We start from the raw sequence: 72089 nt of genomic DNA, 5'->3' as shown, positions 1-72089 counted from the left end.
GATCAGTCCTGTGTCATGCTGGCTAAATATATTTTTTTTAATTTAATGCAGCAGGAATTATTGTGTTTCATTATTTTTGAAATAGGTTCCTTTTCTTGCCCACTTTACTTACTCCTCACATATCCAATAAGTAGACAGAGGGTAGAAGAACAGAATACCTCCAGTTTGTATGACAGAACACCAGTCACTGTGTATTTCTTTCACAGAAGCTATTATACTGGCTTTGATAGCATCAAAAGGGCATCAGTTCCCAAAACAAAAGATAGCCCCAAATCTAAGTAGTAAGCACACTCAGTACTGAAAACTGTAAGGGCATTAATTTCTGCCTCCTTGTAGTGAACAATTACACCAGATTCATTTGTTCATCTGGTTCTGTTTTGAGTAGTTAAAGGGCTATAGCGTACCATGGTTGTCAAGATTTTAAATGGCCAAAAAGGGGATACTTTTCTATTCCTGGGTATGGCTTTTCAAATACTTTTTATATGACTTTGTGACATATTGATAATTATCTAACTGTATACATTTTGTTTATACAATGTATAACATTTGTAATCAGATTTTCTGATGCTTATATACTTATTACTGTGAATGTTAGAGCTGTAAAGCCCAAGAGGGACACTTGGGAGGTACGGAGCACCGTCCAGAATGCTAAAAGCTAATAATATTCAACAGATATGACAAAGTAGGGCCGGACTGGAGATGACAGGGTGTCCCTGGCACTTTAATGATCCTGGTGATGTAAATGCGGCCAACTGCAGGATATGGCAGTTTGGGTGGGTGTGGGGCGTTGTCAGCCAATGGGCCACTGGGAATTTGCCCGGTGTGCACATGGCCAGTCCGGATCTGAGACATAGCGTGTAGATATTTCATATTTATGTCGTAAGATGTGATATGGCACCTGCTCTTAATTTGTTCTCTTTTGTTATGTTTTGAGTCACACTGGGGGAAAGGCTCTAGATAAAAACTAGGTGTTATGTTAGGTAATTAAAGTAATTAAAGTTCTAGACCCAAAAATGATGCTTCTGGAGAATATATGTTTAGGAGTAATATTTTGCCCATGAAACACCATGCCATAAATCATCTCCTGTTACTTAAAATAGTATCCCTATGGGAAAAGTGCAAAAAAAAAGCCCACATTTTCTTGCCTGTATTGGTCTCAGCATTTCTTCCAACATTAAATGTCACAATTCTCTGAGTTCACAGTATTGTTCCATACACTTCCCGTTGGTTGCTCTTTTCCTGTGCTGAAATGTTCTTCTTTCTGGCCAACTCTATTCTCTGGGAAGCTGTCCAAAGAGGGTGGATTCTAAATAACCCTCCTTGTACCCACTAAAGTCCTTACATCAAAACTTATTTCATGCAAGCATTCTGCAAAGTCCTATATCACATCTGCAATCAGCAAGACTGCACATGTCAATAATTACAGTGTGGTAGCTGGCTGCTGCTCTTGCTGTGGTTTTATTACCAGGAAATGGACACTTTTATGCGGTGTTTGTTTTCATTACTTGATTTACTTTGCATTAGTTTAAACTTTTCAGGAACTGTTGTTCTGGGGACTCTTCAAAACCCAGTGACCCTTTTGCTGGTTAGTTTGTGCATTGACCCATTTTGCATGAATGTGTACTGTATAAATGTGAAGACCATAAACTACCAAACTAATGTATTATTTTTAAATCTAATCTATCACAGGTATACTAGTCTACAGAAACCACAACTATGTATATTTTTTCGAGTCATATATTTGTCAGTGGCTATAGGTCACTATAGCTCACTCCCCAGGTCAGGATCTTAGTAGGGTGACATACTTTTTGTCACACTGAACCTCATACTTTCTCCAGTAGCCTACCCAACAATAATTAATAATTATGTAATATCAGACTCTAGAGAAGCAGGGCATGAATCACTTACATCTCAGTGAATCCTTGGATGGTGCTTAGTGCCTTCATATAACAACCCAGCTTACACTCCATGTCATTTATTATCTCTGAAGAAGTATATATTGCTTACTTTTCTTTGAATCTTTGCTTATTGCCTTGATATGACATCATACATTCATAGTTACTGGCATCCCATGCATAGAAGTATGAAAGAGTAATGGGAGGTCTGTGTAGGTAGTAGCACACATTTTTTCTCCATTAGACAACCAGGCACAAGAGTTCCTCAGGATATAAAGGTAGGAATCTAATTTTAACAAACTTATATGTATATCAAATATTCAATGCTCATCATCATGTAGACCTAAAATATTGGTGTCTAACAATTATTCATTCATAAATCCATAGTTCAGACCAGTAATGCCATATATATAGGGCAGAATTCAATAAAACTGTGTGGACTGAAACATCGCTCTACATATAAATAAATTGTGAATTGTTTTACTTTTACCTGAGAGTGGCCCACTCACCAGGAAAGGTTCAAGAATCTTAACATATATAGCTTGGAAGAAAAATGAGACATGATAGAAACATTTAAATATATAAAGGGAATCCACACAATAAAGCAGAAGAGTTTAGTTAAAATAAGAAAAACTACCGCTACAAGGGGTCTCAACAGTCTTAAATTAGAGGGACAAAGGTTTAAAGGTATTATCAGGAAATATTACTGTCACGGAGCTGGATAGTCTGACCGACTACCTTCGCTGACTTGTGCTCCCTTAGCCTGGGACTCACACTCTTTCTCCGGTTTCCCAGTCACTAGCCGAGACTCAGTGTAGGGTATGACCAAAATGAAGACTGGTTTATTTTTCACACACATGGCCAGCAAAGAACACATTAACATAACTCAAAATATTGGGATACAATAGGTACACAACCGCCCCCATAATCTGCCTCCCATAGACAACAGGGTCAGCAAAGGGATTAACAATACAATGGGGTCCATACCTCCACTATATATTACTGCCGAAATCGGTTCCAGAGATGGCTTGGCCACATACATATTTGCAAACATTGTCTTTGCCATCTGACACCCTGCATGTAATTCTCTGTAAAAGGGATTGGCTGAAGCTGGTCAGGTAGCTAACAACAGCCATTCCTCTGGCAATTGGTGAACACTGACAGAGGCTATTAAGCGATTTTTAAGGTTATGGCCTTACATACCATATATGAAAAAGTTCAGCTAGCAAAATTCACAGGGTACCTTCTAAGGAAAACAGGGAAAACTCAAGACTTGTTTTGAGTTGAAAAGAAAGTCAGTTTGGAACAAAATATGTAATTAGCTGTGAGGAGCTAGCTATTCAAACAAGTTTTGCGACTTGTAATGCATAGCGCCACCTGGTGGAGCAATAATAATATGCAGAACAAACGGAATCTGTTTTGGAATAGCATAAAATATCAATGTAGGTGCTGTTTAGAAGTGCCTATTTATGGTCACTAGTTATTTGTTTTAACAAACTATAATTTTAATACTGTAAGATTATAGGTCTAAGCATATTATATTTTACAGCAATCTTTAATTGTTTAATAATAGATGACCTTCTGCCTATTTAAAACTTATCTACAGTAGTTTAAAAAAAATAAAAAAATCAGTGCTAATATTTTTCTTTAGAGTTAATCGACTTCCTAATTCCTAATCTATTTTTAAGGTATGCACTTATTTAGTAATATGACCTATGAATGATATTTACGTATTCCCCTATAATGCAGCCTTTTATGTGAAAAAATAGAATAGTTGCTTTAATAGCTTCTGGCAGACAATGTGCTAAGTATGTATTCCACGAAAAACATCTAAGTCACCAAGAACTATGTTTCCTATAGTCCACATACTGAACAATGCTTCTGATCCTATTTGAAATGGTCACATCCAAATTAAACTATAATTTTCCTTGGCCTGTTGTGATTTTCACATCCCCCCGGTGCGGCGCCACACAATGGTAGGTTACAAGGGAGATTATTATTATTATTTAATAAGCGACAGGACATAACATGTAGTATATAACATTTTGACTTACAGTAACAACATGTGAGACAAGCCCTGCTTAAATGAGCTTACAATCTTGAAGGAGTTAGGGTGTGTTACACAATAGGAAATCTTTGATCAGCCTATTTACCATGGATGCTATGACATCATATGCCAGCACTCTTTTTCTTAAAGGCGAGCATCGCCTTTTATTGTATCGGAGATGCTGACCGTAGAGGTGGTAGAGGTGTTCCTAAAGGTAAATACAGCACTGGATGAAGGTGAGAAAAAGCCTGATCCTTTCATTGATCTGGAAAAATATCGCTAGGTGTCACTATAAACTAAATAATTAAACTCACAAATTCATTAGCACACGACCACTTCTGAAGTGTAGATTTAGCAAAGGAAAAGATAGGTAGGTACATATTATGCAATATACACTAACCCATCAACGATAAAATTATCATAAAAAATCGTTTACAAATCAAAATTTCTTATGCCATATTAAGAGGAAGATCCACTCCCTCTGCACGTACAGTAAGATGATTTTGCAACAGGTTATGAATCAAAATGTCCCTGGAAAAATACTGTATTACATGATCATTTATCATCATTCCTATTTCACCTTTTTTGAAGTACCTTATTGATCTCCTGTAAAACTAACCTCATACTCTCTGGTCTGCGCTCATTGTTAGACCTGAATTTACTGATCTGTTTTAATAAGGGTATTTCATTCAACCTTGTACAGTAAGGGCTTGGGCCTTAGGTTATGACCATACCTGGGAGCTCCCTGGGTTTTGCCTGCAGACTCCGGGTGAAGCACCCCTTCTCCTTCCCTCAGGGTCACAGCCTGAAATCTCTGGGTGGCAGGAGTGCCTTTTAGACACACCGCACTCCCCGCCCATGAGCATTCCTCCCTCCCATCCCTATAGAAATATAAAGCGGTTAAACCCTGCCCACAACATCACCAGCCCCGCCCAGTGATGATGTTGTTCCCGTCTACCAACGCCATTTGGCTACCCGAAGAGGTAGGTTCCACAAGACATTAACTGCAGGTATGTCAATCAAATAAACCATTGCAGATATGTCATTCTATTCTTCCCTTTGAAGGTTTAATCACATAAATATAACGTCACAACAGTTTTGTTTTCCTTTGATCTCCAGGTCACTTTCCTCTTTCTCTGAGCCCACTTCCCTTCCTGCTCACCGCCTAGCCCTGCTCCTATGAATGCCTAGCCTACCCTGGGAAGTCCCCAAGTACTTGTAAATGGATTTTGGCTATTCACATGATTTGGGCATTTGGCATATCCTACTCTTGAGGGGACATTACAGATAAACAATGTCCATTTTAGTTCAATGAAGTGTTAATTTGTTTGAATAAAACAAGTTCTCTTGTCAGTATTATGTAAAAAGCTATAACGGTTACCAGAATTCTCCTGTTTCATTAACCACAGAGCAAAATGACTAATATAAGTAAGTCATTTCCTCATTTCAAAATAGAACAAAACCTTTGCAGCGTTTTTCACATCATATTGTGTAAAGCACTACAAATTACTACAGTCAAATTTGCGCGATTGGTGGTGTTAGATTTGTTGAGTTTAGTCATAATAGCTTATCCATTTTTTGTTGCACAGATGCTAAAATTGAAAAAAAGCCACAATTAATCCAAATATGAGGTTGCTGGATGGCGACAGGACACTTTGACAAAGGCTCTGACAAAGCATGAATTGCTCTCTCCCTATTATGCAGAGCAAATAAACATTTAACAGATTCATCATTTTATTGTTTCATTTAAAGGGTTGATCACAGAAACAATAAATTCTCTCTATGAAGGGTTTGAGCATTATTGGTTAAAAAGTAATGCATCCAATGTAGTAACAATGGTACGTTTAAATTCATTAAGATTTATACTATTACGCAGGACACTTGCTGGTTTCACCAGAAAAGGTACTGTTGAGGTTAAGAGGTGACGTGGGAATCATGAGACAGAAATGCAATCTGTGGTGGTTTTTTTTCAAGATGGAATGTTCTCCTTTTTAATAAACAAGCTTGTTGGAATGGTTTAAATACAACCCTGCTCACCTCCAATTCATATAAAGCCACGGTCCTTATTATTATTATTTCACATTAGAATTTGTTTCACGGATAAGAGCAGAAGACAATGACACCAGGCCTGACCCAAGGTAGCTCGCCTAGTACCTACATTCACCATCGTCTCCAAGAAGCATCAGCATATGCACGGCACCAGGTACAACATGCCATGGAGGCCGTTCTGGCTAGCCCCAGTTAGTGGAAATGGGCTGGTTCTGTACCTAGCTCATTGAGCAGTTGTGCACTGGTAAGCTTATTTTGTGGCAAAGGGGCACTCCGCCCTTAACACGCTGCCCTAGGCAGGGCTGTATTAATGGCAGAGCACGTGGAGCTCCAGCGTTCTTAGGGACCCTGCACCAATTGCTCTATGGCTCCGGCATTTCGATAGGTCCATACCTCTCACCTGTCCCACGAAGCGGTGATCCAGGTGGGCAGACCAGCAACAGCAAAAAGCCCCCACAAGCCCTTTGATCAAAATATGCAGCTGTTTTCTATAAATCAGCTCTGTCTTTAGTGTATACATTAGCGAGTACTGGAATGAAGGGGAGCACTCTGTCAGATGAACCTGGAGGTGCAATCATGGAATATGCTACATTACTCAAGAGTTCTTTCTCAATTGATGGGTCCATGTATGCAAAAGGATAGATCTATTACAACAAGAATTGGGCAAAGAATTCCATTCAGCTCTGAAAACTGACAGTAAGTAGCACTTGTGGGAAATGACAACTACCTATACATAGTGTGAAAGCTCATGGCGGCTTTTTCATTCATCAATGATTCCATAGGTGTTATCACAGAGCAGACACAATCCTATCTCTAACTACAACTTTCTACAACCGTTTCACCAAATACTTCTGGTACTTATTTTTTCGGACCCACTGTCATAAAGAGAGATTTGTGTGCATTGCAGCTGATATGCACTTGTTGAAAATAGACAAGGACAGCCAGACAGCTACAGCTCATACACTAGAAAGTATCAGAAGAGGGGTTTTTTTTATGATATAACCAGCATTGACTTATCAATTTTAGTTATTGACTTGAACACTAGACACGTGTGTCTTCCAACAAGCTATGTAGAAAATGTGTGCATTTCACCTGATATAGTTTCACTGCTATGTGTCACTAAGTTCCATGTGATATGGATGTTGTTTTGGATCATTCCCAATTTAGGTTGAAAACTTTAAAATCATCCTCATCCCTATAAGAACCAATATAATATTTCTGATTTTAATATAGGTAATTGTTAAAGTATATTTTTTGCAAAATAGGCAACCCATAGAAGTTCCATGAATAAATGACAGAGAACAAGCAGGTTCTCTTAAAACATCTACTGTATTTGTCACATATAAGTCATTTGTACAAGCACTACATTGGTATGCACACAAACAAAGACTCACTCTGGGGACTCCGTTGTAGCTTTTTGTTAATAGCATGGCCTTAAATAACCATTAGCTGAGTCAAAGCTTATTAAGCCCTTCTACCCTGCACTGATCAAGAAGGAACAACACCCCAAAACACATTCTGCATGGCAGTCTGGACAACTGCACTTTCCACTGGAACTGGGGTGACCACATTGTCTAATTGTGATTTAGGGATAGGGATGTGGCTTTGGTGGGGATTTTATCAGTGCAAAATAAACACTGCATTAAATGCCAGTCTCTGCTAGAGGGAACAGTGAGACCTATCATGTCCCAGTGCAGGCTACCTGGAGCTCTCCCCTCTTCTGGGCGCAGCCGCGCAGGGCTGTGTGTGGGGCAGGTTTAGCCATGCAACAAATGGGCGTGGCCAAATACCTCTTCTCTGCTCAGGGAAATGAGAATCTAACCCAGAGACCCAGAATAGTAGTGATTTACCCAGTGACTCTTGGTCTAACCCTGAGAGTTCTCAAGTAAGTTGCTAATACAATGCCTTTCACACACAAAAAAAAAAAAACAAGAAAGGTGATATACTGATCCCATCATGTTTTTTTTTTAAGAATGTCACTCTAGCTCTTCTTAATAAACAATTCAGTCAAGGTCTGCTTAATACTTTCACAGTGCCCACTAATACATCTCTGGATATAGTCCACATAAAGTTTAAATGGCTATTGATGTTTCTAAATGTATTTGCCTTAGAAAATGCATGCAGTTTTCCCCCCAAAAAACTAGGAACCCACCATGTTTTCATATTCTTAAGTTATTGCCCCATGGTTGCAAAGAGTATACTATATACAAACTCTTCTTAACTTTCTGAGGAGAGAGGTTGGTAAAACTGGCAGGGAAGGTAGGAGACATTCCGAGAGCATGAGAGAGTGAGTGAATGTCAATGTGTTGTCGGACAACGAATTTCATTCTCAAATTTTAAATCACCCCTGATTTTTGTCTGAAGCAAACGGGCAGGAAATGGAATTCGTTGTTGTTTTTAGCCCATTTGAGGATAACCCTCCTCATGATTTTCTTTCGAATTTTTTGTTAATAAGGTAATTTACCTGACTCTCTGGTAACAAGGGGCACATGGATATTTTCTTAAATGTTAATATGTTAAGATACAAATGTCACCTGAAAACAAGCTACAAAAACAAATAAAAACATCAAGTGATTTATAATAAATATAATTTTCATTGTTAGAACATATCTTGAAATGCCAGCATACTCTTCCTAGCTTGCATCTGGGTCTCAGATAGGGCCTATTCCTAACAAAAACATTGCTAAGGCTATAACTTTACTTAAGACTATTGCTTTTTCTACCTATACACTGTCCTCATCAAGGAACATCAAAACGAATTGTAATGGCACCAGACTGGATTGTAATGGCGCCAAAATGGCTTGTAATGGCAGCTACATGTGGCAACAAATGAACAAATCCAAACTAATTCTCGTCACTTTTAGAATACGTTTTTGCTAGTTTGGTCGGATAACGTCCACGTTTTCATTGATTCGTACAGACACACAAAATAGGCAATTTTCGTACGGCAACAAATAAACAAGTCTACCATACATTGCTTAGCTAGCCACTAGTCTGTTAATTCTAGTCTTGTCATACCCCTTGAATATATGTGTTGTAAGAAGCGCTTAAATAAAAAACAAAAATAATAATAATAATAAAGATGAAAGGAAATGACTCCATGCTCAATAGTTCTGTTGACTTTTGGAATAGAAACTCAGTATTCTTTATGTTTTTAGCTTCTGTTTTTGGTTTGTTTTTTGTATTCTGCCATTTTGTTATGAGTAACCTTGACCATTGCCTTATTTATGACCTCATATTTGACCTTCTGTACATCTACCTTCAGATACTGGGATTTATCTGTCTTGTGAACCGTCAGCATAGAGGACCCGTATCTCCACCATGTTAGTGAATCACTGTTTCCTTTTTTCCCTTTTTTGAGCATTTAATTGTCTCTGAATTGACTCAGTGTCAATAGATTATCTAAACAACTTTAAAGCCCACTTGACAAACAAGATTGATTGTGAGCTGTTGTCTGATTTCTTGAAGTGTAAAAAAGGTTTCCTTGTGGCTTTGTGAAACTAATTGTATGGCTGCATTTAGATAGATAATTAAGAACAACTTCGGCATGGAAGTAAAGGTAAAACTATACTTTATACAGGAACAAAACCACTTTAATTACTTTACACACTTTATGGACCCTATGAAGGAAGAAAGATAATATAGTTTATTTGATGGGGAAACCTTTAGTTACTTTCTATGAGCAACAACATATCTGGTCTAAGCTGACTAGGTCCTAGTAACTTGAAACCGCAGGGCCCTGGTGTAAAAATAAATTGCCCAGTGGCTCCAACTTTGCAAGGCAACATGTCTCACAGTGCCACCTTTGCCCTAAACAGCTTGTGAGAGCCACCTTTGCCACAGGCAGCTTATCAGTCCTCCCAAACAGCCTGCCGGTGCCATCTATGCTCAAGCTTGTCAGTGGCCCAAAACAGCCTGCCTGTGCCACCTTTGCCACCAGTCTGTACCATCATTGCCCCTTGCCCCCCTTCAACATACACTATGGCACACATATGTAAACACACAAATGTACACATGCTAACACACTCACTAACACACACCTACACACCCATTGTAATACACATACTCCCTCCCACACCACTCATGCTAACACACACTCCATCTAACACCGCTTACACATACATGCTCACACACAGATCTATGCTCATACACACTTACACATACACATGCATACTCGGACACACTTATACATTCAACACCATGGTCACATACACTTATACATAGATATGCATGATCACATACAATTATACATAAACTTCCATATTCACATACACTTATACATAGGCATGCATGAATATACATACATACGCATTCATGATTGTATACATTTATACATACATATTCATGATCACTGTGACAGAATGACCTATCATACAGGGCCCCAAGGTACTCCAACCTGGCTGCCAAACAAAGATAACACAGGTAGGAACTCCATTGTTTAACTAATCCAATCAATAGGATTGCTGCCAGGGAAATTAAAGGTTGTGTCGTATACATGTATCTGTTTATCTATGTTAATGCTATTCTGTGGATATATGAGGCTATGTTTTACAATAATAAAATGTTCATTCTTGCTGTACTCAATTCAAGGTAGTTGTGTCTACTTATTGGGTACACATAGCAGGGTTCCAAGGTGTGCATGCTGACTGGTGCTGGAAGTGATTTTGGGGACAACAGGAGGATACATCTGGGTGATCTCTAGGAGTTAATTCAGCTCTCTTGGTGAACCCGTTACGATCATATACACTTATACATATTCATGCACACATACACTTATACATAGATATCCATGCTCACATATCTTTATATATATATATAGGCATCCATGCCCACATACAAAATCTCACAAAAGAGCTCTGGGGTTGCACAATTGAACACATTCGATTTATTTAAGGTGTTAAAGGTTCTTTAAGGAATGCAGATAAATATTTAAATTCCAAATAGGTAACTACATGCCATTTGGCTTTCACTTCTAGGAATTCTATCTTCATCTGGTGGAATTTGACAACATTATCTGGCCAACGGTTGAATTCCAGCTTACTCAGATAAGGAACATCCACTGTCACTGAAGCAGTTATACCAGCGGCTGACACCATTCAACCCAGGGGTCAAGGCAGCCAAAAGCCCTAATGATATGTCAGCTAAAAACATATTACCACAATAAAATCAAATGACTATACAGATAAAATACAAAACGTGTTTCTCATCATTTTCTGTAGCTGACACCAGTTGGTGTTAGGCTGTAGACACAAGGGCATGATGTCACCATGAGTCTCAGCTGTGACTAGATTTCAAAGTGATACTTTCTCATTGCTCCTGCACAGAAATCTGGTTCTTAACTGTCTAGTTAGTATCCCCTCTTTCGATCCTGGTAAAAATTGAGTTACCAGCTGCGGCAGCAGTGTGTGACTGTCAGCAACTAGATCAGTGATGGCAAACCTTTTTGAGCCCAAGTGCCCAAACTGCAAACCAAAACGACTTATTTTTTTCAAAGTGCCAACACTGCAATTAAACCTGAATAACGAGGTTTTAGTTTAGAAAAAACAATTCGTACAGTTTTTCAAACTAATTAACAGCTTTTGTTTAAAAAGAAAAACACAATAACAGAGCTTTCCATTAAACATTTTTTTTATTGAAAAAAACAAAAAAAACAAACAACAACTGTACACGTCCTCCCAGAATAAGCCGACCGTGCTGTAGCCATCTTTTGGCTATGGCCCGGTTGGCAATTGGTTATAAAACTTACTTGATTTGCTGGAATCGGTGTGGGGTCAGTCCCCAGTCGCTCCAGTGATGTCCGTGTGTCAGGTGATATCCCACGCAGGTGCGTCAGATGTTTGAGAGCGGGGGCATGGCTTCAGTGTTCTCTGGGGAGGGTTCTCCCCAGAGAACTGTGGGAGATGTAGTCCGCGGGAGCCGACGCCGTGACTACAGTGTATGACTGTAGTCACGGCGTGCCCACAGAGACGGCTCGGCGTGCCAACAGCGGCACGCGTGCCACGCGTTCGCCATCACTGAACTAGATCATTGTCTGTTAGTAAACAGTGTTGGCTACTCTGAACACACAGCTTATTACTCCTAAAGTACAAGATTTTGCTGACACTGGAAAAAAAATTTTTTTTAATATAAAAGGCACTCTAGCTTTATAAGCATCACTCAGCATTATTTCTCTGCTTTTTACCAAATTATTGCTCCATTTTTTTGGCCATTATATAGGATGGGGGTGAAACAAGGGAGTTTTAGAAGGCGTGATTATAACTGAAAAAGTAAATGTATCCTTATTATCCACTAGTCCAAACTAATAAAATAATCAGAAGTACAAACAATAGCTGTCCAACCAGTCCTACCAGGTCTTTGGCTATGGACCCCTTTGGGATTGTGAACAATTAAGGATTAGTGGTTTAAACATTAATTGATTCTAGACTGACATGCCTTGTATGCCTGGTTAGACAACCTGTTAGTAAACACTATTCCAACAATATACAAATGAATATGTATATACAGTATATATATATATATATATATATATATATATATATATATATATATATATATGTATTGGCACCCCATTCCCTCAAGATTGTAAGCTTGCGAGCCGGGCTCTCTCCACCTACTGTATCGGTTTGTCTTAGTTTGTCAATTCTCATCTTGTCATGCCCCTTGAATATATCATTACATAAGTTATGGTGGGTAAAAGGTGATGGAAACCCTTCCACTAAAATTTAAGGGGTAGTAGAAGTATTATTAAACACTCATCTACAGACACCAGACAAGCCAGAAGGCTTGCTTTTCCCTCAGAAATCTCATGGTGCTTTCACAACCACAAGGGATTCTGGGTAGGCACATGCAAATAAGGTTAACAATTATCACCTTTGCCTCTATATCCACTTTATACATGGATTCCTTGAAAGTAACTGCCCGCTGTACAAGACAGCCTTTAGACCAGACCTGGGCAAAGCACGGCCCGCGGGCCACATCCGGCCCGCTGAATAGCTCGGACCGGCCCGCAAAGAGTGTCCTGGTGACTCACCAATGAGTCCGGTGTCCCCCCCCGCCCCGGTCACTTACCTTAAACTCCTGTGTTGGAAGCGTTTGTCTCGGGTGCCGGCGCTTTACGCTGGGCGCCGGCATATGACGTCAGACGCCGGCGATCAGCAGTGAAGCGCCGGCACCCGAGACAAACGCCTCACGCTTCCAACACAGGAGTTTAAGGTAAGTGACCGGGGCGGGGGGGGAGATCCTGAGAAGGGGGGGTTAGGGAGTTAGAGGGGAGATACTGAGAAGGGGGGGTTAGGGAGTTAGAGGGGAGATACTGAGAAGGGGGGTTAGGGAGGGAGGTCTTACTGTGTGTGTGTGTCTTACTGTGTTTGTGTGTGTGTGTCTTACTGTGTGTGTGTGTATCTTACTGTGTCTGTGTGTCTCACTGTGTCTGTCTCACTGTGTCTGTGTGTCTTACTGTGTCTGTGTGTGTCTCACTGTGTCTGTGTGTGTCTTACTGTGTCTGTGTGTGTCTTACTGTGTCTGTGTGTGTCTCACTGTGTCTGTGTGTGTCTTACTGTGTCTGTGTGTGTCTTACTGTGTCTGTGTGTGTCTCACTGTGTCTGTGTGTGTCTTACTGTGTCTGTGTGTGTCTCACTGTGTCTGTCTTACTGTGTCTGTGTGTGTCTCACTGTGTCTGTGTGTATCTTACTGTGTCTGTGTGTGTCTCACTGTGTCTGTGTGTGTCTCACTGTGTCTGTGTGTGTCTTACTGTGTCTGTGTGTGTCTCACTGTGTCTGTGTGTGTCTTACTGTGTCTGTGTGTGTCTTACTGTGTCTGTGTGTGTCTTACTGCGTGTGTCTTACTGTGTTCATAGCTTATTCAGTTATTGTAATAAATATTTTAGCCCATTTTTTAGCTCAAAATATTTTTTCCTTTTTTTTCTCCTCTAAAATCTAGGTGCGTCTTATCAGCAGGTGCGTCTTATAGAGCGAAAAATACGGTATGCACTCCGAAGCCTTGTTCATTTTGTTCACTTCTGTGCTGTGCTAATAGTTATTCAGGCCTTACTTATTCAAGCACCTCTACCAATGACGTAGGCTTGAATAACTTTATTAAACAGCACATAAGTTAACAAAATGGACAAGGCTTCGGAGTTTGTAGTTTGTAGAGGTCTGGCCCTCTAAAACCATTCCAATTTCTCATGTGGCCCCATGGGAAAATTAATTGCCCACCCCTGCTTTAGACAAAACTCAGGAAGAGGTACAATAGCCAGATCACCACTCATGGACAGCTGTTTCGTCCTTCAAAGCACCATGAGATTTCTGAGGGAAAAGCAAGCCTTCTGGCTTGTCTGGTGTCTGTAGATGAGTGTTTAATAATACTTCTACTACCCCTTGAATATATGTATTCTATTAAGTGCTGCGCAAATTGTTGGCGCTATATAAATAAAAGATAATAATAATAATGTATATATATATATATATATATTCCAAAAATAGTTACCGGCACTCCTGGGACTTGGTTTCAATAAATCTCTCAAAGCTCTGTGTTACACGTCAACGTTTCAGTCTTTTATTTTCAGACTTTCATCAGGACATAACAGAGACATAGCCTGTCTAACATTTATACTATGTGTAATTACTATCATTAGGAACAGAACTTACTGCACCTGAAGTGTTCACAATCACCAAGCTCGGCGTGTATCTCAACAGTGTGCACATGCACCTCGGGACAAAACATAAAATTAATTGACAATATTGAATATAAAAAAATACGTAGCTACTTCTCATAGGGCCAATTCACTTTCTTGGTGATGCTGTCAATCATTATATTGTGTATTAGCACTTTTTCTTTACAATAAACATATTATATACAATATTCAAGCTCCAATGTATCTTAATGGGATACTCCAGCCATCATATGCATTTAAACCCTACATGACCCCTTTTTGTGTTGTGTTGGTGCTCCCAGTTTTCCTAGCATCCTTTTCGTAAATACAACGCATTTGTCCTTTCCCTGGCCCCCAGCTATTTTGCCTGCAGGGAATGTGTTTGGCCCAGAAATGTTAGACCACAGAGAAGGAGGGCAGCTGCATCAAATGGGCTGCAGCTTCTAGACCAGGTAGGTCTTTTAGTTATTTATTTTCATTTTGAAGAATGCATTTTAAAGTACTATGTGAGTACTCCATTCTTCTTTAATCGCGGTCTCAGGGACATTAAACTGTGCCTTTTAAAAGGATTTAAAATATACACACCCAGGTGACTCAATATAGTAAAACTATTTTGTGTCTACACTACCACCAACATCCCCAGATGCATCAGTTGGTGCTCAGGGGATTAAAGGTGGTTCTAAAGATTGTGATGCAGATTCTCAAGCTCTACTCTAGGTTAACCATCTGCAAAATAATATCCATTTCTGCAACGGTGTTTAGGAAGGTGTCCTGTACCTGTTGTCCTCACTTTCCTTCTTGTTCTGCATGGAATACATGTGGGTCAGGGGTAATGGAGCAACTATTTGGAATGAAACAAGGTCTTAAATTTCAGAAAAATATTTCAAATGTCAAGGGGCAGCAAGGAGGTTAAGTGACTTAAGCTCTTTATCTCAAAGGGGGTAGAAAGAAATGAATGTGTTCTTCAGGCTGTTGCTAAATATAAAAATATGTGGATATCAATTCACTAAATGGAAATAACACCTGTGTGTGAATAATGTGCCTCAAAACCTTAAATCTAGATTATTCAATTTTCCACAGTAGTGGCCCATGCACCACCACTACAGCAAAATGGGTAGCTTTTGGTCTTTAATGGTCCTAAGCACTAATGCAATGGAATTATTTAAACGCAAACTAAAAACTTCAATACACATGTTTACATATTCCTTATTGGTAATATAATTTTGTAACATTAGGATATACCTGTCTCACAGATACATATGTATTTCCTACATCTTCTGTTGGGATACCAGGCCTACCTCTTGAGGAGGGACAGTCACTCTTTCTGACCCAAATTCCTGTGTCCCCTTTTCCTCCCTTGGTGCCCCTCTTTTCTTTGCTGGGTATCACAAGCCTTAAAATCAGGATAATCTATACAGAAACTGTAAAGCATTCTAAATTGCATAAATAAAATATATTCTTCTAAATGACTTACATAAATAGGTCAACAGGTCACATAAAACATCTTGGTAAAGCCCCATGCCCTAGCTACACCATTATCCATACCCCTTAAAACAAACGTGTCCCTCTGGAAATAGAGTGTTAGGCAATATGCAAAAAAACAATAAGGGTCCTATAATACTGTGAAACATAAAGCTACAAAGTGTATAATGTCTGTGGCTGTTGAAAATAGCTGCAGTTCATAGGATTATAATACAAATGGATGATCTAGTAATTGAACTTGAATAACATGATATAACTTTATAATGGTGGTTTGTCTTACTTAGGGCAATGTGACTTTTTTTTAATCTATGGTATATATAATGTATAGTTCACATATAACAGATCAGCCAATTTTGGGCCTTCACTGAATACTTAGGTTCCCTGCAGTGACAAGTTGGCCCAGGGGAGCTATTACTCGATCGCAGTCGGGGGAACAGTTGGGTCACATAATGTGGTGCTACATAACCCCATTGTATGTCAATATACGATATAAAGAAAATCTCCTGTCAAAGTGGGGCTGTGATGAGTTAGAGAGAGTGAGTGTGTGTTCTAGGGTGTATGTTGGGCCAGAAGGTGCCAGTCCTACCTTTGGGTCCCTGCTTCATGGGCTCTTAAGGTGCGCTACATGCGGTGAAGCATAGACAATTCTCTAAATGGGCTGCATTACAAAAATTCACCTTCCATCTCTTCCAGGTTGTGATTTGAAAGATAGCAGTCCCTTCCTGCTAAAATTCTGAAAGTAGAGCATTCGCATATTTTTGTAGAGCTTACATTTGTCTTTGCTACTTAACTAAAAGCAACTGGTGTTTATTTTAGGATATTTGCTTTTGAATCAGGCCTAGCATGAGTATGTGGAGTTGCATAGTATATTGACAGACAAGGTCAGCTGGGAAGTTTTACAGATGCTGACATATAGGGAGCAGCTGTGAAATTGTTAAATGTGTCTGGCAACACAAACGTGCTGGATTAGGACCACAGGAGCATCTCCAAAATTCTCCAAATTCTCCCAGACAGCTCAATATTTTATGAATTTATTACTAAAGATATGACATCATCATAAAACATTCCTGAGACTTCCTGGTGTCCCTAGGAATATGAGGAGTACAGAAGAACACATTATTTGCACTCATATTCCACCTTCTCAATGGACTGCCAGGTATAAGAGTACACCTGGGCCCCTTGAGACATGAGGTATTTGCATCTCTTCTCACCCATATTGTTATTCCACCGATGGTAAGTTATGGTGGTGGCCTGTTTTGCTCTATATACTGACTTACACTGGTTCCTCCTATCATACTATGAGTCTGAACCAATAACTGGATTTTGATCCTGTCCATTGTCAATCAAACTAGTAGTATTCTAAATTACTGGAAAACCAAAGCTGGACTTACTCATGAAACAAGTATGGCGGCCAAGTCAACTATCTCTAATCGGGCACAAGTCTCCACATGCAGTTGGACAAGCACAACAACTTGTTTGGATTGGACAGATGTACCTATCATATTTCCTCCTTGATGTTATGTAACAGTTTGTCTATGATATCTCTAGTGTCCTATGAGGTCAAGCTTGCTGTTCTTGAAAAGACAATAATGTCCTTCAGCTGTTACCAGGGACCAGGGTGACTTTACTTTTGCAGGTCCCTGGTCTGGCATTTGCATTATTATAAGGTGACTAGAATGACAGTTGTCATTTTTTAGGGGACTTCTTCCAAATCCTAACAAATGCATCACTATCACAGCAGAAATGCACTGAAAGCTTACGTTAGTGTTGGTGTGGGTTATAATCATGTAGTGGTTGTGCAAGTAGATGGGCACATGCGACGACCTTCTTGAGTGCACAGCCTGGTGCAACTGACCCTGGTTCTCAATATAAAGGGCCATCCCTTTGACTACCACCTAAAAGTATCTGGAACGTCAGCCAAGTTCGGCCACACTTCAAATAACACCAAATAGCCTGGGTTTTTAGCAGAACACTGCCTGCAAACAATGCATTCCATAGCATGCCTAGGCATTCCATACATTCCCCAAGTTACCCAGGCACAAGCTTAACGCCAACCAAACAAAAAATAAAAATGTGTAATAAATAATATTATAATTTCTGAACGCTGAAATTAAACCAACCCTCATTTTGCAAATGCCTTTAGGTATGAAATATTATTTCAATTTTACACTCACGCTGCAGCAATCAGGTAAACATGGCAAAGACTTTGTATAGAATGTCTGATTTTCACACCAAATAGCTTGTGTATAAAATGCGAACACAGCACTTATATTTTCCAATTCTACTATTGATTTAATACCAATCGATGCAGAAACAGCTGACCGATGTGGATTGGTTTTAACCTAAAAGGCAAATGACATGATCTATGACAAAGCAGTGACCATTGCACGCTTTCCAAAAATGGCCCGTAATGAAATATATAAAGAACTAAACTAGACTTCCAACATTCCCTGTGCAGTACAAACAATCACACTGCCGCCTCCAGCGAGCCGCTCGCATGGACTAAACGGATCGCCTCTCATTATTCAATAGCAAGCATATGTGTAGGCGGGGCATCGGGGCAGCAAACTCCGGCGATAGGCGGGGCATCAGGACGGGCATTCTCCGGAGGTAGGCGGGGCCGTGTGTAATGGTAATGATCAGGATTAAGTGAGCAGTACGCAATCTGCCGGTAGACCGGGTTCTAGTCTATTATACGTAATGCACATTCTGCGAGCGCTATATTAGCCATAGACACCGCACTGATGTACCAGGCTCTGGGAGCTTACAGGCATTAAGCAGGAAGGTCTGCACACGGGATTGCCGGCGGGGTAACTAAGGTAAGCGACTCTGTATCAAAACACTGGGAGGGGGAGCATGGGTTTGCCTGTGTGCGGCTCTTGCTCTTCCTGTATGATTAATGGCGCTAATGGTCTTGGTGCACCGGTTGTCCACTGATTTAAAGTTAAATATGGAGCCTGTATGTGCTTTCCTGTTGTTACTCTGAAAGCCGGAATGCACAGTGGTTTGGGCCGTTTGCGATCACACTTGTTGTATTTGTAACTGCTTTGTTAAAGTCAAATGTTTGGAGCCCACCAGAGCCGCAAGCTCCCCCTGTTCCAATATCTTGTGATCGGCTCTATATGGGGGGGGGGGGGGGGGGGTCAGAGAAAAATGCGATCGATGTAGAGAGTCCAAAACTTTACTTCGTGTCAGTATACCCTCCCCAGCCTTTAGAACCTTAAGGGAAAAAAATCTCCCATATAATTCAGGGTGAGTCTGATGATGCAATTGGCTGCACTTGTGGCATTGCCGGCCGCCAGCCTTAAAGTGTCAGAGCCGCCTTATCGTCCCCAGTCTGGCACTGGGTGTCCTTCGCCAAAATCTGCAACCCACTAATTACTCAAAAGTCCATACTTTCGGAGCGTATAATGGAATTTGCCTCGTCGTTTATCATCAAAGCTATAGACCCCTAGCAAACGGTTCCCCCTTCGCCTGTCAATCAGAAAATGCTGGATATTTCTGCTATTGCCAAATTCTAAGTTGAGCACTTGTGGGATTTCTGGAAAACAGGCAGATCACGTGTGCTGCTGGAAACACATGCTGCCTTCCTACCGGCGGCTTGTATTCATTGAAAGCCTTGCCTTCCTGGAATGGAGCCATTGTCTCGGATAAGCCCCTCTGGGTGTATGGAGTGAGGCTAGAATGTGTGAGGGTGGGGGGTTTAAATCGCGGAATGCAAAATTCTGTGCTGTTTGGGTTATTTACAAATGCTAATTTATAGCTTGTTGCCAAAGTAACATAGCGTGTCATACTTTTATCCAAGAGAGCAGAAGGCTTTGTAAACCGCACTAAAATTAATTAAAAGTTTGAAATTAAATATCAATAAAAAAAGACGTTTAATCCGGTTGGAGTTGAGGAAGCGATCATTGTAATGGAAATGCAATAATTCTCTTCCCTTAAAAAAAATGAAATGGAAGCTTCGCTTCCTGCTGTTACTATATTGATTTTATGCTGTAGAAGTGGCCCATTGATTAAAGCTTTAATTAACTCATAAAGGAGCATTCATCATTGGGGTCCTCCCGATAGAGCGCTGTGTTTGCGGACCCCCCCAGTCACAAGGCTTTGCAGCTCAACGTAATGAAATTAGCACTTGCAATTGGAAGTAACAAAGTAATTCCTTTTTTTGGTTCCTTGAAAATATTTGTGGATTTTTGTCCATCAACACTGTGGGTGTTGTGTATAAAGGTGTCTCAGACACGTGATGCCTTTTTTATTTTTTTATTTTTTTTTTACATACAAAGCACGTAGGTTGTGGTTGTTACATCATTTGGGCTTTTAGGCCCAAGAAAACAATAATTTATACATTGTGCGCCGCACTTTTATTTACCGTATTTTTTGCTGCTCATAGACCTATTTTTACGCTCACGCCACAAATGAGAAATATGTTGCGCTATAAACTGTCCCAGGTATCTTTGCAGGTGTACAGCAGTGTGACATATGTCACTAAATAAATAACTGCAATACCATTATAGATAGCCCCCCATAAAACTAAGTAGTCTGATTTTTTTTTTTTTTTGCTTAAATAATAAATTGTGCACCTAATTAATCAAGAAAAGTGGTATGTTGCCTCAAATTGTTTCAGCATTACTGCTGTTTTCTTACAGTGCATCCTAGCAAGCAACCTTGACCATGGTGTAAAAAAAAAAAAAAAAAAAAAAAGTTAAAGGGCCGAATTAAATTTTATTTTTGAAAGAATATGGAATATGCTTGGGTTTGGCGAAAAAAATTTATTAGCTACCCTTTTTGACTGTCTGGAATAACTTCTGTATTTTCATAAACAGATACCACATTTAGACCAGCAATTAGCTACCTCCCTTTTTATGCACATCTTCCTAATCTAAAAATACTAGCCGTTCTAAAGCACTTTCATGATGTTCTGTCGCTGGTATGTGCAGAAAATCCTGTTCCACCTCGAAAAGAATTATATAAATAGGTGGGGGTGCCACATTGTATTTAAAATGTATGATAGTAATATTTGTTATGGTGTATACATTGTATTCCCGGTCTGTTTATAACGTTATTACGTCTTACTGTTGGTTGGGTCATACCTTCCTGTATGAGTGCAGAGGTTGGGACACTTGTTACAGAACTCGCCACCAGAGGTTAAATCATGCCTTGTAGACGTGCTCAGGATTACTGATTGCTTTAGACAGCTGCTGTCTTGAGGATATGACGTGTGTGCTTTATAGTGCAACATCTGTACGTCATTAGAGATATGACTTGTGCCATTGGATAGTACAACTAGTGTTGCTCCGTAGGGGATCTTTGAACACCCAGTACTGATTCCTTTTACAATGTGGTTTTGGACAGCACCAGACTTCTAATCAACCCGGTGGAATGGTGGAACCAATTAGATGGCCCATGTATACAATTGCCATTTGGGGTTGTTGGATTCGACAAAGTTTATCAACTGAGATAGCACAAGAATCTGTTACATAGTCCGGTATAATAGAGGACCAAGGCATTAAGACCCTGTCCGGTTCTGTGGCCAGGTTTTAAACAAAGTTATGGCACTCGTACAGTAATTGGTCCCAAAAAATGCCTATATCAGAAAGCAGTGTTGGCCAGTTAGTGCTTGGGGTCATGTTGCATCTACTTGGGCTACTTGGTTCATCCTTTGATCATGGCTTCTGGCTAACCCAACGCCTGAGCCACTTGATGATATTTTTTTTATTTGTTCCAGTATCTTGAAAATGGCCAAATATTTTCTTTGATATATGAATTCAATAAGCTGGTCATCGGTCTGTTAATGTTCTTGTAGTCCCTCTTTGTTAATGCAAATTTAGACAGTTATTGTTGAGATATTATTATTGTTTCTCTTGGGTACTCATCGTGAAGTTACACAGGGAATCACAGCCTGGGGTATTCTGTGGTTTCGTGCGATATTGCTTGTTATATATTCGTTTTGAGTGTAAGGTTCATAAAAGTGTTTTATTGCACTCTCTTGCATAATAATCAAATAAACTTTAGCCCATATGATGTTTTTATATTCCTTTCTCTGAAGGTTAAAAGGCATCTTTGTGTGTCATGTTAAATACAGTGGAGCACTTGGCAATCACTGTTATATAGGTTTTCTCTGGATGATTTAACCTTAGTAAATCTGTTGGTTGCCACAGCTGTGTGTAGCATTTACAAGCCTTTTATTTTTTTGTTCTAATGGTAGCTTGCATAAGGATATGTGGCTACCAGGTCGTGAGAAGTAGCTTCTCAAATAGAATAGGTAGTTGGGTAAAATGTATTAAATAAATACATTCTAAAATAACTGTTTGAGACTTTTTGCGACACATCGCATACACGCTCCTTACATAGAATAACAAAATGATACAAAAGTAGGGCGGTAGTCAGGGCCGGCCGAAGACTTAACGCCGCCTGGGGCGAAGTTTAAAATGCCGCCCCCCGCCGACGCCGGGGGGGGCGGCATTATCTACCCCCCCACCGGTACTTACCCTTAAACAGTCCTGCGGCGAGTCTCCCTGTGCTGCCACGGTGCCGGCTTGTAATGCTGAGCGCCGGAAATTCACGTCACTTCCGGCGCTCTGCATTACAAGCCGGCACCGAGACCGAACAGGGAAACTCGCCGCAGAGGAGAGAGAGAGGGGCGCCGAGCGGGTAAGCGAAAACCACTCGGTGCCCCTCTCTCTCTCCTCCGCTTCAAAAAAAAAAACAAAACAAAACCGCTTGGGGCGGCAAAGTGCCGCCCCTTCTGAAGTGCCGCCTGGGGCAATTGCCCCAGTCGGCTCCATTGTAGGGCCGGCCCTGGCGGTAGTCCTCTTCTCTTCTAATCAGGCACATTTTAGGACTTTTCTTTCCAGTTTCTATGGCAATAACCAATCAATATGAGCTATTGTGTGACATGACAAGTGTTCAGAGAAAATATCAATGAGACCAGATTTAATTTGATTCAATGTTTATTTTGAGGAAGGCCTTGGCCATTCAACAACACTAGAAATGATGTTTCTAATGCTGCATCTTAAAGGGACTCTCCAGCCCTTTAAAATTTACATGGTTTTCCCTTTTTGCAGAATCCCCACATCCTTTAATACTGAACAGTTAACAACACCACATTCTGCCTTTATTGCCATTTTCCAGGAAAGTTATCTTCATCTAGTGGAATGTTATGGTCTTATCTGACCAACCATGGAGTTCACTCAGATAATGCAGGGGGGCGTCATTAATCTGTGACTTAATTATACCAGGGGATGGCTGGCAACATTCACCCCAGGGGGCGAAGTCCAACCAAAAGGTCTAGTGATAAGACTATCAAAAATTACATTTGCCACACAGACCTTTTGGAAAACCAGATTGGTCTATCCTACGCAATAAATAGCTCTGTTGATGGAGTTCAGAGCTGATCCTATCAGGCTGTAACCATGAACAAGTCCATATTACAATGACCACAATGCATTTTACTGAACTTCCTTAACCTCTCTCCAGCTGCCTTTACTGAAAGAATTAGTATAATCAGTAGCACTTGTTTTGGTATTACTGATCACCATAAGCTAGCAAACGGTCGGTGTTCAGATAGTGTACCTGCATTTGGCGGCTGTCGGTGAAAAGGTTTAGAGAGTATGAGCGCATGTGCGTGTAGATGGCAGCAACGATGGCAGATAAGAGCCAGTCAACCTATTTAGTCTTCCTATTTTTTTTCCAGACGTAACGATTCAAACCTTAATCAGCCCTTAGTCTTGTATTAGATTCAGGAGACCCATATGCCTATCCAATGCGTGTTTAAATACCCTCACTGTATTATCTACCACTTCTGTTCCACTTATCTATCTACCCCTCCATAAAGTAAAACACCCTTACATAACAGCTTTATCCTCCTACCTTGTGGTTTTAGATCATGATATTTTCTAACACTTCTCATCCTATAAAAAAAAAAACTTCCCTCCTCTACTTTAAGTCTCTTTTACGTAGCTATTCATATTGTGTATGTGTATTATTGCGTAAAGTGAAATAAAACTTGTCAGTTGCTTTCTTTTAATGGTCACATTCCCTGGAAGTAGATTAAAACTTTTCTCTGGTTTAACTGGAACTTTTTAATTAATAAACCAGCAGAGAAGAGGCAATGACTTTGTATACTAGCCATTGGGCAGTAGAGGAGAGGACAGAATTGATGGCCAATGGACCATGAGCTGTGGCGAAAGGAGAAAGAATTTAAATTTTGAAACAAACCACAATGCATTATATTGGAATCTGAATCCCTGCGTTTGCTTGTAATTGTTTCAGACAAGAAGACTGTAACTATTAATAATACCATTGCTGCTGCATTATATGGCGTAAGAAAATAATGAACTCCTAATTTAAATTTTGTAACAAATTCACGGTTGGGTTGCCGAGCGAGGAGAATAACCCAATAGGTTTATTAAAATCTGTCGCTTTTTTTTTTTTTTTTTTTTTTCGGGGGGGGGGGGCTAGTTTTACTGAACATGGCTTCATGTAAATTCCCCAATTATATTCTGGCCACAGACTTCCCTTTTTATAGAACGCTTTGCATCTGTGTGTTCTTTTTTTATGCTTCGGTTACCGGTTCTCTTTCTTTGACACATTGGGTGGTTCTGTTTTATATACTTTGTAGAGTGCTGCTATATAAAACAATAAATAATACCCAAAAGCACAAACGTTTCAGTGGCTTATAACATTTTGTCGACAGAGGGGTCTGAAGAGGATAGAAAATGTTTTTAGTAAAGCATACAAATTAAAATTTCCACTACCTTCTGTCTAGCACACTGTGTTCTATGCTATTCGGACACATACCTCTAGTCATGTGATTTCTTTTCCTGTATACTAGGGATAAATATTTTGTTATTGAGGCCTGTAATCTAGTATTTATGTCTCTTCCAGTTTTGGTATTTATCGTTGTGTTACTTGATGGACTATTAAATGTCTGCTGAAGCTCCAGATGGGTGGCAGCCACATGGTCAACAAACTGCTATCCTAAGTGAGATGAGGCTTGGGTTTCAGATAGACAAGTACGATGAGACAAGCGCAGCACCGCCCTGTTAATAGCAGAAGTTACCCCAACCATAGGTTTTATGTGGCTTTAATAGTTACAGGTACTAAATGTCTTCAGAAATTCTTCTAAAAAAAACTCTTTACAATTTTTTAAGACTTGGGTAGCCAAAGTTGGCACGGGAAAGATAGGGTGCTTTATTATTAATAATCATTTTATTATCCTTTTTTATATAATAACCAAGATATTGGGAATGCCCTGCTTTAAAGTACTTTACGTAGGAGCATCTCTTGTTTACTCTCTTCGTAGGCACTTGTCCTGGCACGGACATGATGTGTTCACGTGTTCCCAGTACATTCACCCCTGGAGGCAATGTTCAGGACTGGAGCATGCCTTGTGCTGTCTGTATGCTAAACTGCTAAATGGTCTTGAGTGGCAGATCATGTTTGGGTGTGTGACGAAGCGCCACTTGCCCGAGGCTCACTTGCTTAGTTTTGTACAGAAAAGTAGCAGCTATAACTAACTATATTTATTGCAGTCACTTATACAGCACCAGAAAATTCTGATTACAATAAGGGGGACATTGAAATGAACAGTAATATTGACAATATACAATCTGGCAATAAGATTAACACACATAAAGACGCGCTAGAACAGAAGAGGGTTTGCTCCTGCAAGCTTAAAGTCTATTAGATGTCAACAACATTCGACGTGGCGTTTTCTTTAACGCTAGATACATAATCCCGGTCAAATCTAATTTAAAGGTACAGTTTATTTGTCTGGCTGTAAATGTTATAGACTTGTTATGGTACAGACCTTTTAACATAAACCCATAAACACACACCCAATCACTGTATGATGCACCATTTATTGTGTTTGCTAATATATAATTTCTTTATAATATGTGCAGTTTTAGCTCCTGCTTATGCCATTCAATTTGAAAATATTCAGCAGAATGCTTTCAGGATCAATTTGTGTGTGTGTTTGTATGTGTGTGTGTAATAAATATATATGCATCTAAATATAGAAACACTGTGCCTAAAATAGCTTTTTTTATAACACATTTTTTTGGCGCCATATAAATTAAACATAACTGGTATTACCACTCTTAATCATTAATGGTTATGAACTTACTTTGGCTCTGTCACGTGAGGTCATTGAGTTCTGTGCCTGTGGGATAACAAAGAAGAATTTATCAGTAGCTGACAACAGCTACTGTTTTTTGTTTAGCAGAACTATAAAAAAAAAAAAAAAAAAGCAGAGAGAACTGACCTTTAAACACTTTTTTTTATTCTACTTCTACTTTTTCGGTAATTTGCAAAGTATGGGAACTCATTTATTTAAATGAGGATTCAAATAACGTTTTGTTCTAAAGGAATCAATGATTGCAATCTGAATAGGAAACATTTAATTATTTGGTGGTTTCTTAGCACATTCCATTAAAGGGGAAGTCTGATGCACCGTACAAACCCACCCCACAAAGCATACATAACTACTTGTGTTTTTTTTTTTTTTCTGTTTTTTTTTTTCCCATCTATAGTCTTCTTCCACTATCCAGTTTAGGCGATTTTTATTTTATTTTCATTTTTTTTTTTTTTGTTTCCAGAAAAAATATTGTAAAGATTACCAGTCATGTCTTTACATGCCATATCGCTGACAACTTTTAATAGTGAGAAGACTCAAAGCCTTCTAAAAAATTTAAAGGTAATGGGTGTACCAGATGTAATTTACAGTATTTATACTGTCTTCTTGCACACCTTATTTAGTTTTGAATGCTCACTTGCCTCATTTTTTTTTCTTTTTCTTTCTAAATACCGTATTGGCTCGGATATAGGCCGCCCCCGTATATAGGCCGCACCCTAAAAGTCTGGTGCTTTTTTAAAGAAAAAGTTTTTTTCTTTAAAAAAGCACCAAAAAAACATGCTGCCACTGTCCCCCCCCCCCCCCCCCCGAGATATGCTGCCACTCTGCCCCCCCCAACTTACCAGAGCAGACTCCCAGGTGTCTTGCGGGGCCGGCGGGGGACATCTACGCAATACGCGTATACAACTTCCGGTGCCGACACTCAGCGGATGTGCCGGCACCGGAAGTTGTATATGCGTATTGCGTAGATGTCCCCCGCCGGCCCGCAAGACACCCGGAAGTCTGCTCTGGTAATTCTTGGGGGCAGAGGTAAAACGCATCGTGCGGACGGTCACCGGCTGCGGCGATGCGGGTAAACAACCTCCGCAGCCGGTGACCGTCCGCACGATGCGCTTAGACAACCTCCCGTGCCGGCAACGCCCCCCCCCCGTGGAAAGTGCTGGCAGGGGAGGCTGTCTGAGCCTGCGGGGGATCTGTATCCTAACCCTGCTGCCTGCCCGGCGCCCCGAATATAGGCCGCACCCCCACTTTAAAGACTTAAAGTGGGGGGAGAAAGTGCGGCCTATATTCGAGCCAATACGGTACATTTTTTTATATAATTTTGTTTATGCTGGCTTGCTAAATATTTTCTAAAACATTTATTGATGAATAGAATAGGCACTTTTAAGTGTAATATGAAAAAATATGCATTCATAATATTAATGCCTTGTTTCTAACAGATACATAACTGTTGTTGAGGGGGTTCAGCGAAAATTAATTGAATGACTGAGTAGCAGGGGAGTTTGATGGTTGGGAGGTATGCATCCAGGATATATCTGGGAAAGTTATATATTTTTTTTGTCTTCTTTGGCTGCGGTTTCATGCAATTTGTGTGATATGAATCCCAGATCTATACAATGTTCAATGCGTGTTACAAATTATCTGTGGCTTCTGCTTTTTTCTTTAGAGGCCAAACCCTTTCTTCACTCCTTTTGTCTGAATGTTTCTCACTATACGTAACTGAAGATGGGAAATGCATACACTTACTACTCTTGTAACTCCCTGTACAGCTCAACAAATCTTTGTAATGATTAATAGGGCAAGGTTAATGTATTTAGACGAGTCAGTCCCTTAAGCCCTTTTTTTGTGTAGAGGGATGTCATTTTGCTTGTTTTGAAGATTACCTTTTGTGTGTTCATTATCACTAAATGACTTAACATGACAAAATAAAAGCCTCCGTATCAGAAAGGTGTCGTTTTGTGTAAACATTTTGTGCCGTGGGAACACCTGTAAGGTGTACCGAACTAGTAATTTTTTTTTTGTTTCAATGTGTTATTTCCCTAACACTGACAATAAAGATACACACTCCCCAAGTTGTATTGAATAGCAGACTCTCCTGATGGCAGTAATATCATACTCTCCCCCTGATGTATAGAGAAGTATTTTAATGGAGGCATCTCCATTTTTTAACCCCTTAATGACAGCCTGTACATGTAGGGTTAATATCTTTAAATACAGCTTTAACTGGTTTTTGGTGGTTCTTCTAAAAACAGTTTAACCCGAGGAGCTGCAGCTTAGACCGCGTCATAACTGACTGAAGCCTTTTCTTGTCGATGAAATATAAATGCTAAAAAAAAATGAAGTGGGAGTATTTCCAGTCGGGTGACAGTTTCTGTCTTCTAATGCTCCTGTTTTACCATGAACATTCTCGAACACCTTGTTGTGCTGACATACCTGGTCTAGTTACGTAAATCGAAATCGAAGTGCTTGGACTCGCAGCATGCAATGTCTTCTCACCCGTATTGTAATAAATATTTACTTTTCATCTGATACTTTATTTCGACATCTTAATATATAATTAGAAACCCCTATACTGCTTAATGACTACCAGTGGTTTGTTTGTTTTAGTCTTGGTTTTTGTGATATAGCATGGTAAAATGAAGGTGTTTCTATGTGGGTTGTTTTAATGCATTCAAATATTTTTGAGAACAAACTCACTTGGGACAAAAGAGAGTATTTGCATTTTAGGAATGGGAGTTTATTTCGTGTTCACCTTTTTTTCAGATGACAAGTAGTTATATACCAGTAAAGACCATGGCTGTCTCAAATCCTATAAGCATGCTGCCGAGAATGCCAACTATTCTGTTTCCTGCAGGTAAGCGCCTCTTCCTGAATCCACGTAACCACTCTGTAGGTCCATGTAATGGCCATGCAAACATAACATGATAAATGTTGGTGCATCTTCCAAACTACCAAATGATGCCATATTTCATCAATTACATCTTTCTTCGATTTGTCTTTGGCCATAATAAAAATAACTTTTTAATCCTTTTTTTTTTTTTTTCTTGCTCGCAGATGAACTACCTAGACCAGCTGTGATTGGTTTAGCTGGCAGCCGTGGGTCATACACTGACAGTACTACGGCTATCAAAGAAATTCTTGCTTCCGTATTAAACATACCAAGCAGTTTTAAATCCAAATTATCCACAAGTATGGATCTAGAGGACAGTGACCCCGAGTACTGGGAGAGTAGTAATAATGGTGACTCTGACACAGACAGTGACTCGTATTGTGTTCCTTTGATCTCCTGTGCCCAGAATGATGTTCGGTTTAATAGGCACGCTGCATGTTGGGATAACTCACAGACAGACTCTCATGGTTCTTCCACCTCTGATCCACCTAGTCTTTCACCTAAAATCCCCATCGTAAATCCATCAAGCGATGTGGCGGAATTTGAGCTTTCGCCATTTGCGAAACATGGGCAGTGCGAAAGCATAGACTTCAGTTTGTCTGATTTCCCACAGAAATTGAATTTGTCTATTCAGAAGGACGCAAGGAGATTTTCTTCACCTAATCTTGAAAGCCACCATCTAAACTTTGGTCAACATTTACCTAATCTTGGTTCAGATGTCCTTCCTTTGACTTGTATTACTAATACAGCGGGCCCTGAGCATTGCTGTGTGGAAGATGGCAAATCCTTCCATCGGTCACAGTCATATTCCAGTATCCAAAAAGGTAATATTAAAGCTTCAAAACCATTCTCTCTATTTTTATTTTATTGTTAACCCACAAGTAATAGACAGTATAAAATCAGAGGTTATTATTAATCAATTAATGTTTGGTAGTATTACACTTAATACCCAGCAACTGAAATGATTCAGATAATACTTTGAGTAATGATCACATGGAATCTCACTGTACTTATTCATGTATTAAAAAAATCTGATTTGGTTCTGTATAGCACGATTGCTTTGACATGAAGTATCACACCCCAGCCGCACCTGTACTGATATCTGGCAGCATTGTTTTCTTTCTATTAAATGATTGCGTTGTTTGTATAACATGGCCTTTTAAAACTCTGATACCCACAATATTATTTCTGCGTATCCACAATGTATTACATTGATATATATCTCAGTAGTCTATTATATGTAGTGGTGTATTTACCTTGAGTGATAAAGATCATATTAAAGTACTTTTTAGTTCACCTCCCTGCACTGTGAGCATTTAGAGCCAGTTGTGGCTGCAAATAGAGAAGATGAGGCCCCTTAAATTGACCTTTTTTATTATTTGCATGCATGAGATTCCCCACTATGTTTAAAGTTTAAATGCATATGGCTGGACGGTTTTTTATTTTTTTATTGGTTTTTTTTTTTTGTGTGTGTGTGAAGATGGACTTTAGGTAACAGATTTACTACGAAACACTCTTTAATATGTAATATTTTTTTCAAATTAGTCTTGAATGATTGTAATATAAGTGTTAGGAGCATTGTATCTTATACTTTTTTTTTTTCCCCCACTGTGTGATATAACAAATGTATCTTTTATGCAGCTTCAGATAAGGTGTTGGATTCAAGTACAGATCCTTTGCCTCACTCAACAGAAAAACTCTTTGAACCTGCTGTGAATTTGGAGAATGTAAGAACAGCTTTGTGTAATACTTGTGTAATACTGTTATTTGACACCAAAATGGAAAATCTTCAGGGAAGCGTTCACGAGTTAATGTGGTTTTTTGTATTTTTTTTTTTTATTTTTTTTTAAGTAAGTGTAAAAAATATATTGGTTTGACAGACTAGATATTGCTTTTATAAGCTGGCTATGAATGATCAATTTTGTTGCAAAAAAAATGTTTTTTTCGCTTTATTATTTCTCAAGGAAAATGAGCACTTCTTGGTAGCGGACATGTTTATATCTGTATTTGAAAAAATGAAAAGCAATCTGCAAGGTTTGCAGTATGAGAACTGGAAATCAAGAAGAGGTCTGTATCGGCTTCCAAGAGATTTACGAGAGGATTGCTTCTTTAGAAAAAAATACAATTCTGAGTCTGCAGCCTCAGTCGACAGTGGCTATGATGGTAAGTATTTGTTTTCTGTGTAGCCACTGTATCACTTATGAAATAAAGTACTAAAACAAGTGACATAAATAGTGATTGATGATTTGTCTCTTTTTATCTCTGTTTTATTATTAAGGTTTTGCTGCAACGCAACAGAATTCTCCATCAGATCCCATCTTAGAAGAAGTTGACACCAAACTTTCCTCAAAGTGTGACGCGTGTGAAGATGAAGATGGTGGCTATTATAACGATGAATTTGTCATTATAGGTAATATTATAGGTAGCCTTTTTTTCTATTGGTTAGTTATATGGAATATGAGGTATTACATCTCTTGGTTATAATGCAAGATGATTGCTGTAGAGAGATGCACCATTGATTAATTGAATAGGAAAGCTGAAATAAAATATTCCACTAAAACGTAGCATATAGCCCCTTTTTGACTGTACTTTTGTCTCCTCTTCATTTTCCTGCAGAACTAGAAGATTATGAGAAATTGTGTGCACCTGCGTCCAAACAATGTGAAACGACACCAGAGTGGTAACACCGGAATTCTCTATAGACTTTTATTAAGATGACAGCTTGAGTTATACAAGTCGTCAACTCTAAATTATCCATCTTCCCTTTAAGTCCCAGTCCTGCGCCAGGCTCAAACTCGGCTGAAGAAACCGCAAAGAAGCTGTACAGGGCTTTCAGACAGCAATGGCTGCAGATTAGTGGGGAATGCCAAGAAACTGGCTCCGCGGACCATTGTGCAGACAGGGTAGGTTTTACCAGACAAACCTGCAGGAGGGCATGGTCATCAAAGTGGGGATGCCAACCACGTATTTTATAGGCTATGGCACCTCCAGCACAACACTTCTGTAAAAGATTAAAGCTTTAAGTTTACAAACAAATACATTTTCTTCCAGTAAAGAGAATGCTGCTCTGGATCATGGTCTGGGCAACAGTTTCTCTAACATTTAAAAAAGGAACAGAGTTAAATAGTCTTGTATGATAACCTGTGGTCTTTTGTCTTAAACTATCTATCTATGATTAGCTTAATTTGTCCTGAAAAATAAAATAAGCTTAATTATGGAGAGTGTAAACTGTTTAATAAGCTTGTCCTCCAAATCTAACTTTAACTAAACTACAGAAATTGGCTCCCCCCCCCCCACTGAGAAATTATTATTATTATTATTTGTTTTATATAGCGCCATCAAATTCCGTAGCGCTGTACAATGGGTAGACAGGACATAACAAGTAGTATGTTACATTACAAATTGACTAACAGAGACAACAGGTGAGGAAGGCCCTGCTCAAAAGAGCTTACAGTCTAGAGGGAGTTGGGTGTATTACACAATAGACAAAAGTGCCGTTGTTAGGGATAGACCAGCCACACTAGTAAAAGTATTGCAGGAGAGGGACTAGGAAAGGTGAGCTAAAGGAGTATGGGAGGCCGTCCAGTGTGCTATGTTGTAAGCATCCTTAAAGAAGTGGGTCTTGAGGGATTTTTTGAAGGAATAAAGGCAGGGGGAGAGACGGATAGACCGGGGGAGGGCATTCCAGAGGATAGGGGCAGCCCTTGAGAAATCTTGTAAGCGGGCATGAGAGCTAGAAATCAGAGGAGAGGATAGAAGGAGATCATTGGATGAGCGGAGAGACCGGTTAGGAGTGTATTTAGAGATGAGAGAGGAGATGTAGGGAGGGGGGAACCGCTGTGAAGGGCTTTGAAAGTAAGAGTGAGGATTTTGAAGTGAGTCCTGAAGCGCACAGGCAGCCAGTGAAGAGACTGACAGAGGGGAGAGACATTAGTAAAGCGATGGGAGAGGAAGATGAGTCTGGCAGCAGCATTCATGGTGGATTGTAGAGGGGTGAGACGGTTAAGAGGGAGACCGGCTAAGATAGAGTAACAGTAGTGAAGACTGGAGATAATCAGGGCATGGACAAGAGCCTTAGTGGCATGCTGCCTTAGGAAGGGACGGATACAGGCAATGTTTTTAAGATTAAGGCGACAGTTTTTAGAGACAGACTGAATATGGGGTGTGAACGAAAGGTCGGAGTCAAGGGTGACACCAAGACAGCGTGCATGAGTAGACGGGGAGATGATGTCACCATTAACATTGAGGGAGATAGATGGGGGAATCTGAGAGTTGGAGGGAGGGAAGATGAGGAGTTCAGTTTTGGAGAGGTTGAGTTTCAAGAAACATTCAGACATCCAGGTAGAGACAGATGCAAGGCAGTTAGTTACATGATCTAAGACAGAGGGAGAGAGATCAGGGGAGGATAGATAGATCTGGGTGTCATCAGCATACAGGTGGTAGTGAAAGCCAAAGGATGAGATCAGTTTGCCAAGGGAGGAAGTGTAAAGCGAGAACAGAAGGGGTCCTAAAACGGAGCCTTGGGGTAGAGGGGAGGGGAAGTGTTACTGGAGACAGAGACACTGAAGGTACGATCAGAGAGGTAGGAAGTGAGCCATGAGAGAGCAGTATCACGGAGGCCAAGATCATAAAGCTTTTGAAGGAGAAGAGGGTGGTCCACCGTGTCAAAAGCAGCAGAAAGGTCCAGTAGGATTAGCATGGAGTAGTGGCCCTTGGATTTAGCAGTGAGTAAGTCATTAGTAACTTTAGTAAGGGCAGTCTCAGTAGAGTGTCGAGGGCGAAAACCAGATTGAAGAGGGTCAAGCAGGAAGTTGGAGTCTAGAAACTTAGTTGTGTATAAACAATTCTTTCAAGAAGCTTGGAGGTGAAAGGAAGCAGAGAGATGGGACGGTAGTTGGAGAGACCAGTCGTGTCGAGGGAGGACTTTTTCAAAATAGGAGTAATGGTAGCATGCTTGAAGGACGATGGGACAGATCCAGTAGTGAGGGAAAGGTTGAAGATATGAGTTAGAGTAGGGACAAGGGTAGATGAAAGAGACTGGGTGAGATGGGAAGGGATGGGGTCAAGGGGGCAAGTGGTAGGACAAGAGGAAAGAAGAAGAGCATGTACATCTTCTTCAGTGACAGCAGAGAAATGAGTTAATGTAGTGAGGGGAGAAGAGGTCAGTGGGAAGGGGGGTGCGTAGTCAGAGGGAGGTGACTGTGCAGATATGTCATCTCTGATAGTTTGAATTTTATTATTGAAGAATGTGGCAAAGTCAGATGCATTAAGGTTAGTGGAAGGGGTAGTAGGGATCGGTCGAAGCAGGGAATTGAAAGTATTAAAGAGTCGTTTGGGGTTGTGGGACAGGGAGGAGAGGAGGGAGGTGAAGTAGGTTTCTTTAGCAAGGTTGAGAGCAGAGTAGTAGGAACGTAGCATAAATTTATAGTGCAGAAAGTCAGACATGGAATTAGACTTTTGCCAACTACGTTCGGCAGTGCGGGAACAACGTCGAAGGTGTCGGGTTACAGTCGTGTGCCAGGGTTGGAAGTGTGAATGTTGTGAGGAGCGAGTAGTAGCTGGTGCTACATGCTCAAGAGCAGATATGAGAGTGGCGTTATAGACCGGTAGCGTTGTTAGGGCATGACATGTTTGAGATTGGAGAGAGGAGAGGGAGTAAATTGATTGAGAAGTCCTGAAGGTTAATAGAGTTGAGGTCTCTGGTTAGGTGGGGTTGGGGTGCACGGGGGCGAGTATGAGGCAAGATTAGAGAGCAGGAAAGGAAGTGGTGGTCAGAGAGGGGGAAAGGGGAATTTAAAAGGTTAGTGGGAGTGCACATGCTAGAAACAATAAGGTCCAGGGTGTTACCATAATCATGAGTAGGGGAGTTAATATGTTGCTGGAGATCAAAAGAGGAAGTGATAGAAAGAAATTTTGAAGCCATGGGACTCATTGGGGTGTCAACTGGGATGTTGAAATCCCCAAGAACAACAGAAGGAACATCAGAGGAGAGGAAGAGAGGGAGCCATGAGGAGAAGTGATCAAGAAAGATGTTAGCCTGGCCAGGGGGCGATATAGAACAGCAATGCGTATGGAGATGGGATGAAATAGTCGGATAGCATGGACTTCGAATGAGGGGAAAGAGAGTGATGGGGCAAAGGGAATAGGTTGAAAGGTACAAATAGGGGAGAGTAAGAAGCCTACCCCTCCACCCTTCTTGTCATCAGGTCTGGGAGTGTGAGTGAGGTGTAGGCCACCATAGGAGAGGGCAGCAGGAGAAGCAGTGTTAGAAGAGGTTAGCCAGGTTTCAGTTAGAGCAAGAAGGTGTAGGGAACTAGAGACAAAGTGGTCATGTAGGGCTGTTAGTTTGTTACAGACAGAACGTGCATTCCAGAGAGCAAAGGTAAATGGGGGATAGGAAGAGCGGCAGGGTATGTGGACAAGATTATTTGGGTTTCTGGAATGTTGAATGGGAGAGGATGAGGAAGAGAGCACCAAAGGAGGCCCAGGGTTTGGGGAGATATCCCCAGCAGCTAGAAGAAGTAGAATAGAGAGTGAGAGGAGGTGGGAATAGGACCTGTGTGAGCGGAGGGATTTCTGGGGGTGGGGGGAAGGGAGGAGGTAAAGTTGAGAAGCGCTTGGGATGAGAGAAGGGGAGAAGAAAGTAATGAAGGTGCAATGCATACATAGTGTGGGGTAGCTGGTGGCTGGAGAGAGATGATGATTTTACATACAATAGAGGAAAGGGAAAGGAGGATTCTAAACATGGTAATTGAATGGGAATGGAGTGGGGCATGCGCAGCGAGCAGTAGGTAGTACTAAACAGTTCTGTGGGTGCTTGGTTGCAGGGTGCCTCCTGGTTCCTCTGTGTCCTTCCTTGTTGTCCTCCTTGGTGAACTCCCTTGGTCAACTCCCAGATAGTGGCACTTAGTGAAAAATTGGCACTTGGATGGAAAGTGGCACACAGATGGAATGTGGCCTGTGCCTCTAAGAGGCTTGTGCCTCATATGTCACTACTGATATAGGGATGGCTGCTTGTTAGGTATGTACCAATTGGTTAATTACCCCACAATAAAATCAGAGACACATGGGGAGAGGGGGTTATAGCTAACAGGGTACCAGTAATTCAGTATTGACAGATCAAAGGACAAAGGGATGATACAGATGCTAAGGGTGGAATACCTGATTAAATAATTAATTAATTAAGCAGGCCAGCCAGCAATGAAGCTGAATAACAGTCAGGGCAAGGCAATGTGTCCAAACCCCAGTACTCTGTTTTGTTTTTTGTTTTTCTTTCTTCCCATGATGGTTACCAAGTTCCGAGTTTGCGTCTTTAAAAACATGAGCGTGCCAGATTTAATTATAACCTGTAACAGGGTAATAATTTCCTTTTTAAAATAACTACAATTTATATTCTGGTGTTTTTGTCTTGTTCTGTAGCTAATGAGTGCACATGCCATTCCAGAAGAGTTCGAGTCAAGTTTAAATTTGGAGGAGGAGATAAAAAAGTTCAGATTGAGAGAAGCAAAAGAGTGGCGCTCTCCTCGTTTCCAGATCATAACCAATATTCACCCGTACATCAAGTAAGTGTTTGCGCTCTCCTGTGCCCTTTTGCCTGGTTTAATGCTTAAATAATACTTTTGTTTCTTCATTTATGCTGATTTTGTACATAAAAATCATGCTATGCAGTTAAACATATAGTGCACTTTTTAAGGTGAATTTTACAATATTTAGAAAGTTTCAGAAAACAAAAATTCACTTTCCTGTCTTTGCTAGAACTTGCATAAACCCTAAACCAATGCTAAGCAAGCATCTGATTAACCCCTTAATGACAATTGCCGGTTCTGGCACGACACGGAAAAACAAGTCGTTTACGACAAATGACGTGCCAGAACCGGCACGTCTTTAAACGGGTGCAGAAAGCAATCTACGTTCGCTTTCTGCACCCAAACGGCATTGCTGTAATGCCTCGACCTCGAGGCATTCAGCAACACCACGATCGGCACCAGGGGCCATCTCTGGCCCCTCCCCGGGGCGCCATACATTGTATGGCGGCGGACGCCCGTTTTTAAAAATCGTTGATCGCCTCCTAAACTTAAATGGTGTTGCTGGAATGCCTCGATCAGGAGGCATCCAGCGACACCAAACACTTACCTCTGGATGGACTGTGACCGCTCCGGAGAGCGTTCACAGCCGCAGCTGCCGGTGATCTTCGCCATCAGCAAGATGGCGGCGGCCCGGGAAAAAAAATAATAAAGATGAAAAAGTTCGCTAGACGGTCTCCAGACCCTCTGGAGAACTCTGGCTCCACTTGCAGGTTGAATACAGGTACTGCATTCAACCATGCAAGTCAATGAAGCCCAGCTTTCTAATCACAGTGTGATTAGTAAAAATAAATTAAAAAATAAAATTAATAATAATTAGAAAAAAATAGTAAAAAAAACAGTAAAATGTAAAAATAATTTCCCACTGATGTCACTTGTTCGCTTCAAGTTGATAAAATTTTTTAAATTTTTTTTAAAAAAAACAAAAAAAATAAAATATATATATAAAAAAATATATTTTTGTGAGCAAGTCCTAAAATTAGCACATTAGCTTAAAACAATTCTCGCATGGAAAGAGTTAAAATATTGGCATATTAAATGCCCATGGGGTGTCTACTTTAAAAAAAAAAATGTATGATTTGATGGGGTAAATTGAATTGGCCGGGTTCAACAATGTCCCAATTAACACGGGGGGAAGGATGGCCACACATCTAATTTCCAATTAGAAAAATGCACACGTACCAAATGTGGCCTTTTAGTTCCCCCCAAAAATGACAAACCCATGCATGTGGGGTATCACTGTACTCAGGAGATGTTGCTGAACACATATTGGGGTGTCGTGTGACAGCGGCATATACCAGGAGCTGTAAATTCATACATTACATAGGTGTGTGAGGGAAAAATACACACAAAAGAATACTACTGCAAACTTTGAAAAAATTCTGGTGGTAAAATGTGTGCATGCAAAGAGTTAAAATACTAGCATTTGAAATACCCTGGGGTGTCTAGTTTTCAAAAATATATGGCTTTATTGTGCATACTGAAATGGCCCGGCTCAAAGATGTACCAAATAGGGCACGGGCAGTTGATCGCCAAACGCCAAAGTTCAACATTGAAAATGCGCATGCCCCAAATGTGGCCCTTTTGCCCCCAAACAGCCAGGCAAAATCATTCATGTGAGGGATCGCTGTACTCAGGAGATGTTGCTAAACACATATTGGGGTGTTTTATGATACTGACATATACCAGAACCTGTTTATTCATACCTAAATTAAAATGTGTGTGAAAAAACTAATGCAAAAAAAAATTACTACCATAAAGTTTGACAAAGGCTAATGGTAGAATTAGTGCTTGGAAAGGGTTAAAATACTAGCATTTGGAATACCCTGGGCTGTCTAGTTTTCAAAAATATATGACTTGATGGGGTAAATTGCATTGGCCGGCTTCAAATATACCCGAAATGGCACATGGGGGAAGAATTACCAGATTTGGAAAAAATGGCTTTGAAATAGCAAGATGCTACCTGTACTTATTGCCCCATAATGTGTAGAAAAAAGCAAAAAAAACATAAAAACATTGGGTATTTCTAAACTCAGGACAAATAGTAGAATCTATTTAGCAGGTTTTTTCATTACCTTTTATAGATGAGTAAAAGATTTTTCAACTAAAAGTTAGAAACAGTCATTTTTTTTCTACATTTTTCACCATATTTTATAATTGTTTTTAATAGTAAATAATATGATACAATCAAAACAATGTCATCTAAAGAAAGCCCTTCTTGTCCGGAAAAAAACAATATATAATGTGTGTGGGTTCAGTAAACGGGAAAGAAGAAAATTACGGTTAAACACGAGCAGCGCAGAAATTTTAAAACGGCCATTGTCACGAAGGGTACAAAAAGTAAAATCAGCCTTTGTCACGAAGGGGTTAAACAGAATTGTACTTTGTCCTTACAAACGGGCACCATCTGTTTTAAACTAATTGTGGAAGTGATTAGTCACTAGAAAAAACACTGATAATGAAAGGGGATATAGTCTTTCTGCAAAGTGCATGAACCTGGTGATCTTGTGACGTGACCAAGGTCAGTCAGAGCCAGCTGTAAGTCGAGTAGTTTTGCCAGTATCAAAGTTTTTTTGTCCTTTTTTCCAGTATTTCTAGGTTTGTTGAGAAAAGGATTCCACTGCAAAAGAAACAAACAAAAAAAAAACTGTAAAGATTGCTGACAAATACTCAGTATAGTCACAGATTGGCAATCTGTGGTATCGCTTATGACATGATCATGTTTGTATTGTATATTCAAAATATGCTTGAAGTGAATCCAGGGCACATTTTTTGCAATTTTTGTTGTTGTTGAAGCACAAGTCATGCAAGGAAATTTACTGTATCAAGATGTTAAACCTTTATGAGTGAGCATAACTGAAATTCCATGCATTCATCCATCGGCTTTTTCTCCCCCAATGATCTTCCTTTTAAAATGGTCCTGGGACTGATCTTAGTGCCCAGGTTGGCTGGACTAGTCTGATAATCGGCAGTCACCACAGAGAATGCCCCCGGTGTGTAGATGTCTGTCTGTAACCTGACAGAAGCCTCCGCAATGCGTGGGGGAAGATCTACAATAGCATTCTACATGTTAAAAAAATGTGGCATGCGCCGGTGTGGGGCTAACTGCTTGGGGCACTATTTTGTTGAGAATGGGCCTAACCTTGGGTACAAATAGATACAACATTCTTCCTAAATATCAGAAAAACCTGTTACGTTCAGCTACATGCTATCTAGCTTGGGAAGCTCATCATCAGGGAACTCCCTGGAGCTGCAACGTCTTCCTGGATGTATCTGAACGCTGTAAATCTACTTTAACATCCAGGTTACTGTGTTTACTTCTACTGCTAGGGAGGAAAGATTTATTGGTTCAACCAGGAGACGGGAAATGTATATATGATATTTAAATTAAAAATGCATTTGGTATTTTGCAGGAGGGATGTTGTCGTAGCATCACAGAATTATTTGTGTGTTGGCTGTGGCACTAAAGTGGAGCCAAGTAAGTAAAAATAAATACAATTTTCTGATCGTTCTGTTTGCTATATTGACGAGACCTTCTTTAAAACGTTGAACTTTTTATAAATAACTCCAATAAGTCCATAGAAACATCTAGGCCGGATGATAAAACTCAGACATTTTAGTCTTTATGTCCTTCCTATCTATTCTTGTTTTCAGGATACACCAGTAGACTGCGGTACTGTGAATACCTGGGAAAGTATTTTTGTGATTGCTGTCACAGCTACGCGGAGAGTCCTATTCCCGCCAGGATTCTTTCAAAGTGGAACTTTAGTAAATACTACGTCAGCAATTTCTCTAAAAACCTCCTCGATGGTATATGGGAGAGCCATAAATTCAACATTCAGTGTGAAAACCCAGCCTTGTACATGAAAGTGAGAGACCTCAACCGAGTCAAGGTAAGAAAGATATTGTGACGCTAGCAACAAAAAACAAAAAAAAGATTCTGCCATACTATCCTTTACAATGAATCCGGCTAGGGAGGAATGCTTATTTGTAGTGTCGCTGTATTGTAATTTCTGATTATTTTTTTTATTTATTAACAACTCAAAAATTAGAGCAAAAATCTGTTTTTTTATGCATAAACTAATGTTTTTAAGGAAACTTTAGACTTCCGTGAGCACATATTGATTTGTTTCATTAAGTAATTAACTGTTCCTCTCCTCAACTACTGGTTCCATTCATAGTAACATATTTTTATTTTATTTTCAGGAATTACAACAACAGCTTATTCATTTAAAGAGATTGCTGACTACATGTAGATTAGCAGACAGGTAATTTGCCATTTAAAATGTCTTATGAAATGCAGGCCTTGTGTGTTTTTATTACTTATTATTTTTATTTTTCTTAAACCTTAATCTCCCTTCTCTCCCACCCAGCGTTTTAAAGGCCTTTGAGGATGTGCCCTCCTACCTGACAGAGGAGCTGCATGTCTTTACATTAAATGATCTATTAAAGGTGAAGCAGCGAACGCTGGTAACTTCCCTGCGCGAACTACTCCACACTGGTACAGCTCACGTGGAGAACTGTGAGGTATGGGATGTCTATGGCCTGTTGATTTCTTTTCACTTGCATTGCACATATAATGTTCTAGCTTGCATTTGCTTAATATTTGAATTCCATTTCTTTTTCAGTTGTGTCAAGCCAAAGGTTTTATTTGTGAATTCTGTCAGGGCAAAGATGTTCTCTTTGCCTTCCAGACTGAGACGTGTGCAAGATGTGAAGGTATGTCGCAAGACGTTGATGTGGATTTGGGTTTCCCAATAGTTAGACATATATTTTCCATATGTAGTATTTTAATTAAGGAAAATTGCAGTCAAACCATGTGTGCATTTAATGGCAGAAGCCAACGCCTATCATCCGTTTATAAAGTATGCAGGTTTGTGTGACTGAAGACCCTGGCTAAAGTAGCTTGTTTTACTTTTGTGAGACCCCAATCAATTATAGGTTAAACAGCCATTTAATGTGTGTTATGGGGTGCACATTTTGAGCATGTTGCCAGTCATATCCACAACTGCATTTCTGATACAGCTTTAATGATTCATTCCCTTAAAACCTCCTCCGTTTTTATATATTTTTTCCACCCATACTGTACGTTCAATAAAAGGCCAAGAAAATCATTAGTAGGCGTTATATGGCTGTCCTGGTTGGACTTGGTGCTGGTTCCTAAAAACAAATCTGGAATAGTGGAGGGTGGACTGAAACAACTCTTGTTATTCACACTAAACATTAAATAATTACAGTTTTTAACACTGGTGCTTTGCATTCCATAATAGGGAAGTCTACCTTTTAGTTATAAGTTATTAAAAGTTACACTAAATACACATCTGCAAAAGGAGCTATTATGGTGTTTCCAGGATTTTCATTATTCACGTTCTATAAAGCTAGTCCCCCTTTGATGGCAGGTCCTGGCAACCTTTAGAAGTGTGGGGAGAGAGGATTTAAGAGGATAGCTGTTTCACTGTCATAAATGTCAAATTATGCACTTATCTCCTTCTCTGATGTCCTTTTTTAAACTAAAAACTCATTGGCAAGAAGCACAAGCTGTAGGTGGTTTTAATAAATTAGCTATGCTGAAAGTTGGGACAAATCCCCTAAAAGACAACAGTGGACAATATCTTTGTTAAAGGGAGCGTGGTAATGTCTTAAAATTACAGAGGGTAGCCATTTTTTAATTAGAGATGCGTTTGGTTACATACTCTAATGCTGCGTATGTTTTGGTACATATACAGTAGCTGTGGCTGTTGAATCAATGGCAAAACGCAGTAGGAGGAAAATTTGAGGTTTTTATTTTCTTCAGGCAATTCGTTGGAAAATGTGTGTTTTGTATATTTTGTCTGGTTACCCTATGCAATATAAGAAAACACAGGGCATTAGATCTACTCTTTGTATATACTCTTGTGTAAACCATCGTGTAATCCATTTTTACCTATGTCTTATTGTGATTTTTTTTACAACATTGTTTCCTTATTGACCTAGGTTGCAAAGCATGCTTCCACAAGAAATGTTTCAAAAACAACGATTGTCCAAAATGTCGCAGGATACAAGCCCGAGAAGCTTGCAAAAGGAGTACATCGCCCATTCTACAGGACGCTGAATCGGACTTTATACCAGTGCAATAATGTGTCACGATTTTATACCCGAATCTTTTACATTTTTTAAATTGCCAAACTTTTTATTTTAAAAAAATGTAGGGCATTTAATGGTGAAAAGTGTTTCCCTGAATGAATGTACTTTGTAAAATGTTTATAAGCTGCTTTTATCAGGTTTTAAGGTTTTTTAAGGTTATTAATTTGTTTGCTTATGCCCTTCGGTGCCAAAACCGGCAACAAACTGCGTGGTCAAGCCGCTAGGTCTACACAGAGGTGGCACATATTGTCAGATAAATGTTTAATTTATTTTTTTTAAGAAAACATTTTGCTTTTTAATGTATTTTGTAAATACTTTGTCTACTGACAAGATATTTGAAGGTATATGAATGAAGATATTTGCCAAAATAAGCAATGCACAAAGAAATGGTTTGAGCTCTAAGTGTATCTGAGTCTTGAGTCACTGGGGTTTAATCACTAATGGGGGGGTTAATAGGAGAGTTGTGATTTCAAGTTTCACTTCAGCATGAATTATGAATGGCCTATGCTGGAAGGTTTCTCCAGCTAGAAGGGCTGAGCTGGCCTGCCCTGTATGATGTATAGTTAAATGGGTGAGGGGACGTTGAAGAAATCTCAATAATTTAGGTATGCTAAGGGACCAGCAAGGCTCTTCCTGCAGCAGAGGCTTATTGGAGATGGATCTTCATAATGTAACATGAAGTCCAAGAGTTGAAAACACAACTCTCTTTATCGTGAACCTGGGAAGAGAGGGTTCAGTTTTGTTTTAGGTTCCAACAGCACTGAGAACTGTGTGGTGTGATTTGTCTAGCCATATTCCTAGAGAATTGACCAGCATTTATTGAATGAAGTGAAAGCTTGATCTTTTGAATACAATTGTATTCTTTAGTCAACTTCATTATTAAAAAAAAAACCAAACCCTGATATTGTGTTTTTTATTTCATAAGAATAAAAATGTATACAGATAATTTAGACTTTACAAAATAGCTTAGTGGTTCATTCACAAAACTATCAGTTTGTAGATGTAATGAAACGGTTTAGCTCACAGACAACCGCACCTTGTGTAGCATCCCATTGTGTAGCGCAAGCCCATTTTTATTTATTATATACACATGCATCCTCTGCTCAGTAATAACTGAAAATGTCTGTAATTGGACAACATATCTGCCACAGACTACTTTATAACAAACATGACTAAATGAAATTTCTTGTAAAGGTTTCAGTGATGTCTTCTGTGATTTGTTAATATGGCACTTTTATTTATTGTTTATTATGATGACCATGATCCACAAAATGACACATTGCACATTAGCCATTGAGCAACCGGCAGCCTTTGACATGAACAGTGAAATAGTTGGATTACACACTGACATTAACATCTGAAACCATCACAGTCAGTAAGCTAGTAGTCATGTAACAAGTTTGAAATAAAGAACATAAGCTGTGCAATCATGGAAAAGAAAAGGACCCACACTGTGTAACATTTACTGTAAATCAAGGTCACAGAAGCTGACGTGTTAGGTGTTTTTAATATCTCACACTCTTAACTCCTTCTATTGTTGTTCTACCGTTGTGGTTACTTAAAAATAAGACAGTGATAAGTGGTATCTAACAACCTTCAGATTTACCGTATTGGCTCGGATATAGGCCGCACCCGAATATAGGCCGCGCCCTAAAAGTTTGGTGCTTTTTTTAAAGAAAAGTTTTGTGATATGCTGCCACTCTGCCGCCCCCCCCCCCCCCGAGATATGCTGCCACTCTGTCCCCCCCCCCCCCCCCGGAGATATGCTGCCACTCTGCCCCCCCCCCCCCCCCGACTTACCAGTGCAGACTCCCGGGTGTCTTGCGGGGCCGGAGGGGGACATCTACGCAATACGCGTATACAACTCCCGGTGCCGGCACTCAGCGGAAGTGCCGGCACCGGAAGTTGTATACGCGTATTGCGTAGATGTCCCCCGCAAGACACCTGGGAGTCTGCTCTGGTAAGTCTTGGGGGCAGAGGTAAAATGCATCGTGCGGGAATTCCCGGTAAGGGAGATTGTTAAAGCGCATCGTGCTGACGTGCAGGCAGCGGAGACTGTTTACGCGCGCATCACCGCAGCCGGTGAACGTCTGCACGATGCGCTTAGACAACCTCCCGTGCCGGCACTCCCCCTGTGGAAAGTGCTGGCAGGGGAGGCTGTCTGAGCGTATCAGAGAGTAGATGCAGGTCCCCTGCACCGCTGCGGGGGATCTGTATCCTAACCCTGCTGCCTTCCCGGCGCCCGGAACTGCATGTCCCTGGCGTTGGGCGCTAGACCTCGAATATAGGCCTTACCCCCACTTTAAAGACAAAGTCGGGAAAAGTGCGGCCTATATTCGGGCCAATACGGTATACAGAAAATGAGCATTAATATTTTAAAAAGTGTAAGTTAATAATTACGAATAATATCAGAAATTGCTAAAGTATGGTCTGTTCAGTTTTCTACTTAATTGCCCTTTTTCTCATTTTTTTATTTGGGGGATTTTTTTGCATCCCTGGATGGTCCTTTTAGTCATGGAGGTAGATTGTATAAATTATAGTATAAAATGTGTATATTTTGAGTAAGCATCACAATAATATGTATTTTCCAAAGTTTTACTTTGCTGTGAGGGAGCTGAATTCTATTGTTTAACTGGTTTCAGTAAGACTTAAGGGTCAGGTAACGTCTTCTGGTGAATCACACAAGTTTACATTCGGATTTCAAATCTGTTGTTGGCTAGCGCCCTCTTGTGTCTGCACCTGGTTTTGGCACACCGTGCTTACTACTTTTCAAATTTTCTGTTCAGAGTGTTACAAAAAAAACATTTAATCCATTTGGTACCTCAAATACTAAGGCAATTTTTGCCATATGTTGGTTCAACCATTATTCCTCTTTTCTATATTTTTTTTCTCAAGGAGAGATAGTGCCTCCTTTTGAGGGGCGCCGCCGCGGGGTCCGCCGTTGCGCGGTCCGACACCGCCGCGGCGGGGTCCAACGCCACCGTGGCGTACCACTACCGCCAGCAGCGTACCTAGTGTGGGGGGGGGGGGGCTCATCAGGGGGGCACCCAGCACCCCTCCAGAGACGGACAGTAATGTCCGCCGCTGGAGGAGCAGGCTCGCAAGGGAGCGGTATCGGAGGTCTTTAACAGACCTCCGGCTCTCTTGAGTGAGAGTGAGAGCGGATTGGTGTATGTGTGTGGATTGGTGTATGTGTGGATGATTGGTATACATGTGTGGATGATTGGTATATATGTGTGGATGATTGGTATATATGTGCGGATTGGTAAATGTGTGAGAGTGATGGGTGTTATGCTATACCATTTCCAATGTCTTTTTCATGATCTAATTATGCTCTAAAAGTACATCATAACTCCCATCACTCTATACTGTTCCATACAGTGGCAGAGCTGGGAGGCAGAGGCCTTGCACCCCCACCCCAGGACTCCTGAAAGGTAAGTGAACTTCAAAGAGGGAAAGGGTAGATAGTTAGGAGGGGGTAGATAGGGAGAAGGGAGTGAGACAGGGGAAAGGGGGTAGATAGGGAGAAGGGAGTGAGACAGGGGAAAGGGGGTAGATAGGGAGAAGGGAGTGAGAAGGGGTAGATAGGGCAGAAGAGAGTGAGAAGGGGTAGATAGGGCAATCATACTCCTATCATGCCAAGTCTGCAAGTACATCCTGGAATCTGGGTATGCCTGGGCATGATAGGAATGTGATTGCTGTTAATCATATATATATATATATATATATATATATATATATAATATTGTTATTTAATTGTTTTGTCCTGTTTTGGTGAGTTACTTATTTTAAATAAAAGTGTTAGATTTTTTTATGGTGTGGGGGGGTTCATATTCGGTTTTGGCCAGGTAAATGCTGCACTTTCGGTTTCAGTCCAGAATTCGTTTCGGTGCATCCCTACTACTAAGCCAGACAATGATGTGGTAGGCCTACACCACATCAGTGTTTGGCGTAGTATATAGTGATTGGGGTTTTGTTACAAGTTTTTATTCCTTTCTTTTTTTGGGATGGGGGGGGGCGCCAGAGGAGTCGTCCGCACAGGGCGCCAGAACACCTAAGGCCGGCTCTGTTTCTGTAAGTCAAATTGTTATACTACTTGTTATAGCCTGTCTACTCATTGTACAGCGCTACGGAATTTGTCATGGTGCTGTATAATTAAGCAATGAGAGTCTTCAGGTCTAATCATTCACCAGGTAATTTAAAAAAACAAAAGGTCATTTATAGATGGCTCCTCTACTGATCTGGACAGTTCTCATAAGAGGTTAGAGGTCAGGAACTGACATCAGTATGGCTGGCCCTAGGGTTTCTGGTGCCCTAGTCAAACTGTGTTTCTAGTATACCTGCTTGCCAGCATAGGAGAGAACCTTGTAGCAGCGCCTTCTACTAACCTGGTACCCCAGGCTGCTGCTTAGATATCAGGAGCTGAATCCTGACTGTTGGGATTATGCTGTAGTTACAACAGAATAATGCAATAAATACCTTCTTCTCCATTCTTCTATATAATTCATTGACGTTTTTTAATTACCGAAGACAATCTTTATTATGGTATTTGTTAAAGAATTGACACAATAAGATACAAAGATCAACTTTCATATAAATGCTGAGCAACAGAATCAGTCTGGCTCATGAAGTTTTCATAACAGGATGGTGAGCAGGAGTGAAACCTGAAAGGAAGCTTGCGGATCCCGAAGATCTTCTCACAGGGTCGGATAAATCGAAGACCTTGACCATACAGCGGTCCTCTGCAGCAGTCACAGTCTTTAAAACTTAAAGGAAATAAGCAGTTTAATTACCGACCCCAGCGAGCTTCTCCCGCGGGAAGGGATGAGTTAGCCCTTCGCAATACATAGATACCAGGGAGATGAAAAGTTCAACTTTCCTGCAAACTCCAGTTTAGTGAATACCCTAAATCCACTCATATGCATTTGCCCCTTTCCTCACCCCCAGCCAAGTGCCCTAAAGGAGATACATTAGACCAAATGTATCGCCCTGCATATGATGTACTCGCCTCCAGTCAGCTCCAATGTTGGTTCGGCTGATCTCTGCATGCAGGGGTCTAAACATGCATGTGTAAAGCCACATTGATTTCAATGGGAGCACTTTCTTGCCAGTGATTGGCTGCTTATGCTTTCAATCAGTGACATTGGAAGTACTTTACTGTCACTGACAGCTTAAGCAGCCAATCAGTGGCAAGGCATTTTAGATCATGGAGGAATAAATAAGATTATGGGTATGGCCGCAAATTCTGTGTCAGGTAAGTGTCTTGGAAAAATGCATATTAAAGTACTTATAACATGCTTTAATATGCATTCTATAGTATGACTGGTCTTTTGACTCTAGATCTAAGAAAAAGAGAACATTTGTGAAGAGTGCTATTTAAAGTACTTACTTCTGTAATGTGTATTTGACTTCCTCTGGAATAGCAGTGAAATATTTCTCCATATTATTTTTTGCAAATGAGAGGGCTGCTAAATCCGCTAGCCGCTGTGGCTTAATATGAGTGTTTTCTCTCCAGAAGAGAGGGTGCATAGCGTTATTCCCAACACGCAGGTTTTTCAGGTGCAGCTTTAGTGCTCCACGGGGCAAAGCTGGCAGCATGTTGCCTTCTACATTCAGAAACTCCAACACCCTAGAAAGGTAACGCATGAACTCAAACGCAACAAAATGTTATATTCAATTATTATTATTTATTGTTTTATATAGCGCCATCAAATTCCGTAGCGCTGTACAATGGGTAGACAGGACATAACAAGTAGCATGTAACATAACAAATTGACTAACAGAGACAACAGGTGAGGATCTGCACTTTCCAACATGCATCCAAAATAAAAATTACACTTTTGGGACTAGAACGTTCCCTTGACTGCTATATTAAACTGGGTGGCAGCAATGCAAGTAATTGCAAGTAACATCCCAGGTTACTGGTTCATGAGTAAAAGGAGTCTCACTGACAATGCTGGGTGGTATTTTGTTCTCCCACTTCTTGGAAACTATCTTTATTACAACTTTTAAAGTAAAACTGTATTTACTTTATTTAAACATGCATAGGATTGGCATAAAGCCTTCCTGAATCTAAGACAAGACCAATGGGCATACTAGATTGGTTCTTATTTGGCGAGTGAGTGCTTTTTAACACATTTCATTACCTGAGGTTACAAATATCATTTGGAATTGAGGAAATGCTATTATAAGAAATATCCAACTTCTGAAGATATGGCAGAACAAAAAGCCTAAAGAAAAAAAAAAGTTACATTAAAAACAAAAACGATAAGAACGATGCATATTATAATTCTGTCATTAATTCTTTCATTAATCACTCAACTTAATTAGGTTACTATGAATGTAACTACAGAGTCCGGCATTTGCATGTTAAATGTATTAACTTTACCAATTATTACAGGATATTTAAACATGCTACAAATCAATGCCACCCAGGTACAATAAAAACACAAAACATACCATTTCACTGTAAAATATACAATCAAAATTGGTAAGGCTGAATTGGCTTAAATTGCACGCATTCAACATTACTTGGATCTTTTCTTCAGGCATATTATACAGCTTAAAAAAAGAATTACTTTATTATATTTATAGTTATATGCAGACATCTGTCATTCCAGATATGTTACACAAGATTACAAGATGCTAATATAATAATGTTGCATGTTTTCTCATTTTTGTTCAGCTACATTTTACAAAAAATTACCCCCCCGCCATCAGACATTGAAATAAGGACTACGTGGATACACTGCAGCACTACGTGGTAATAATTACCCAGCAGGAAGCGAAGAAAGCAAACAGAATGACATGACACAGGTCCTAAGATTCTTCAGGTTGTGAATGCCAAATGGGATCTCCTTTATAGGGTTGTTTCTCAGTTTGAGCACTTCCAAATTTTCGAGATTGTAAACCTATGAGTGCAGATTAGTAATAAATCATAATTGTGATAACCTGCTTATTTAGCAAGACAGATTTAAATGATATGCTATATTTTTGAAAATGTCAAGCTATAACCTGAATTTGGACATTTGGATTAGGTAGCACAATTGATTTCATGTAACAGTATCAGATTTATATTAAATATGCTCAGTAGAAAAAGGAAATCACAAAAACAAAACCCCTCTAAGTGACTTTTTAGCATTTCCTTACACCGATCGCTGTCCTTCGTGATAAGAGTTCTCATAGCATTGGATAAAAAATATTTTCTTATCAAATTGCAACTACTCATTGAGCACTTGGCCCCACAACTTTGTATTTATTGTTGTAAAATCATCATAAACCCTTGTATGTGTTCACAGTGCTCAGATGTAATAGTGCACACTTCAGGGAGTGTGTGATATTTTACCAGAATTGCTCACTTATAAAATGACCCTGATCATAAGGCGACCCCCCCCCCAATTTAAATATTAAGTTAGGAAAAAAGAAAAAGCCTGAATATCAGACTACCCTTTAAAACAACATTTTACTAGTAAATAGTAATTCACATTATCACAACAATTTTTTCTTATTTAATAAAAAATATTATTGAGAAAAATGCATTTCTTGTTTTTATTTCATTTTATTTGCCAACCTGCCCCTCAGTTATGCACATTTACCCCCAGGCTTGCCACTCTGCCCCCCAGATATGCCTTATATCCCCCTATATGCCACTCTGCCCCCCAAGATATGCCTTATACCCCCTATATGCCCCTCTGCCCCCACTCTGCAGGAGGACATCTGTGATATGTGCATTGACAATGTCTGCTGCTGCCCGGGCACTTCTACCAGGGCTTCTATGATGGAGCGCTGGAAGGTCATGTCAAACCGGCACCCCGTCATAGAAGCCCCGGCAAAAGCAGCACCTGAGGTTCTCTGCGGGCATCGCACAGACATCAACTGGCTGAAAGAGAGGAGGATCCGGGTCTCCTGCAGCGCTGCGGGGGATCTGGATCTTAGTCTTATAGTCAGACCTCTATTGGAGGTCGGATTATAAGACGATCTCGAATATGAGACAAGGGGTATTTTTCAGAGCATTTGCTGAAAAAAACTTGTCTTATATTCAAGCAAATACGATAATTCCTCTGCAATTAGGCAGCACCCAGTGACAAGAATTCCCTTGATTTCAAAAAGTAACTCCACTCGAGAGTTGCAAGGTGAGACACAGAAGAAAACTGGTGGGGTTAGCTCTCGAACAACATAGAAAACATCCACTTTTCCTATAAAGTAATGAAAACATTATTTTTCTATATGTAAAATGTTGTGCCTTTTGGGTTATTCACAGAGATGTCAGGTGCTGATGAGTTATGGTGACATTTCCTTGACTGAGCCGTGCATTATATCGGGACAACCTTGGCACATTCTCTGTGGTTGCCAGACTGCTCCTGCATAACACACAGTTATGCATTATGCAAAGCCGGCCTTGCCCTTCTAGCAGGAGAAACTTGCCGAGTTTGTCCTTTTATAATGCTTAGTAAAGCCAACAAACAGCAATGAGAACTTTCAAAACAAAGTCGGATGCCTTTCTAATGAATATATGCATTTATAGTTAGAGCATTTTAACCTTAGAACAGGTAATGTTGATACTGGTTAAAATGTGGCTTCCACTGAATTTGAGAAGGATTTTTTTTAACTCTTAGGTTAAAATTGTCAAGGGAGGTCTTATAATTTTCTGCTGGGTCATCAAACATGTGTAACTACGAGGGATGAACTTGATGTATTCAATTATTTTTTCCCCCCAAACTGCTTAACTATGCAACAAATAAAACGTTTCACCCTGTGTTATTTACTGACGTGAAAACACAAGCTGGATACTGACCTCTGTTGGAAAGTGTTGGAGTTCATTGAAAGATAAATTCAGGTAAATTAAAGTGGTGTACACAGGAGTAAGGTCTGGAACTTTGGATATAAAGAAGGCCTAAAATCAAACAAATGCAATTCATCAGACCAGGTAGAAGAATGGAAAACTGATGTACGGAATCGATACATTTGGCAATGGCTTAGAATTGTGAGGTCAATAATGGTGGGTTTCCTGCAGAATGAATAAAGGTTGCTTTTAATTTGCAAAACAAATGTTATTACATACAATATAAAGAAGACTCAGCTTTAAAAAAAGAGTATATATTATTTGTTACCTTAAGGCTCAAAGAGCTTCCTCCATGTACCAGGCACTCCAGTAAGGCAAGGTCACAATAAGTCACAAGCACATCATCCTCTTGATCTGAATGTATATTTTGCGTGTCTTCCATATATTGAGATTTTAGCATTTCTTGCAATGCTTCTTGGTTTCCTACAAAGGTCGTGTTGGACACAAATCACTAAGCTGTGCAACCACACTAATAGCTTACGATATAATGAAAGGATATATATTTCTGTACGTTATGTAGCTTAGAATAGACACTTAAATCAGTAGTATAACATTTTAAAAATGAGTACTGCAACATAGAATAATAACTTTTTATTGGATTAACATACCATTTTAAGGACAAGCTTTCGAGAGTGTCTCACTTAGATGTTTTGTAATCAGTATTGCTTTTGACTTGAAAGCTTGTCCTTAAAATCAATTAGCTGTAAAAAGGAACACAACAGCAAACAAAAATGAAATAAATAATCTGGTGAATTTGAAAACACATTGAATACATGAGACTCAAATCATAGAAAACACGACGAGGATGGGATTCGAACCCACGCATGCAGAGCACAATGGATTAGCAGTCCATCGCCTTAACCACTCGGCCACCTCGTCTTCCAATGAAAGTGGTGGTAGATAAATGGAATAGACTCCCATAAGAAGTGGTAGCAGATAACAACAGTATGCAAATTTAAACGTGCACGGGATAAGCATAAAGCTACCCTGAATCTAAAACGAGACCAAGGACTGATTACTGTCAGAGTCTGTACATCAGGAAAAATGGGCGGAATTGTTCTTATCCAGGGTGAAATGTTTCTATGTTTGTATTTCAAAACCAATTTGCTTTGATTTCAATGCAATATTCAGGTAAAATGTTAGTAATATGGGTCATATTGATACCACAGACCAATAAACTCTGCTGTTCATTTATCGTGTAAGTACAATGTGTTGTGGTTTTTGACATACCAGTGCATTCCATGTGTTTTATTCTTCCTTTTCTAAACATTTCTTGAAGCTGTTCTGTTAAAATAGAAATAATCACACTATATACATGTTTTCCTAAATGAATGTTTCTATCAAAGAAACAAAGGCAGAACCTTAAGCTGAAATTAATGATTACATAATAATCAATAATATTGTAAAGGGTGTAATATACAATAAAATGAATAATCCTTATAAAACATATGCGTTTGCCACTACCCAGCAATGCATTCCAGTTTCACGCAGATGGTGCCAATATGATTTTATACATGATGATGAATTACTGCTCTTTTTGGAGCATCCTGACACTGTGCACAACTATAAAGTCTTTTGCCATCAAGAACATACATATGCCTCTTTACTGCTTATTCCCCATTTGAATAAATCTTCCTATATGATACACATGAAATACTCTTTTTAAATGTAAACGGTGCATAATCCTTACCAAGAAGTAGTTGTTGCTGTGGTATTCTCTTTGGCTTCATAGACATGTTATTAGGCGATAACACTACTTTGTGAAGCTTGGTTTGTTTCCCATTCTGCAGGTTAGAAATAAATAATTCTATGTTACTGTAGTGCTGATGAGAAATCGTTGGCTTGCTTAATGTCTCTGACATCATTTTATGTTGACAGGATCTTGCTACAAGGTCATTTAAAGTAAATTCTGGTGGCGGCGGCTGGAAGCGCAAGTCTTCATTCACAGGGTTATCATTAATAGCTGGCAGAAAATTGACTGGAGGCCTCCAGTGTTGTGTCCTAGAAGGAAAATGTGCAGAGCCGCTATTCTTGGTCTCCTCATTTTGTGCCCGGTCACGGCAGATGAGTTCTTTATTACGTCTGCTCTGTAGAAGTCCTCCTTTCCCTTGCAAAGGCAGGTGGGCACTGTTTATTTCACCATTATCTGGCATTGGCGATGACTGACCAAGAATCCAATCTGCCACTTTAAAAACAAAGATTTGTAAATAAAGCAATCTAAATGTTTTCCACATAATACCATATGCAAATATGCTGCTGGGAATGGGGGGTCCAAAATAAAACGGCTAGCACCAGGGCAAACAAAAAAGGAAATGGGATTAAATGGTGGAAAGGGCAGACAGCCAGGGGTAAAATGAAAAATGAGGACGGTTCAGAGAAGAGTTTGGTCAGGGAAAATGTCAAGAAAGGAAGATAAGATAAAGTGTTATTTGGGATACTGTGCAATATAGTTTGCTAGGAAAGGTATTTTAACTATTAACTTTTTTTAATGGAATTTATGCATCCATTAACTGAATTCAACCATTATTAAATAAATTCTATGAGCCTAGTAAGCTAGTAGCCAAGGCGTCAATTACTGTCCCTTTTCTGAATTACACTGTTTGAATGACTTTCGCATAATTTATGGAGGTATCACTTCCAGGTTTATTGTCTTGTATGGTCCCTAATCTCTACATAAATCTCGAAAAATCCTTCACACATGGATCTGTTTTGTCTGTGCCATCTGATAATGTTCTGATACCTTAACTATCTACTAATTGGAAAATAATAATAAAATATATAATTGGGTGCTTACCTTTCCGGTTGCTAGTTTTTGGCCTCTGTACATCAAGCACAGGTAGAACTTTTGGGGGAAGTGGTTTACGCAAGAGTTTTGGTGGATCCGGGGGGCTCTTCAGAGATATAAACGGAGCCTCCATTTCTAGCGGACACACAAATGTTAAAGTATATAATAAAGTAACAAATGTATAACTTTTGTGATTTCCGAACCAACCCAATAAGTCTACCGAACCATAAGCCTATTAGCATTGCACACGGTCCACACTATGCGGTACACACACGCAAGTCTTAGTAATCTCTATCTAAACACTCATACACAAATATTTTATACTGTCTCCTTTATCTAATTTCTGATTCCCAGTTTACCAAATTCCCTATTGACAGATTAACTTCAAAATAAAAAAGTTGCAGATTGATCATAAACTAGATGATAACATACATCATCTTCTAAATATAACTAAATATATACACACGTACGTGGGAGACCACAATAAAAGTTCTCCAGTAAAATCATCGGTCCAGGTGGATTAACACAATTTATCAAATCCTTCATTAATCCATGAAAAAAACCTTAAAACCTGCAAGGTGTTCTTTAAGGGGTTAAGATGCATATGTGATAGTAAAAGCATTAACACAAATAACATGTGTGACGACTGACAGCGTATGATCATTTCTTATCACCAGAGGGAGTTTACTTAATCAGCCTGGACAGCTAGGATATTAAAATAATATATTACAAAAGAGGGAAAAAGGTGATATAAAGTCACACAACAGCATCAGAAAACAAAGTCTTCAAATAATAGTATATATTATACACATATAAATGATACGGGGGAAATGGGGAATCGTTAAATAATCTTCTAAAAGACCAAGCATGTTTTTTTTTTATCATACCACAGGTTACATTATAATTCATCAAATATTCCATTCTTCCATGTAACTTTATCAGTGGTTTTAATATATTTAATAACCTGCGCTAAATAAAATATTAACTAAAAGTATATTAATGTGCAAAATATTATATAAAGTTTTGCCAGTTCCTATTTAGCAATAGAACACATATTATCCTTTCTTCTTATTTACATAAATACATTATGTAAGTAATCCGTTTAAATTAAGACCGTATTTACTAAAGAAGTCCTATTTATTTTGGTGGTCTTAAGTCAGTTAACCCCTTCAGTGTCATTGGGCAATGTAATAGATTCTAAAATGACCAGACTGATGCATGGCGCAAACTCTAGTACGGAAAGTACAGAAAAGAGTGTGATGTATACCGACGCGCTATCCTGACGCAAAGCGGAGGTTCTGTCATGAGAATACAAAATCCTGCCCGTCCCTCGTTCTCGGTGCCCTGTCTCTTGGACCCACACTGCACCTGTAGCGGCCTTGGCTCCGTCCCCCGGCCGCAGACACGGAGACTCCATGGCAACGGGACGCGGGGCACGGCGGCTCGACCAGGTCACAGTAGCACTGCGCATGTGCAGTGCATTCAGGCAAGCTTTAGGAGAGTCTGTGAGAGACGTGCGGAGGGCAGTTTTTGGCGGTTTAAAAAAACCTACAAAACTATGAATAAAATGAAGGATTCTGTTTGGGTTTATGCGTTATTATAAAATACTGACAGTTGCCAATGAGCTTTTGAACTTTTATTTTAAAATGTTGAAAATGTTTAAAGCATACTATTACCATTACTCCACATATAATGGATTACACCTGAAGGACGATTAAGGCAACTGTACAGGGTGTTTGAAAAAGCGGTGTCATCTCATCACCAAGGGCCACAGCAGGCACTATAGGGCCACGTATGCGTGTTGCATAAGTATACTAACAATATAACTTGTTCCTCTAATGAGGGAACTTCCGCAAAGTGACTCGTGGGTGTCTCTGTGCACAGCCCACTAGTGCTGGTGACTGTGGGAAGTGTAAACCACGCGTGACAAATATATCGGGGGGTTTTGGACACTGGCGTTGATTCCTTCATGTGATTCCCTACCATCGACTCGTATCAGCCCTGTTAATCTCTACAGCATTGTGGTATATAGTTATTAATAATAATAATATATTTTGAGTTTTACACTTTAAAAGCTTTTGTTTTAACCAAATAACTTGTTTTGGTAATTTATAGTGTTTTGTTCTTTTGGAGTGAGTTCTGTGGTTTTCACCTATTGGCTTCCTCACAATAACTTTTCTAATTGGTTTTTAGGATAAAAGTGCTATATTGCCTTTACTGTGACCTGTAAGATGTGACAAGCTTCAGAAATAAAACACATTTCATTTTGGTGCAAGTTCTCTTGCTGAAATTCAGCAGGTATTTGAAACCATGTTTAGGACACAATTAAATTGTACACTAAAACAACTCGCAGAGAAAGTTAGTAAATATGGTCCTCAAATTTATAAATATTTCTTCTTCAATAAAACTCCAAATATATTTATATACAAATACCAAATGACATGTAACTTTCTATGACAAAACATCGGTTTTACTGAAAAAGATATATTTATCTCTGTATATGCATTCTCTAAAGTTTATGATGGCAAATAAAGTTATGTTTGTATAATAGACTTGTCTTACTTTGGTCTGTTGTAAGATGCAGGTAAAAATGTAACATTCTATGATTCTTATTACAGAGGCAAACATCATGGGTGCCTTGTGTCATATTTGAAAATGTATTTTAAATTACATTTCAGAATGTGGCAGCAGACATATTCCCCAATAGTATAATGTCTACGTTTTTGCAGGACAGTCTGGATTTTCAGGCACTGTCCCGCGTAGCCGCACAACTGTCACGGACGAGTTGGAGGATCCTCTTATCTCCTATGACCAGCCGTGGGAGCAGTAAAGCCAATGGAGGTCCGTGTTGTTGCCCATAATCTCATATATCCAAAGTTGAAGTCCTCAAGGCCTGGAGTTGAATCCCGCCATTCTAGAGTTTAGTTACATCATAAAATAAGTTATTTCGTTTGAATAAATCCATCAAGTTCAACCTCACTGCTAATCCAGGCATAATTTCCAGAAATGAGAAAATTATCAATGGTTTAAAGGAATCCATTTAATTTGACAAAACAACATCTGTGGGAAGTGAATTCCATATGCTTATTGTTCTTCCTGTGAAAAACGCTTTTTTTGTCCAAATCTGAATGGATGACCTCTTGTTCTTTGTGCATGCAGGTAGTATTTTTCTCTCTAAGAATATTTTGGTGTAAACAAATTAAACTTTTCTAGCCTTTCTTCTAATATCAGGTATAACATTCCCTAAGCTCTATAATGTCCCTTTTAAGAACAGGTACCCAGACTTGCACCACATATTTACGTTAGCTGTTACTATTGACTTATACAGTGACAAAGTTATATTTTTCTCACGTGAGTGGATCCCTCTTTGTATGTGTGATAATATCTTACTGGCCCTTGTAGTAGCTGCCTGACATTGAACACACTTGATAAGTTTATTGACTACAATTTAATTTTCTTTTCCCCAAGTGCACAACTTCACGTTTGTTATTATATCTCAATTGCCAATTGGCTGCCCATTTCTCCAATCTGACCAAATCAGGGAAAGGAAGTAATCTAGTTCAGACTGTGTTTCCTTACTAATATTGCAATATTCCTATTCTTTAAAAATATAGTATTGCTGTTGTAGGAGCATTATAGAATTTGTTTTATGTAATCTTCAACATTACATAGAGAAATAACTAAATATTTAAAGAAATGTATTGCAGCAAAGAGTCTGTCCAAAGGAAACATCATTTCTATTGTGTTTGAATGTCTAAATTTATACGGAAAAAATACTTTTAAAATTGCTGCACGCATGTGACACGAAAGCAGACACTGATAGATCGTTGCCACAGAAACTTAAAAAGTTTCTTAACATTTATATTTTGTTTTAATGTCATTAAACCTTCAGAGGAAAGGATAAAATAACAGATCTGTTTTGGTTTATTTGCTCAACAAGCCAGAGAATGCAAATGGACACCTTTGACGAGCAGATTTGCTAAAGGTGATAGATTTATCGGCTCAATAAATTATTGCTCTTATGTTCTCTTAGGTCTTCTCTTCAAGCATGTTCTACTACTGCAATGGCCAACAATAGCGTTTGTTCATTTTTTTTAAGACCTAGACTGGTTGCAAAAGAGCTGTGCAGAGAAGCTGTGGAGGAAGTGGTAACTGTGTTAACATCTCTTTGACTAATCAGGTGGCGTTGGAAATAGGGGAAGGTTTAAAACACCATAGACGCCAACACAAATTTCCATATAAAGACATCTTTTTTCAGATCACATCACATTTGTCACTCAAGTAACTTCCTTCTTGATACCACAAGCTTGACTAGTTTTCTGATCGCACAGGCGTGCTTTCAAGACAACCTATTGTTTGCTGCCTCGTACAGCCTACAAGTAATACAAGGTAAGGAGACGGAGCAATGGTAACTTTTGTCCAATAAATAATATATGATGGTGGTAGGCTCTTAAACCCATGAAAAGGATAAATGCGTTATCTTATTGATGTTTAGATTAGCATTTTGTGACTCAACAGAGCAGGAAGCCATTGGGTTCTGCAGTTATGCAGGAAGCCTGTGGTAAGCCAGTGCCATGGCGGTGAGTGAGTAATAATCAGATGGCACTTAATAGGGTTTTTAAAAGTTTGTAATGTTCTTACAACTACACCCATTAACCATTGAAATGAAGGAATGCTTTCAAGATAACAAACACTGGGGCACTGAAGGGTTATAGAGAGCTCTCAGTCCATTGTGAAATATATTTGTCATTTCATTATCTTATTCTTTTACGTCAATGATGTGTTTATTTAAGTCCATATATTCGTTTAAGTACCACACATTCCCCTCTTGTTGTAACTCTCTCTGTCCTCTCCCAGCTGTACAATGAGGTGTGATAGATTTGAGAGGCTTCCCTATTTTGAGAGAATAGTCTTAGTTACTATATTATTGAATAGAAGGAAGTATAAGATTTACTAATATCTGATAAGTTTAAAGCCAGAGTCAGCTCTTTCATGGCATTTTCAAGCTGCAGAAACATTACATTATGAAGGTGGTTAATAAGTGGGGCAGCTTCCCAGTGGTGGAGGCTAATGCAGGTAGGGAATTCATGTGGTATATACAAAGCTATTCTGAATCTAAGACATGACCAAGGACTGATTAAGGTCTGATTCTTTACATCAGGAAAAATGAGTAGACTAGATGGGCCAAATGGATCTTATCTCCCATAAAATTCTATGTTTCTGTGTAAGACATACTGGAATAGATGCAGAAGAGGGCCCTGTTTGTGCACATTTACAGTCTTTTAGGAGGTTGAAGGGATCATAACACAGAAGAGAATCACACTGCTTGTGAGATGATTTCATAGTAGCAAGGGTGATATGGAAAATGTAGCATTGACATCTTGAAGATGGAAGGAAGGATGGTTTCTTCAGGATGCAAGTTGAGGGCATTCGGAGGGTAGGTTACATTCTTCTCTGAATAGTTTTTAGTTTTAGCAAGTAGATTACCCTGACATAATGGGGTAGCGAATTCCAGAGAGTTTGTACTACACTGGTAAAATCCTAAGTGAGTGGGAAGAGTGATAACGGTGGAAGAGAGACGCAGTAACACAGTTACACAGGCTTGGTAAAACCTAGCAAACATCTGCTTAGAGCCAAGTGTCCATGTAATAAACCATTTTCCCCAGCGTTTTCTCTACATAGCTCCTATTATATAAATGTAATATAATCAGAAATTATTCATGGCTCTGTCACTCCATAAATGCTGTTAAATGGAATATGGTGTGTCTGTGTTCACTCTACTGATTGAGAAGACAAAATTAAGGTGTGTCATAACTGGATGCATGTGCTCAAAGGTTACAGAAGTTATCAGTGATTGGCATACCTGGGAACTTGTTGGCTCGGGCTGCCCGGAGCCTTCCTTTGTGGGACACAGCCAGGACTGCCCACTGACATCAGTGGGTAGTCCTGCTGTTGTCGAGGGTGGTCCCGCTGGTGTCAGTGGGTGGTCCATCCCATGTAAGTGGGTGTTCCCGCTGACATTGCGGGAAACACCCCTATTCAAAGGGGAAATGAACAGGGAGTGGGTAGTGTCAAGACCACACTCCGGTGACCTGGAGGATTCGAGTTTTTCAACCCGGAGACTTCCCAGGTATGGTAATTGGACACATACATTATTTTTAGTATTTTTTTCTATAAATTTGCATCTCTGAACTGCAGGAATTTTAATGAGTAGACATTTAAGTTATTTTCAGTGATTTCATTTTTTTGCTGAATTTACCAGTATTACTTAACTATGCAGTTCTGCAAACAAAAATAGCCTTTTGCTAGGAGGACGTTGAAACCATCCATGTGGTAAAGGTAACAGGAAATGGTTAGCACTTTAACGGTTATTTTTTTTTTTCTACTGGTTTACAACAGCCGCTGACTTTGGGTGCAATCCATTTTGATTAAACAAAAATGCAACATATGTAATGGAGATGATTCACAAGTTTCTGCTGCAGAGGTTGAGAAGAAGTTGCAGTAGCAGCGCCGGCCATTTTGTGCTGTCACTATTTCTAATTTCATATACTGAAAAAGCACTAAGATTATCTCTCATTAATGTGTGATGCTGCATGCTGGTTTAACCTGTCCGTGGCTGTATGGGAAAATAATTTGTTAAACTCCAAAAAGGAAGGTCTTTTTTAAAAAAATGCATACCGTTTGAGGTTAATACCCCCCCAGTTTTGCGGCATAGGGACTGCCGCCCCCTTGGACTTGCCGCCCTGTGCTTAGCCGGCCTAGGACAGAATATGTCACTTGACGTACTGTACTCACTGCAACATTTACATGAGAGGAACCAATTATCACAAGGCCACATGCAGCTTTTGGTGTTTCTTCCCCTTGAATGCATACTTGTCATGATGGCTACATGAGAGAAATAGCAGCATTGAGCTGGTGGGCTTATCAGCATGATAAGCCCAGTAATTAAGCAGACAAAGACACATTTTGAAAACACATTAAAAGAAAGAAAATGTATAAAAATACATAAAGGAAATAGAACGAGGGTTTTGTCAATGAGTAAGTTCTTCATATAGCACCCTGGTGGCTGTAAGTGGAATTGTAAGTAACAACAATGATTTGCTGCGGTCCAAAATATTAAAATGAGAGAAGCCCAAAAGGGATATTTTCACACCTGCTCCTGGATCGGCCTAGTGGAAGGAATCTGTAAAATTGCACTTTTACATCCTCTGCTAGCATGGCAGTGCCTAAGGGTACTGGGATTTAAGTCCATGTCTTATAAGACGTCGGTTGCATATCATCCATTCCTTTGAGTAGTTGCAGTTTAGTGCCCCTGACACTTTTGTTATTCTCAACTTGGTTAAATGTGTCATAAAATGGTCACCACTGGATGATGCTGTTGGACAGAGGTACAATTGTGTTAGAGTATCCTTTTTGGAATTTTGTTCATGCTAAATTATGTCAAGAAAAGTTACAAATTAAAGTTGCCCCATCTTTTTTTCAAACATGAAGCCACAACAGCTCCAATGGCACATTGCTGATATTTTATATTGCCTAAAAACAATATTATCATTGATGACTTACTTGAAGGTCCACCAAACCTCACTACTAGTTGGTAGCTGTCATTTTGAAAGTATGACAAAGGGCATCTATGCCAGCCACCACATATACTGGGGGGGTATAACTATAATTTGACCATATTTAGAAATAGCTGACTGTTCCACAGAATTTGGTACACAATACCTCCCAATAGTCCCAGTTTTTGTTGGACAGTCCCAATTTTAGGGCACTGTCCTGCTGTCCCGAGTATGCTTTGATCGTCACTGATTAAACTACGAAGCTATAATATTTATGCAGGTCTGATTTGCAGCACAGGCCTCTACGGGTTCTCCCATGGGGTCACCTTGCAATGCTTAGCTGAAGGTGTTTGCCAGAAGGCTCCTTGGGTAAGGTGGGTAGGTGTCAAGTTTCTAGGCCAGCTTCTTTCTGGGGCTAGCCCTGCCAATCCCTACCTCTTATTACACTCCCAACACAGGGATCACAATGTGATATGGGTGGAGTAAAATTACCGCATGATTTCTGTCTGCTTTGGAGATAACATTTTTCAGGAAGTATAACCCAATGACAGTGTTTCTAGTTTAATAAGGAAGTCTGATTAATCTAAATCTGATTTAATGTTATAATTAATAATAATTAATCAACTCATCCTCATCCAAGTAGTCCTCTCTTGCTGTCTCACTTCCCTCTTCAACACTCAAATAGATTACAAGAGGAGTTCCCTCTTCTCCTTTTGTACCAGTATGTGTTAAAATGTACGTCATTTTAAATTGTCATTTATTTTCACTGCCTTATATTGTAAGAAAATCTGCTGGTGCTATAGAAATAAATGTAATGGAATAGTTGCAAACATGTACTTCATCCTGGGTGTCTCAGTCAATGTTGTGGCAGGCCAGCGTTATTGTTCATTGCATGTTTGATGCTATTAGAAATAAACTATATAAAGGGATTTCCCACGTGTCCCAAATTGAGATTTCTTGAATCCTAACAGCTATATATGTCCTTTGATCTACCCTTTATGTTATGTATACATCAACAATAATCTGTGTAATCAATTCTGTATAATCAATCATAATACTGTATGATAAAAAAAAACAACTAATAGTTTATTTTGTATTATGTTCAGTTGAGCTCTGAATAACAGAAGAAGATGGCATCAAAAACACAGATTACAGCTGAAGAGATGGAGGAGCTAAGAGAGGCTTTTAGCAAAATCGGTAAGTCCCTTGGCGTCTGCACCTTGTGCTGATGCATACGTTTGCCCTTTTAAGAGCTGATCAACAGGTTTAAAAAACAATTAATGAATCCAAAATACAGTTGCGTGCCTGTCTCTTCCTCTGTGCTGGTTCATAATTGTCGAAAGGGCCCTTTCTGAACATTTTCGAAGCGGCACAGAGAGACAGGAATGAGGAGATTGGAACAACTGGTAGAGAGGTGGGTCCCCATCGCAGTTGCAACCGCTGCAACCCCTGTAGTTATGCCACTGGCCGCATAATAGCCATTTGCATATGTTCTAACTCTGCTATTTCAGCTCAATGTACTAGACAAACACCCTGACTCCATATCATACTGTCTTGTGGTAAACAATACATTGGTTCATTGTTACCCAGGTGGACACTCTGACTAATGAAAGTTTATATAAGAAGGGACTTCATAAAATCACCATACTGAATCAACAGTTTTTTGTCAATCCTAACTACATTACTGTAGAGCACTGTATTTTATATTTAAAAGTTAAAAAATATTTTTTTCCATGAGACTTTTAAATTGCCATTATAACAAGGAAGGATTCCTTCAAAATTTGATTTCCATGCTACAAAAGGCAGACAAACACATGTAAGATAACTTGTAATATTCAGTTATTACAAATCTTCTGAACAGTCCCCACAAATACATATTGTACATAAAGAATAATGTAATGTAATAACTGTGTAGTTGGTTTTTTTTTTGTGGCAGAGATTATTAAATCCTTTCTCGCCTAGACTTAAATTAGTCAAATTTCCTTCCCAGAAGATTAAGGGCTAGGTCTTCCATTATTTACCACAATGTAGTGAGATTAGGATTTGTTCATTTTAAATATGAAAAATATAATATATATAAATCCATGAATAAATGTCAAAAACACATGACTATATTGTATGTATTTAAACATATATATATGTCAGCCAATTAAAATATAATTTATAATATAATAATATAAAATTATATTGACAGAATACAACTTCCACTTTGCTTACAATATTGTCAACTAATAAATATATATATATATATATTAATAACAAACTTTTTTACATTTAGATACTGATGCCAATGGATTTATAAGTCCTAATGAACTGAATGATTTATTCAAAGCTGCTAATTTGCCACTCCCTGGATATAAATTGCGAGAAATCATTAAAAACGTCATGGAATCCGGAGATCAAAACAGAGATGGACAGATTAGTTTTGATGAGTTTATCACAGTAAGTTAAAATTGGCCCATGGATTCCAGTGTTATAACTTTATAAGCAAAAAGGTAAAGGTGGCCAACCCTCACCCATATTAAAATATTTTACGATAAACCACTTGCCTTGCTTTTTTCTGTCTGTGATACAAAGATCAGCTTAATTGATGTCAAAGATTGTATCAAATGTATCTGTCATTATACATGGGATGTTAAAGTCATGTCAACTGGATGGATATGGGATGCAAGGGCAGCCTGTAAGGATTGTCTTTTGCTTGCTTTAACTATGAGGGAGCAACAAGACAAATTTGATGTCAATTTAAAGATACATGTTTTTCTAGTACTAGTAGATGTTATCTGTGTTCCTGTCTTTTGATTCCTATACAGCATAGTTTCAATAAATGCTGCGAAGTGCTGAAATAATTGTTTGGATGTATGCCAGATCTGTTTCGGCACTTCTAAATGGCCCACTTGTGGCATTTAGTAAAGCTGTCAGTAAAGCCAGAATAGCTACATCCTTATTAAATAATAGATACAAAATCTTCCCAAAGGGCATTCTTGGCAGAGTAACATTTATTTAGCACATTTCAATCACTGACTTAAATTTGGCATTTACTATACTTGTGGTTTGTCTTTTGACGTTCTTAGGTTATTCATGATCTTAAAAGCTCTGATGTTGCTAAAACATTTAGAAAAGCCATAAACAAGAAAGAAGGTCTTTGTGCAATTGGTGGAACGTCTGAACAGTCCAGTGCTGGCACCCAGCATTCATACTCAGGTAAGAACAATACCAACGACAGGGGAAGAATGTTCTTTGTATCATCTGAAAAACAAATCTTGTAGTGGCTTTTAGATTGAGCAAAAATACTTATTGATGGGCAAAAATAGCAACAGTGCCTGATACCTGATGCCACATGTACTATTTTAGTTAGAATAAGCAAAGCAATTTTTTTTGTTATAGAACATAGTATAGTGTTTTTTTACGATTTCATAGAATATCATTATACTTGTAATGGAAATAAACACCCACCTTACAATGCAATTAGTGCTGCCTAGAAATAGTTATGAAGCTGATAAAGATTCATCAAATATTTCATATCTTTCCAGAGGAAGAAAAGTACGCATTTGTAAACTGGATCAACAAAGCTCTGGAGAAAGACCCAGACTGCAAACATGTCATACCCATGAACCCAGACACAGATGACTTGTTCAATGCAGTTGGTGATGGAATTGTTCTTTGGTAAATATACAGTTACATTCACTGTCAGTTTTAGAGAAATGTACAGTACACATCATTATTATCAACAGTATTTCCTGTGAGTGAGGGATTTGGCATTTAATCCAGGTGCAACTCCATGTGTTCAGTAGAGACTTAACACCAGCATGGGGTGGAAAAGGCAAACTCTAAGCAACTGAGCATTGAGTACGTTTGCAGTGTGCTCCCTGCCAAGTTTAACTTGAGTTTCACCCACATTTCCCTTACTGGACTAGGTACTTGAAATTGGTTACCAAGTGAATAGATATCTTAAGGGGTCGTTATATATACAATATTGATTTGCTCTCTAGAACATTGGCCAGGAGAATGCTAGCCTTCAAGTAAGTGGACAGAAAAGGTTTTGGGTAAAGAAAACATATATGGAAGTATAGTGTAACCTATTTTAATAAACATTTCTGATTGCATTAATCGTATATGTTTTTAAGGAATCTTTTCTTTTAATTTTCAGCAAAATGATTAACCTGTCTGTGCCAGACACCATTGATGAAAGGGCTATCAACAAAAAGAAGCTAACTCCTTTCACCATCCAGGTAGATAATTTAAAAAAGGGAGAAAGCTATATTAATATTACAATTACAGTTGAAAATATATTTTGGTCACTTCTTTATAAAAGCTTTACTTTGAAGAATTCAGGGAGGAAGGTTCTTTCTTTTAACTAAAAGTGCCACAAAGATACCTGTGTATAATGTATTCATTTTTCAGTCGCTGGATAGCTGGATCCTCATCCTAACAAGGATTGTTGAAACAAGTTACTCTTATGGCTCAAGTTACTGTACACACACTTTTTCTTTACACATGGATGCTGTTTCAGGGTATCCATTGCTTGATTTAGCATTAAATGTATTCTGATGCCTAGATGTAAAGACTAAAGCAAGCCCAATGTGTCCAGCTCATTTCTGTTCCACAATAAAAAATATTAAATTTTTTTCTATAACATATTTTTTAGTTAAGTTAGCATTAAAAAAGTGTTTGATTACATCTATAGTTAAAGTACACTTTAATCATCCATAATTGCAATGTTTATAAAAGGTAAGCAAACATCAGAACCAGAAATTCCCTATATATTTTTCATTGATTTTGAAACATATTATATTATTTAAGAATATTTTTTGTTTCTCTTTGCATATACAGGAAAATCTGAATTTAGCACTTAATTCAGCTTCTGCCATTGGATGCCATGTGGTAAATATTGGTGCCGAGGATCTGAAGGAAGGAAAGCCTTACTTGGTTCTAGGACTCTTGTGGCAAGTTATTAAAATAGGACTGTTTGCAGACATAGAGCTCAGCCGTAATGAAGGTATGATACAATTCGCATTTCAGTAACAAAATGATTGGTTAAAATTGTACATTGGACTGTATAACAGATTTGTTCTGTTGGAAGAAAAGAAGAAAGATTATAAAAACAAAACCACGACCATAACTTTGTCTCTGTCTTTTGCACTTTCACACTTTTAGCAATATTTAGTGGATATAACTGAATTAAAATACAATGGCACTCCTGGTCCACCAGCTGTACAATTGCATTAAGTGACATTATAAGAAAGACAAGTGAAATGCGAAATATAATAGAATATATGTAATGGATCACAGAACTGAAATTCATAATCCACCCTAGAAACATCACTTATTTTGAAGCTTTGATACTATGATCTCTGTTTCTGCACTGTATGCAGCTCTGATTGCACTTTTGAGAGAAGGAGAGAGTCTAGAAGATCTGATGAAACTATCCCCAGAAGAACTGCTACTGAGGTGGGCCAACTACCATCTGGAAAATGCTGGCTGCAACAAAATCAATAACTTCAGCTCCGACATAAAGGTTGGTGGAGAGATCAACAACACTGATTATAGTGTCATATGTACAGTCCGCTAAACCATGCACATGGATTTATGGCTTCACAAAGAACCCCCGTGCCAAAGTTAAGCCTGTCTGCACTTGCACAGTAAAAGTAGCATCAGAGCATCAACCACTCATTCAGAAAAAAAATAAGTTATATTGAATAAAAGCTTAAAATGTAGGACTTGTAACTCTCTTCCACCTATGTTTTCCCTTCTGTTTTGTTTATGGAGCGCATATGATTACGGCTTCTTAGAGTTAGGTCATAGTGCACATTGGCCATATGTGGTTGAGATGGGCAAGTCTATGGGACATTTTGTGGACAGACTTTAGCACAATTTTTTGCAGTAGAACTAATTAATTTTTTCGTTCTGTTTGATTGTCTTCGTTTTTTTATTTTGGAAGAAAGGGAGGCCAGTAATGAAAAGTAACAACGAACCATTGTAGAACCATGCTGATTGTGTTGCTGCAGAGGCAGTCTGAAGTTGCTACAACATTCCATTCAGCATTGTCATTTATTATTTGCTAAGTAGAATAAAAGATACTCATAAACATTTTTATTGATTTAGAGATATTATAACCATAATGAGATTTATCCTTAATCTGTTTTTTTTTTAAAAAATATAAAATAAATAATACACAAAGGAAATGAATGGTAAACAGGAAATTAAAAACACGAAATGTCACATTTACAATATTGAGAAAAAACATAATAAGTACAATAATGAAATCTGAGTTGTAACATGACATGATGCAAGTCTTCAGTTCAGTGCATTTTCACATATATGCCAGATATGATTTTATTTGCTACCAAATATTTTCTTTGCTTACTAAGTCTTATATATTTTTACAAGTTCAGTTGTATAAGACCCAGTACCTGAACAGCACTAGCCAATTACAGATACAGTATTGTTCAGTTGACAGTTGGATAAATTATAGACACAATGTTTTCTCTTATATTACAGGACTCCAAGGCTTACTATAACTTACTCAGTCAAATTGCTCCAAAGGGAGATGAAGAGGGCATTCCTGCTGTGGACATTGATATGACGGGACTTCGGGTAAGACCACTTGTCCAGAATGTCAAGGCTGTACCACCCTAAATAAATTTAGTCTCATAAGCATTAGGTACTGGTGAGTTCCAGGGGCATCGTTAATTAACACTGTTTTCCTCTCCACCTATACTTTCATATTGCGGTTGAAAATAGTGAACATGTTTCAATGAGAATATTTAACAATATCTATCATCCTTCCTATTTATCCACCCGAGAGTGAACCTCTGCACCCCTGATTTCTCAAAACAGATCCATTCTCCATATTTACCCAAAGTTTGGTAGGGTTATGCAAATGGACACACCACTCAACACTGCAGATAGACAAATCAGGGCAACTTTATTTTAGGGACTATGGTCACAGATATTGCTAGATGGCAAGGATTTACCAGCACCTTTTATACGACTGTCTGGCCTATTAATAGTAATTTTTGTAAGAAGATGAATAATGTACTGTATTTACACAGTTCCATTACTTTGAGTTGTAGTCCTACAGAACTCTTTCATAGTGTTATACAAAACAGAAACACTTGGGATGTATGACATTGCCTGATGTTTTGAGGAAGAACTTAAAAATAGAAATTGCAATAGTAATGTTAGTGATAAAATTTTGTATAACCTTGCATTGCTATATTTGTTTTTATTGAACTTATGTTCTCTGATCCCAGGAAAAAGATGATCTGAAGAGAGCAGAGTGTATGTTGGTCCAGACGGACAGGCTGGGCTGCCGCCAGTTTGTCACAGCCACAGACGTTGTCCGTGGAAATCCAAAGCTTAACTTGGCTTTCATTGCCAACCTTTTCAACAAATATCCAGCTCTGCATAAACCAGAGAACCAAGATATCGACTGGAGCTCTATTGAAGGCAAATGGTTTATTTTTTACTTTACAAGGAACAGAGTTACAAGTATTATATAATTTCATATATCAGAATGTGAAGAGAGATAGGGAGAGTTAAAGAGTGACAGAGAGAGGGAGAAAGAAGTAAGATAACGAAAAAATGGAGAGATATAGAAAAAAGGTGGAGAAACAGTGCGTGTTTTAAAAGTGTTTGTATGTTAGGGCAACTGTGTCTAAGGGCAAGTAAGCATGTGGCTGCAAGGGCAATTGTATGTCTGTAAGTAAGGGCAAGCATGAATGTGCGTATGTATGTATGTGTGGGCAGGCATGTAAGGGTATTGTATATCTGTGTACTTTGGCAGTCTATCCATACTATTACTAATATAATAGTAATAGAATAGAATTATTCACCCTAACACGTTTACCCAGGGAGACTATTTAGTATTGTTTTTCACAGTACAGTAACTTATGAAAATATCCTCCATGAGCCATGTCCATGCCTATCCCTGGTTAAAATTAGTGTGTGTGTCAGTGTAGAGGATTAAAATAAGTGTGTGTGTCAGTATACAGGGTTAGAATAAGTGTTGGGGGGTGAGAGTATACAAGTTAAATTGTGTATGTGTCGGTGTGTGTGTGTGTTGTTTATATGTGTGGGATGAGTGTCAGTGTACAATGTGAGAACAAATGTCAGTGTAAAGTGCTACAATGAATGTATGTGCCTAAGTGTATAGTATAGACTATGTAATTAATGTGTGGGGGGTTGTTGGTTACAGTGTTAAGCTTTGTTTATGTGATTTTTGTCAGTGTACAGTGTTAGACTGTGTTGGATGTTAGTGTATCGTGTTAGAGGGTGTAGGGTGTCAGTATGCAGTGTTAGATTGGGTAAAGCGTATGGTGTATGGAATGTGTGTTAGTACATGGTGTTAGACTGAGCGTGTGTGTTTGCATATAGTGTTAGAGTGTATGAGCCTGGAAGGTGGTGCGCAGAGTGAGACGCAGGGAGCAGGCAGAGAGCAGAGCACTGAGCTGTACAGAGTAAGGGGCAGAGCAATTATTTCATGTACCTGGCTCAGCTGTGCCTGCATAAGAAATAACTGCTCCACATCGTACTCTGTAAAGCTTCTTCACTGCTCGATCCTGCTAGGCTTTAAAATATTGCAATCTATGTAAAAGAATGCGGGGGGGGGTTGGCGCAAGAGAATATGCTTGCCTGGGGTGCCACTTGCTCTAGGACTGTCCCTGCTCTTTACAGGAATTTCATTTCTGCAGTGAAAGAGGCTTTCTTCTATGCTTGAATAAATAATTGGTGATGTGTGTTTTTTCTTTTTTTTAGCATACTGTTAAATAAAATATTTGCCAAAACAAATGTAGTCAAACATGTTAAATATGTTATTCTACTCTACATAAATAACAAGGCGTATATATGATTTCATGTTATTATAGTCTATGATTAAAACCCATAACAGAACTATTGGCAGCTAAGGGTGCAGCAGTGGTTAGTGGTCTAAAACACTGCCTGGTTGGGGTGCTTGGTCTGCACAGGCTTCCCTCAACCATTAGTTCTGCCATGTAGATAATGAAAGCTTTATCTCCAACTTTCTGTGTACATGTACAACGTGATCTCTTCGATGCAGCGCAACAACGTGATGTCCCCAGTGGTTTTATGAACATTCGCAATTGTAAAAGTCCTGTTCTCCTACTTTATGATATACTATAATCATACTTTTCATATATGTAAGGCAAGGAAGCTATCACATTAAATGTTATTTTGTTCTTTACACAAAGATCGAGTGATAGGTAGCCAGACCGAACAGTCCTATAAACTGGTTTCTTTGTTCTAGGTGAAACAAGGGAGGAGAGGACATTTAGGAACTGGATTAATTCACTGGGTGTTAATCCACGTGTAAACCACTTGTATAGGTAAGTGTTTCATCATATCTGAGTCATCCTTTAACCAGACAAAAAGAATAGTGGCAGTATCAGAGCAAGTATTGATGGGCAAAGAAATCCACAAACCTACTAGTCATGGGGGGATCTTTGTACAAATGCTTTATTTATGTTTCTTAACCAACTGAAAGGACTGTAAACACCAGCCATTTCTAGTGAAAGCAACACTAAAAAATGTAATTACATTATATATAACATTTATATTGACCTACAGATGGGCTGCACTTTAATTAAAATAATAATAATTAAAAATAACATTGACAATTTAAGAAAGAGTTGTTTATGAAATGCGCATTGCAGCCAATTTATTATTTTTAATTGATCCCTCAGTTGCTTTATTATAATACCAGCATATCTGGGAAGTGTCCATATTTTGCCTGGAGTCTCCAAAAATCAGAACTGATTACAATATTACAATATATTTAACTTCTGGACTGAAGAGCATCAACTGGCCCTGCCAACTCCCCATCTAGCCCCCCTCCCCAACCCCCTAGTCCTGCTCCATTCCCCCCCCCCGAAAATGTATATATTTTGGAGGCAAGGCATGCATACCGACCTCCTTAACACAAACACGCAGACCCTTCTTCTTCCAATAAGAGGGACAAAGTTCCCAGGTATGAGTACTAAATGAGTACTAATCACTAAACACTGTTTAAGCTTAATCTGCAAGATATATAT

The 72089-nt window shown here is 39.2% G+C and overlaps 2 protein-coding genes and 1 non-coding gene across 3 annotated transcripts in view; 2 read left to right on the top strand and 1 right to left on the bottom strand.

The window, feature by feature from the left end:
* The first annotated feature begins 29054 nt into the window (after nucleotides 1-29054).
* On the top strand, nucleotides 29055-42850 carry RUBCNL (rubicon like autophagy enhancer). Its single transcript, XM_089501132.1, has 15 exons — nucleotides 29055-29115; nucleotides 29316-29975; nucleotides 30793-30878; nucleotides 31116-31314; nucleotides 31430-31561; nucleotides 31768-31831; nucleotides 31922-32043; nucleotides 32754-32766; nucleotides 36579-36713; nucleotides 40148-40212; nucleotides 40389-40627; nucleotides 40941-41002; nucleotides 41108-41261; nucleotides 41363-41453; nucleotides 42708-42850. Exons 1-15 carry the CDS (start codon nucleotides 29055-29057, stop codon nucleotides 42848-42850), a joined length of 2226 nt encoding a protein of 741 aa, XP_089357258.1.
* Nucleotides 42851-52496: 9646 nt separating this feature from the next.
* On the bottom strand, nucleotides 52497-52578 carry TRNAS-GCU (transfer RNA serine (anticodon GCU)). Its single transcript has one exon. It is a non-coding gene; the product is annotated as a tRNA-Ser (tRNA).
* A 10592-nt stretch (nucleotides 52579-63170) lies between these two features.
* The window catches only part of LCP1 (lymphocyte cytosolic protein 1), a 14025-nt gene continuing 5106 nt past the window's right edge, over nucleotides 63171-72089 (top strand). The window contains exons 1-10 of the mRNA XM_089501108.1: nucleotides 63171-63237; nucleotides 64319-64482; nucleotides 65112-65241; nucleotides 65571-65703; nucleotides 66188-66269; nucleotides 66871-67036; nucleotides 67413-67555; nucleotides 68539-68634; nucleotides 69294-69489; nucleotides 71306-71384. Of these exons, the coding sequence (XP_089357234.1) occupies nucleotides 63171-63237; nucleotides 64319-64482; nucleotides 65112-65241; nucleotides 65571-65703; nucleotides 66188-66269; nucleotides 66871-67036; nucleotides 67413-67555; nucleotides 68539-68634; nucleotides 69294-69489; nucleotides 71306-71384 (1256 nt within the window). The remainder of the gene's footprint in view (nucleotides 63238-64318; nucleotides 64483-65111; nucleotides 65242-65570; nucleotides 65704-66187; nucleotides 66270-66870; nucleotides 67037-67412; nucleotides 67556-68538; nucleotides 68635-69293; nucleotides 69490-71305; nucleotides 71385-72089) is intronic.

Source organism: Sceloporus occidentalis, unplaced genomic scaffold (assembly GCF_023333645.1).
Source record: "Sceloporus occidentalis isolate IW3139 unplaced genomic scaffold, rSceOcc1.0.p SCAF_164, whole genome shotgun sequence".
Lineage (NCBI taxonomy): Eukaryota > Metazoa > Chordata > Lepidosauria > Squamata > Phrynosomatidae > Sceloporus > Sceloporus occidentalis.
This window is presented reverse-complemented; position numbering and strand designations above follow the sequence as displayed.

Excerpts from the sequence above, each read along its gene's own strand:
- RUBCNL (XM_089501132.1), top strand. The coding sequence starts at position 29,055 with ATGGCTGTCTCAAATCCTATAAGCATGCTGCCGAGAATGCCAACTATT. Across the intron at positions 29,976-30,792 it reads ATATTCCAGTATCCAAAAAG|CTTCAGATAAGGTGTTGGAT; the intron begins GTAATATTAAAG and ends TCTTTTATGCAG. Across the intron at positions 41,003-41,107 it reads ACATGTAGATTAGCAGACAG|CGTTTTAAAGGCCTTTGAGG; the intron begins GTAATTTGCCAT and ends TCTCCCACCCAG.